The sequence below is a fragment of the Amphiprion ocellaris genome, chromosome 6, assembly GCF_022539595.1.
Source record: "Amphiprion ocellaris isolate individual 3 ecotype Okinawa chromosome 6, ASM2253959v1, whole genome shotgun sequence".
In the NCBI taxonomy this organism is placed as follows: domain Eukaryota; kingdom Metazoa; phylum Chordata; class Actinopteri; family Pomacentridae; genus Amphiprion; species Amphiprion ocellaris.
The window spans coordinates 33359138-33431226 of NC_072771.1; the positions used below are offsets into that span (position 1 = coordinate 33359138).

Below are 72089 nucleotides of genomic sequence, written 5' to 3' on the forward strand. Positions count from 1 at the left end.
CAATTTTCCCTGAGCTCAAAAAAGTGGATTATGAATCTGAATGTGAACTCGGACAGAACTTGATGATTTCAGTTTGATGTAGTTCCTTTTAGTCATGGAAGGCTGAAATTGGTTGCTTGAGTTAAGGGGGAAAATAAGCCGGATCTTTGTAATTGTAAATAGTAGATGCATAATAAATAGAAAATGTTTGTGCTAGCTTTATACACTGTAGTGCTAGTTTTAGTCCACTGTCAAGAGATCACATGTCAAAACCCTGGACTACCATGACAATCTTATATTGTCCTTGGATGACTCTCAATAATTGTTTTGTGTCTACTCACCTTAAAAACGAATCCAGTGATCCCACTGACAGAGACTCCCTTAGATCGGACAGTTATTGATTGGCAGTGATTTATTAAACACTGCACTGGAAGTGGACGTCTCTCTGGTGGAATCAGTCAAATCTATTTGGGCTTTTAACCTTCTTTGTATTATCAGGCTCCAATAACAAGCTGTCTGATCCAGTGATACAAGTCCTGTTTAGACAGTTGCTTAGCCTGGACAGGATGAGCGAAGCAGACAAACAGCTGGTTGCATAAGCACAAAGCTGGCCGGGGGCAGATGCATGGGGTCCTCCTTTATTCGGTGGTGGGAAAAGAGGCTTCCTGGTGAAAAGACAGGTACTAGAGGAGGGTATGCTGTGGTGGAAACTAACCTCTAACCCTGCAATGCAGAGTGGGATGAATAAAGTAACACTGTGCACCACAATCAGTTATTATGCTAAAGCATGATGATCTTACAAACTAATGTCAAACCTTTATGCATGTAGCAGATTTGAGACATTGCTTCTTTCTTTTTTTTTGCTGTAATTTCTTATTTAAATTTATCTGAATCATGCAATTTATAGTAAAGAATGACAGAGTTGAAAATGCTTACTGTTGTTTCAGTTTCTGAAATGTAATGCAGTCTGTGTAGTTCAGTGGTTTTTTAGTCCTGTTAATTTACAGCATGAGCAATGAATCTGGTATTAGGAGTTAAAACAATTAAAACGAAAAAAATTCAGCAGCATCAAAAGGTAACAGATTTTTTCGCTACTTGGAGGCATCAGGGACAAGTTGGAAACATGACAGTAATATTAAGTAAGTACGGCAATGTTGTTAGCAACTTACGCATGCCTATATAGGTATCCTATAACTTAATGTTTAAGTCATGCGTCTGCTCATCTGAGAATGTAGGAATGCATTTAAATACGATATTTAAAATACGTAGCTGCTGTGACAAAAACAAAACCACAGACTGTATGTAGAAGACAGCTGTGGCCATTCAGTCTTAAAACTGAAGCCAATGAGAACCTGTATTATTTCTAATGGCCAGCAGGGGGCAACTGCAAAAAAATATTGAAGTCTATAAGGAAATGAGCCTACTTTTAACTAAATTTATTATATTAGGAAAGATTTTCCTCATTAGTTTATGGTCTCAGTTGCGAGTTTTAAGTCTGCTTCAGTACAACATGATATTCATTTTGTAAAATATGCTCCGATTTGGAGAGAAATAAACAATAAAGAGGGGTATGCTTAGGGTTTGACTACCTTGTGAGTGACAAATTGTTCTCTTATCGAAGTGCATAGTGTCTTCACTTTCTGCCAGACCCACATTATGTTTATCACATCTTATTTCGACAAACCCAAGATGGCAATGCACAAATATCGGATGTATTCTTTTATATACAGTCCATGGCAACAACTGTAATCTGTATGATTACAGCAGCAGGAAAGCAAATGCATGTTTATCTTACCTTAAAACAGCAAACAATATGTTAGCAAGATCATTGTCACTAAGTTTTCATTTAATTTTATCAATCTTATCAATCACTAATGCTTTTTTAGAAATATTTTACAGATCAGTAACAAACATTTGTAGTATTAACATAAGAAAAAGCTTTGGTTTTGCAAGGCTGTGAGATGACATTTAGATAAACAAGCTGCTCGTGTGTATCTCCTGCAAGTGCAGCTTGCTTTGATTTGGAAACCTTGTAAGGTTTTAATTAATGAGGAAAAACACCCTCATGGGCTGTTTGACCACCTACTGGAGAGCATCTGGGCCTAAAATCCTTTTGCTCAGTGAGATTTGTACATGCAGTGTGGGCTACTAAATCGGTGACTTTCAGCATGTGTGTGACAGATGTGACAATTCATTTCTTTGTTAAAATGGTGCTATCATATGATTTATTACTCTCCATACTCAATCACAGTGTGCATCTGTGCCAGTTTGCAGTAGTGGTGCAATGATGGATGTAAAAATAAGTAAAACTTGTTTTTCCAAAGTTAAGTTTATTCATTATTTTCCACTAGTTTGAATCCATAAAAATTAAAATCTTTGCATATATTCATATACTCCTTTCTATTCCCAGAGCAGGAGATTTGTTTATATGTCAGAAGTCATATTAACCTCTCCAAGTCATCTTATTTTCTAATATTTTATCCAGCAGCAGACGCTCACATTTACACACCGTCGCTCAACTTTTATTCACCTGAAATGATTCTGAAATGACATTACCAGTGACAGCCAGGCAATAACAAAAGTACAAAAACTTCTTTGAAAAACAATAAATCAATAAGCCTTGCCAACATATCCTGTTACATTCTGGACTCCTTGACACCTGAAGCTCATTAAACACAGCGTAATGTCAACTTGGAAGAAGGAGAGTACACAGAGACTCGCCTTTTCACAGCCTATCACAATAAGAGCTACTGAGCAACCTTGATATATTGTATATACTAGAAATAAATATGATTGTCCTTTAATCTGATTTTATTATACTGGGGACTCCCGCTGGCAAATCTACTGAGGGCTGATAGCCTGTAATCTTATTGCAGGGAGCGCGGTGTATTTCATATCCCCTTCTTGATGGTGTTTTATCATGTCAGGACTATTATTGTTCCTATTGGTATATGTGTTTCTCCATTTATATGCGCTGGTGTATATAACCTAATAAATCGAGTTATTGCACATTCTTGAGCATCTGTCTCTGTTTGCATATGTATGTGTGCATGTTTGCGTGCACCCAGAAGTCCCTCCAGCTCCTGATCTGGGTGCTAATTTTGGCCCTCGGCATGCCGGGGCTGCTTTGAGGGTTCTGCTCTGTTTATGAACCAGGCATATTGACCCAATTTGTGGCCTTGGCGCTTTCTCTCTCATCTCTTTTCTGCCTCTGTCTCTTTCTTTGTCCGCCTGCCGGGGCATATTGTGAGGCTGCATGGTTGGAGAGACGGGAGCGCTCAGTCTGAACTAAACGGCACACGCATCATTGAGCAGCATTAGCAACCTCTCCCGTCTCACCACTCTCGCTGAATGCTGCAGGTGTGTGCGTGCGCATGTGTGTGTACAATGTGTGTCCGTGTAGAGGGCCCGTTAACTAGAAGGTCTAATAAATCAACCTGTCTGTCCACAGCCTCAACCCCTCCTTCGCTCTTACCTATTCCCCTGTTACTCCTCCCTCCTCCTTCCTCCCACTCATCGTTTTTCTCCCACTCGTCTCTCTTTCTCCCTCCATCCATCGCTCTCTCCATCTCTCTCTCCTTCATGTCCTGTAATTCTTCTTTTAAAGCTCAGGGGGTGGTGTTGGAGGCATTACGTGCCTCCTGATAAATCACTGTCTGCGAGCGGAGCAGAGTAGCATGGCCATCTGCAGATCAACTTACCGTTGTGTGTGCGCATGTGGATATTCTGACAATGCATGGCTTTGTCGCAGAGACTGTGCACTTTTCTCTAGCCTTGTGCATTTGCATACATGTGTGTGTGTGTGTGTGTGTGTGTGTGTGTGTGTGTGTACATGAGTCTGAGGTATTCGTGATTGTATATTATGTGCAGCTTGTGTGTGCATGCATGCTGAATGCAGTATGTGGCTGGGACTGATCTCCCTGTCCTGCTGAATGGTGGCTGATTGAGACACATGGACTGCCTTTGTGCCCTGATCTAGTTGCCATTGATTACCTATCAGGGTTTTTGATTGCATCCTGGAAGTAATTCTTTTAAATAGGCCCTAATGGCCTCGAATCTGGGCTGATGACGACCTCAGAGAGTCCAATCGTAGATCCATTTAGGCCCTTTCAGACCCCTCCACGCACACTCTGAAACTCTGGCTCATAGCTCACCCCCGCCCCACTCCCAACTCCAGCCCTCCATCACCGCCGCTACTACCTCTTTGCCTTGTGTTGGTGTCAGCACCGGATTCTCTACGCTCCGTTATTCGCATGCAAAAAAAAACAAAAAAACACAGCGACAACGAAAATCTGCCTCAGATGTAGTGATCTTCCTGAATAACACGAGCGGGGTCTTTGTAAAGGTTATAGAGAAAGTTGATGATGGCAAGTAATTTATAGTGGAAGGCTGAGAGAGACACAAATAGAGTGTAGCTGCTCTTTGAACTGGGAGAAAAAGTAAGAGGGAAGAAGTCCAGGTTTCAGATCCGCGGAAAAGAGGAGGAAAATGAAGCCCGGGAGAATGAAGAGGAATGACAGATCTGTTAGGGATAAGGGCGAGGGGAGGAGGGGGGGGGCTGGTCGTCAGTATGTCAGGTTGTGTTATTATAGTCTGAGGGTTGGATGGAGGCATGAGAAGGAGGAAGAGTGGAGGAGGAGGAGGAGGAGGAGGAGGAGGAGGAGGAGGAGGAGGAGGAGGGGGTGATGCAGCAGACAGGAAGAGGGCTCGCCGTCTAATCCTCCAATTTTCTTACATTACTGCTCCCCCTCCTTCTCTCCTCCAGCAGCCCTCCCCCTCCTCCCCTCCCTCCCCCTCCTCCCCTCCCTCCCTCTCCCTCCCCTCCATGCTGCCAAGCCTGTCGACAAATGAAACAGGAGACAGCGGCAGCTTCACAGAGATTGACTTGAAGGAGTAAAACACACACAGAAAAGACAGGGCGAGACAGAGACCTCCTGCACCTCTAACAACATAAATGTACCTAGAAAACCCCAGCGGCTCGCTCATCTTTTGTTCTACACTGGACAAGCCAAAAAAAAAAAAAAAGATTGTGTAGGTTCTTACATTTGCTGTATAATTTCCCCAGATTTCCCAGAAATGTAAAAGACAAATCACGGCTATACAAGCAAGCAAATGTAAATGCTGTTTTGATTGACAGGTAGAAAAAAATGCAGCTGCCTTGTTGTGAAAGCTGCCCTGATCAATAACTTCCTGCTGATGAGCAGAAAAACCTGATGACAGAATATTAAATTAAAGAGATTGTTTTACGCTGGTAATGTATTAACAGCTCACTTAGCAGAATTACAAAGCAATGATGACAAACAAGGTTCCTATGCCAGGCAGTGCTGCTTGTTAATATGTTGAGGCCTGTTTATTTATTGATAATTTTTTGTTGCTGTTGCCAGGATTTTATTTAATTCAGAGACATACTGTAACTAGACGTCCAGGCACTGATTTGATGAATCGCTGCTGTTGATGAAATCTGAGGTTTTTAGGGGAATTAAACGCACAAATTTAGAGTAATATGCAGACAATTTACAGTTGACTTCCTCCAGCTAATAATAGTCACATGCCACAGAGCAACACATCACCCGTGAATGTTTTTGTTCTCTCAGAGGGAAGCCAACAATGCTCTTCACCCCCACTTTTTTTTTGGAACAAATTCCTAATTTGGATCAATCTTGACCCCCCCCCCCCCCCCCCCCCCCCCACGTTTGCATCTAATTTGCAGCCAACAAACTGACCGGATTTTTTCCATCCCCTCCAAAATAAAAGTTTACACAACATTGTCATCCCCGGCTCTCCACCGCAATTTTGTGATTTCCATTTCCCCGCCCTCTTGATTGATTTGCATTCCAATCACTTCTCATTGGGTGAGGCAGAACCCTGACTGAGTGGGACTAATTTGCCATGCTAATGAGATGGCTCCGACAAACAGAGCCAGCTGGAGACCAGAGTAAATGATCCTGTCATCAGTCAAGAACACAAACATGGCTAACAGCTAATTAGCTCGCGGCAGTTTGTAGAGGTGACATTCTATCTGATCTGTGTCGCGCCGGTGAAGAAGAAGAAGATGAAGAAGGAAAAAAGAGGGGGGACAATGAAAAAGGGACAAAAAGGAGAGGCGGGCTTGGTCGTGAATTTGGCTTTTTGTTTTCCCAAACACACCCTTGCGGCGTACAATGTGTAACACACGCAATCACACGCTCGCCGCCATCTATAACTTCCCCGTTTCCTTCGCGTTGCACGGTGCAATGAGGATAAGAATGAGTATGTGCCATCAGAATGAGGGGAGAAAATATGCTAAGCAGACAATCAGAGGTGTACCCCCTGGTGCTAAACAGCCAATCATGGCTGTCCCAGTGTGTGTCACCAGCCAGCAGGAGGCAGAATTAGTCCTGGTTAGCAGCCAGAGCCCTGCCGAGTGGCTGATTAGTCTTTTAGACTGAAGAGGAGACAGAATGTTAAAAGTCCAACTGCCTATCTGAGACTCTTCTTGCACAGCAGACAAAGGCAAGGACTTCTAACAGGGAAAAGAAAAGTTAACAACTGCCCTGTTGCCCTATTAATGAGATACATTAAACTGAGTAATTTACCAGTGTTGCACATGCAGTTTTTATCATGCATTTAGGGATTTGATTAGTTACAGTGGAGCAAACATGGATGGACTCAGGTGATCTGATGGCTGTTAGTACAGATGAGATTCACTGAGATCAGATTTTCACTGCATTTATTCATATTGTGGATCCATTGATAAGCAATATAATAAGTTTTCATTAATGCTATATAGTTGTATTTGTTATTGAATTAGTCAACAATTGCAACTTCTTCTGTGATCATCCGTAATCTGTATACGTATGAAAACAAGTGAACGGCTATATAGTAAAACACAGTTGTAATTTTTCTTCCTATGAGAAGTTACAGTTCTTGGCAGATGCTAAACACTCAAAATGTTCCTATTTTGGCTTATAGCTGCATTATATTGTGGTGTAAGTATCCATTCAGTATTTATATGCTGTATATAAATGCTAAATAGAGGGGTATTTACCCATGATACCTCTTTCTACAGTGTCTGCCAAGCATGTTTTGAGACACAGTAGCTCTGATTTGCTCTTTGCGTTGTTTGGACCCTCAGGATTTCAGTTCTCAGACGTTCTCGATGTCACCACTTCCCTGGTAATTAATTGTTCTTCATCTGGGTCTGTCTCTTTCTCTTTTTTCCCCCTTTGCTTTCAGCGTCTCGGTCTGTTTGTCATCTGGTCGCTCCATGCTATTTCGGTTTTTATCAGCACAAACACTTGCATCCATCCATTTGTAATCTAATAAAGAAATGGCAGCAATCTGTATGTTCCTTTCGGGGGGACTGGATGACTTTGAGCACCAGATGCTGATGTTCCCCCAGAGTCATTACCGAGATGGAGCCGATCCTTAACTGTCTCCAATAAAGATGCACACACACACTTCCTCACACACACACTTCCTCAGACACACACACTTCCTCAGACACACACACACACACACACACACTGCCTCCCCTCCGCTCACTCAGTGTGGAGGCAGGATTAACCTGCTGGTAGCGGAGTAAATCCAGCACTGCGCTGCCTCCGCCTCTCTGTCTCTGTGTCTGAGGGGGCCTGGTTATCCCTTCACACAAGCTCCCCGTTCAAAGGGGCGGCCGCCGGGGATTAATGACGTGTTAAAGGGGCAACCATGGGGGATTTAGACGCAGCTTGCTGTAAGGACAGGAGATTTAAGAACACGGACCAGTGGTTAGTGCTCATTGAAGTATGATTAGTTAGACACTGAACCCTCCCAGCACACACATACACCGGCGATAGGCAGGTGCTATATTATTTTCATACATATACCCAGAGGATGGTGAGGTAGTGAAAGGACAATGACTTTGTTTCATAGCAAATATACCTCTGTAACCCTGCTGACCTTTAGGACAACAGCATAAACCAAAGGGATCATTGGTATTGTGAATGTATGTCCTGTTTTAACTGTGTTTGAGTCTAAAGTCTTATTTCTAAGCATGTAAAGAGCTTTGGATTTACATATAAGGACTGTATTATGAGCTATATAATGATACTTTCCTCGAGCATTTAAAGTGTTTCAAGGTTTAATTAGCACCTCAGTATATAAACTACATTGAAAACACATGAGACTTAGATGCATTTGATCAACCTAGTATATGTGATAATGACATCTCAGGTGGTAAAACAAGCTATTTATGTTTGTGAGGGTGACAGTGTATGTGCTCCTTCATTAAAGCTGCAGGATGAATACATGTAAAACAGTCGAAGCGGTTGTTAAGTACGTATACATGTGTATGTAGCATAATAGATGAGCTGTTTTACATGCAGCAGGAAGACCTGGTTGTGAAAGTTTCAGCTCTGATTCGAGCCAAACATAAACTTGTGTTGCTTAAACTCGTCAGCAGACATATTAAAGGAATAGTTTGGGTCGTAGGTATTTGGTATTGTTGGTACAGCACCAGTTCCGTGATGTAGAGAGGAGAACGTGCAGGAAAACTAACCGATGAACTGCAGTGAACTGGCAACCTAAAGAAAAGTCCTGCTATATTTAGAATATTCTCACTGCTATACCCTACCAGATGGGCCTTTCCAACAGGAAACTGCAGCGTTAATATTGCTGGATGCTCTCTTCAAACGTACTAGACTCTGTTGACAAAAACAGCAACTTTGCTGAGTAGAATATGGGAATTGTTGGTCAACTGCTGTGAAACTTGATGTTTTAACATGCTGGTTCAGATCTGATTTTTTCTCCTCCGCGTCAGTGGTTGTAGGATATATGGTATAATATCTTTAGTCAGTAGCTCAGTGTCACTCAGGTGGACATTGAACACACCTATTTAGAGGTTTCATCTGCTGTTTCAACAGATACGATTTAATCACAAATTTAAAACCTTAAAACAATAGAAACAAAGATGATGCCTGAGCAAAATTTCAGCTTGAGTTTATCAAGCAAGACAGAGAGTTAAGCTAAAGGCTCTATTTTAATTTAGTGAAACATGCCAGTGTCTGGGAGCCTTACATCCTCCAGCCTGAGAGTTGGAGTTAATGTTGTCAGTGTTTCAGCTGAGATTTTCCATAGAATTCTAGAGTCCTGTTAGAATACAAAGAAGCAGCTAACAGTCTGTCTGGGGATGTACAGAATTTGTTAAGCTCACGCTGCTGCTGCTGCTGTGATTTGTGTAGAAAGTTGAATGAGGGATGGCTGATAATTTGTTACATGTTCTTGTTGTGCATTTCCACCTAAATCACAAATTCTGCACATTTGAATGTGACGTGACACCCACGGAGAAAACAATGCATTCTGGGCTTTATGTTTTGCAGTTAAAGCTGAACAAAGGGTACATATGACCGGCGGTTTGTTTGTCAGTGCTGTGCTGTCAGAGGGTAACGGTGAGGGAGTATAATATTAAAGATAAGCAGATACAGTTGACAGTGTGCGCGAGAGAGAGAAAGTGAAAAGGAGGGAGGGAGATTAAGAGACATACATACAGGTACTGGGTGGGATCAGTGCACTGAGCAAGATGTTAAGGTCAGGTTTCCTCACCACCCAACTCCCCGCCGCAACTCATGTACCTCCTCCTTTATCCCCCCGTCCTCCTCCCCCGGTAAGCCACTCTGCAGCCTCCCTCCTCCCCTATAACACACATCCAGCTTGCTGCCCACCCACCCCTCAAAATCCGCTCCTGTGCAATCTCCTGTGCATCAGCTGCCAAATGAAGTTCCTCTTTAGAAAAAAAAAAAAAAAAAAAAGAAAAAACTTGGCTGTCGAATCGTCTGAGGCATCGTGCCTGGCGGCAAAGGCAGCCCTTGTGTTGAAGCCAATAATCCGGCGTCAGGGCTTCAGGTGCGCAGAGGGCCGTGATTGACAGGACTCGATATGAGGCCCTCGCCTCACTTGACATTTGGGTTTCATAAGGTCTGGAACAAAAGGCAGGGGCAAAATAATCAGAGAGGGGCGCAGGCAAATAAATCTGTTTATTCCTCCTCACCTGCCCCCCTCCCTCCCCTCGCCTCCCCCTGCTCGTCCACATCATGGTTCAAACCCTTCGGATGATGGGGAAGTAGGGGAGGGCATGATATTACCTTTTCGGAAGCCTTAGTGGATTCACGCACCACGACAGCAGGTCACTTTAGGCCCTGTGCTTACCTGAGATATTAGTTTGTATGTGTGGTGGAGAGAGATGTGTATTTGAGTGGCTGAGGCGTTGTGTGTGTGTGCGTGTGTGCGTGTGCGTGTGCGTGTGTGCGTGTGTGTGTGTGTGTGTGTGTGTGTGTGTGTGCACAGTGCAGTGTATGTATGAAGGAGAAGCAGAGACAACAGAAAAGACAGAGAGACTCAGGCAGACGGACTGACGGGGAAAGAGGATTGATGTGGTGTCATGTTGTGGATAACCATTCGGACGCCTGTGTGTGTGTTTGAGCAAGAAAAAAAAGGAAAGATGTAGCATGTAAGCATTATAGAAGTCCTCTTTTGTTATACTATAAGACAGATGTGCACATTTTCACTAATCTGATCCTGAATTGCTGCAATAAGTGATGCTAAATTAAGAAAAGAAATACCAAAGTGCAGCACAAGATGATCAAGATTTTTCCGGATCAAGATTTTTGATGGGCTGCTGACCCAGCAACAGCGCTTTTCATCTACCCACACTGAACATCTACTCACTGCCACACTGTATACGCTCATTCCCTCAGAATGAATGGTATCAGCTAGGACAGAAAGGGGAAGAGAGTCCTGGTTGTAATATTTCAATTTACCGAGCAGTAGGTGCACTAAATGGATTGGGGCACTTGAAGGGGAGACAAATAACGCAAAAATGTGCTGCAAGTTGGTTCCGATTGTGGTTCTTTTAAGTCATTTTATTGGCAGGGAGGTATTTATGAGCAGGTGCAGAATATATATTGTGTTGAATCTGAGATGCAGTGCTTATAGTTTGATCAAAAAGGAAATTATGCACAAGCTATTGCACAAAACATTGTATTATAAGCAACAGAGTTATTAGATGAGGGTTGACATGAGGTCACAAAGGCCTTAGTTACAATTTTGAAGTATATAAAATTTACTTAATTATAGACTTTACAGTCTTTCTCATTTCAGAGGAAAATCTTTTGCTTTTTACTCCACTAGATTTGAGTCTTCAGTTGCTTGTTAGTTTTTTGGTTAAGATTTCACACATTTGCAGAAAGAAAAGGATGAATTTATTCAATCATACACTGTAAACTATTAAGCAAGCCGACAGTACATGAAGAAGCTAAAAACAGGATTTAAATGATGCTTACTGGTCATCAATAATAATAATATGACAATATGATATATTATGCAGCGACATAGTTGATATCAGACATTCTGCTGCCATTTGAGTATTTTTAGTTTGATATTTTCATTATATTTTGTGGCTAATACATCTGTAATTGTAACCCTAATCCTTGTAATCTGTTAATGCAGGGCTGTTACTTGTGATTCTGCTACCTAGTTAAAATAAAATAGTCTAGAAATCCATTTCCCATCATGTCACTGACAGAAAAAAAGGGTTTGATGAAGAGTTAACACATGCAACCTACCTTTGGAATAGTAATAATAAATCAAATGCAGGTGTTTACCTTATTTCCTCTCCCCTCCTATATGATTTACATCTTATGCAAGCATTTGCATCTTATAGAACCTTTGAGAGAACTGCATGGGAATTTAATTGCAGGGTTGTAAGTGCAATCGGTGGACATAATATCAGACTGTTTAATAGGCGATTCAATTAAAAAAAAAACAGGAAGACACCTAGGGGCCATATGTTCGCTTGTGCCTGGAAGTCTGTATGAAAAACACATAAGTCAACAGATAGTTTCCAGATTAATCCCTGTGACATCCTTTTGTACCAGATTCAGCCCCCACGTGGGGAGTCCGCATAAATTGGATGCGATTGGACACTTTGCGGGTGATTGGCAGGAAGATGCAGGGCAGTGTGTGCACCTTCTTCCCGCTATTGGCTGCCTTTAATGGGCGCTCCTCCTTCAGACCACACACCATTGGCTCCGGGGGGCTTCGCGGAGCAGCCGGGAAGTTGTAGTTCTTTCCAGCGGACGCACATCTGTAGGGCTTATTATCGACTAATGTGAATTAAACTACACGTCCCGACGTCACGGTATGGGCTCCTGGTAATTGTTGTTGAATATGTAATTGCGCCCCGTACGACTGGTTGCTTCTAAATTTGGCGTCGCAGGGGCAACGCGGCTCCAGTCGGTGAGGTTGCTTCGCTCCGTCGGTGCCGTGCGAGGATGCGAACGGAGGCGAGTAGGAAATAAAGCGATAAACGAAGAGAGGAGCGGGGGACGCAGTGGAGAAGCTCAGCAGGGTCATGAGTGCAAAAAAAAAAAGTTGATGCTTTGTAGAGAAAATCTGAGAAAATTAAGGATTCATTGTTAGTTTCAGAGGGAGATTAAGATTTGTGCGCATAGAATAAGGTGATTTTTTTATTTTTGAGAAGGCTGATGACAACTTTCATCATCACCCTGAATGGACTTTTGAATTACTATCTTTGACCAGCCAAAGGTCCGAGGATGTGTCCAGTTTTTACGGAACCTGCACGCAGCCTGCAAACCGGCCACTGACTGACCCTCTTTTTTTACGCACGGGTGGAAAAGATCGCTCCTCGTTCGTTTTGTTTTCCTGCTCGTGTGGATGAACTTTACAATACATTTTAAATGATTCGAGATCTGAGCAAGATGTACCCCCCGGCACGGCATCCGGTAAGTAGAGAGCAGCAACAGTCAAGGCACTATGTCAGAACAACGCAGATTAACAGCAGCGCGCCTGGTGCGTAATCAGTTTAGATCAAGTTTCCGTGCCACTGCGCGCTCGCTCTGACAATTGCGCTCATTGTCAAACTGCTGCAGCTGTGTGTGTGTGTGTGTGTGTGTGTGTGTGTGTGTGTGTGTGTGTGTGTGTGTGTGTGTGTGTGTGTGTGTGTGTGTGTGTGTGTGTGTGTGTGTGTGTGTGTGTGTCTGCGTGTGTGCGTGGGTTTAATGTGTTAAGGAGTGAAACCCAAAAGGCCATCCGTATCACAGAGGCCTATTGTCAGCTGCAGTCCTGCCTGTGTGTGCGTGTCGTGACAGTGAACTTTGGTGGCTCAGTTCTTCCTCTCTTCCCCCCTTCGCACGCTGTTTTTTTTTTTTTTTTTTTTTTGGTTTTGTGTCGAGGTCCCTCACCAGCCGGGGCAGCCGTTCAAGTTCACTGTCACCGAGTCCTGCGACCGGATCAAGGAGGAGTTCCAGTTCCTGCAAGCCCAGTATCACAGGTGAGAGTGTGGATGGATGGAGCTGCGTAAAGACACCAGCTCATCAGCCAGATGACAAAATACTGGTGAAGCTTTGGATACATGATTAGAAATTTGATCTTTCTTGTATTCCAGGTCCATGTCAGAGCTGCAGCATTTAGCCAATAGTTGATTAATTGATTAATTTATTGATATTAAATGACTATTACATAAAAGATGCCCCCATTGGCTTATTAATTTTAAAAGTAGTGTAGAAGTATTTTCTGATTTTCGTAGCTCTTCTATGCTTGTGGTCAAACATTACAAGAAATCTTTAAAGTCACCTTGGGCTTACAGTGGTATTATTGTACAGACATGACAAATGACTCATGAAGAAAATAATCAATAGATCAATTGGTCATGGTGATACTCACCGGTTGCAGGATTAGTTCATGTTATGAATACAAACCCTCAGATTAGGTTTGGAAGAGGGTTGAGTTCTGTGATCTGCACCAGTCATGTATGAATCACACAGTATGACAAAAAAATTAGGGATGATGCAATGGCATGAAATAGAAGACAGAAAATTGATTCATGTTTAACATCTGATTGAGAAATGAAGTTTGACGTATGTGGATCCATCTGGAGATGCCATGAAATCCTCAAACACCCCGCGTGGAGCTAACGATCCCGGTTTGTCTCAGGTCCATCTATCACTGGTGACTAACCACAGGTAAACCCCATCGACCTTGGTATGCACGTCTCTCTCTGCGAGTGCAAGTGGTGTGAAATACTTTTTTACCCGACATGATGAAGTGTGAAATACATTGCTCGGAGCAGAACCATAAGCACGATACCAATGCATAATAATCGGACACTCCTGGCCACCTTGTAATTATGACCCAATCACCTGGTGAGATGAACCAGCGGTCCACTTTGCTGGCCAATCCTTGGGCTGAACGGGGCTGGAGGGAGGACGCTGTGCTGCATGCTTAATGCTGCAGCTGCTGGATTAAACTGTTTCATGGCAGTGAGGAGGAGGGAGGTGCTGATTTGGTGAAAAAAACTGAGTAAGGGTGGGTCAGATGTGTCAGATAGAAGGGCTGAGAATTACTGTCTTTGGAGTTTTTTAGATTTTTATGGATGCCACTTTTCATTTAGGTGGAAGTTAAATGCATGATGAGACTTTTTTTTTTTAAGCTAAAAACTTGAAAATTGATCTTTTGGCTCAGTTGACACAACAACCTGGACGCCATCATTGTCAAGCTGAAGCTCCTATTTCCATAAAAGTTGTTTTTTTTAGTGGCATTGAAGGTTTTCGTCCAATAGTGCCTGAATTTTTCAACTGACTCAAGCATTTAAATTTCAGTTACATAAAATAGCTCATTTTTATAATATATTTGAAGTATTTTTTTCTCTTGTCCCTGCAAAAGTTTCACAACACTATACACCTGATGATTTTCTCATAAAAAGATGAACGAAAGCCTTATGCAATGATGTATCTGAGATTTCCGGTAACGGACGACATTTGAAAGAGTTAAGCTTTAGTGTAAAATGGATCCTCATTATATGGTTGCTTTTTGTTGATGGTGCAGTTTAGGCTTCCACTCACACTGTAAGAATATATGATGAGGTTTGTGTGGTCGTCCATTGATCCATTAATTACTGCACTGCACCTGCTGTGTAAGTGCCTGTGTCTGCAGGGGGAAAACTGCTGTGATCCAAACAACTTCTTTTTTCTTTCTTTCTGTGTTGCACTCAAATTTAGAAATGCAAATTTAAAGTGACAGGATGCAGTGACTTGCACAGTGGCATCTCCAGTTTCGGTTTGTTAAGGTGGTAAAGTCATATTTGTGAATTTCCGTGACATGACAAAACATGCAAAATTGCACATTTTACTGTGGATCATGTGTGTAGACTGACATGTTTGATCTAACGACATTTTTTTTTGCCTCACAGTCTGAAGTTGGAATGTGAGAAACTGGCCAGTGAGAAAACAGAGATGCAGAGACACTATGTGATGGTGAGTCTCACCCACTACATGTGTACTCATTAGTATTTTTGGTGTGTGCGAAAAGAGGAACGGAGAAGACGTGTTTCGTTGACCTTGCTTTGATCTTTTTTTTTTTCAGTACTACGAAATGTCATACGGACTGAACATCGAGATGCACAAGCAGGTAAGAAACATTTTTACTCAGATGTTGAAAAGAAGTGATTCAAAGCACAGTGTAGTGGCTGGAAACATGATCAACATCAGTTATTCTTTTAAATTTGGAGGTGCTGTTGAACTAAACACACTGGCCAACTCACAATGAACTTGGAGATTATTTATTTAACACCAACAGCCCTTCAATGTTAATAGCAGGAGGAACCAAACTACAGTGAATTTTTTCAGTTCTGAATTTAAAGACCAACAGACAAGTTTCCCACCATGTTTTACCGGGTTTTACATTTCATACAACTTTGTGTTTTGCTGTTGTCTCCAAGAATACACAAGTTTTAGTTATTTTATCGCCTTATAATGATGCTTTTGCCTTTCTGTGGTCAACACCTCAACCACGTGTTACCATATTAGCATCTGATTTCCCTAAAGACACTGTATCTGCGTGTTTTTTGCAGCTATTTGCAGGTTCTTCAAAGACTTCTGTAGTTTTGCATTGAAGGAAACCGTTAGCTTGATGCTCCTCATGTACTAACATGCAAAATTTTCCTCTCCAAAATAATCACAAATGAGAATAAAACAGATTTAAAGAAACTGTGTGTCTGACTAGCAGCCACACCCACTATACTCTTACGCCTTAAATACAGGAAATAAAGCTATTAACTTACTCTATCACTGAAGTATATGTACACATATACCTGCACATACTATAAATATTCATTTAATTCCTTTTAAATCACTTTATATTATTGATGTGTTACCTATGAGCTTAAACGATTGCGTTCACATTTGTTAAACATCAACTTAACAAGTGCAGAAAACACACCTCTAAAACAGCCGTAAATTTTATTACAACTACGAACAACTTTCTGAAATTTTTTTCTGCTTTAATTCTAGGAAAACTGAATGTAATGGTAAAACGCAAGAAGCATTTTCTACTATATCCTATGATATACTTTAAAGGTCATGTATTTCAGAATGAAAATCTACTGTATTTACAGAGATACCCAAAAAAAAGCACACTTAAGAATTCAATATCATTCCTCATCTGTTCTATTTTAGAGTGGTTTGCTGCCTGGTGAGGTTGAATAGCGATTTCACATGTGAATAATAATTTCATCCGTTTAATTGAACAAGAAAATGGGCTGAAAAATGAGTCGCGTGAACGAGGATTTGGCCTTTAACGAGCCTTTACATTACTGCTGCCTTTTTTTAAACACGGAAGGTCATTAGCATAAATGTCTGTGTTAACCACACATCAGCTGCCAGGATAAATGGACCACAGCTAACCAGCTACACATTCATTTCCAGAGAAATGGTGTGTGCAGCGAGCGTGTGTGTGTGTGTGTGTGTGTGTGTGTGTGCCAGTATGAGAGGAAGTGATAAATGCTTGGCCTTTGTCTCGCTGCGTGTGTGTGTGTGTGTTTTTCTGTATCTATACAGTGTGTTTGCTTTGCTGTGTGTGCATGTGTGTGTTTAACAGCCTGTACATACTGTACATGTTTACTCTGTGTGTGTTATTGTGTGTGTTTGTCTGTCGGCACACTGTGGTTGTTTATTTAGTTTGTGTGTGTGTGTGTGTGTGTGCGCGCGCGCTTGTATATTGTAGAGATTTACTCGGTTGTGTGTTTGTCTGCTTGTGTGATTGTTGCACACACATGCAGCTTTTTACTGGCACACTAATCAGCCTGGTCTGATGAAATATGGGCGTCTGCTATAAATCCCTGCTGCTGCGTGTGTGTGTGTGTGTGTGTGTGTGTGTTTGTGTGTGTGTGTGTTTATATGGGCAAGATAGACAAAAATAAAAAGCGGTAAAATGTGGCCTGTAGCTCTGTTTGGTGCCCAGTGATTTCTGTCTGGAGAGTGAATCCCTAATTTCTGCCAGCAGTCTGTGTGTGTGTGTGTGTGTGTGTGTGTGTGTGTGTGTGTGTGTGTGTGTGGGTGTGTGTGTGGGTGTGGGTGTCTGTGTGCGTGTGTCTGTGTGTGTATGTGGGGGTGTCTGTGTGCGTGTGCGCCTGTTTTGTGCGTGTGAGTTGTAGAAGCAAATGATTTTGACTCTTACAGCAGCGTGCCCAGGCGTTAATGTGTGTTTTCTATCCATGGCATTCGATGAGACGATGCGAGGAGCAGGCGGCCGGTTGAGTGGATGCCGAGATTGAAGAGGGAGACGGGGGAGGAGGAGGAGGTGGTGGTGATGATGTTGTCGGAGGGTGGAGGGGGGCATTAATGCGGTAGTCGGCCTCCGCTACCAAGTGAGTCGCTAATATTGCTTGTTTAGCATTTTCTGAGGGTAATAGGCCCATTGATTTTTGGCTCTGCTCTCTGTTTTATTTACACAGAAGGGCTCCGGTGCCCGGGGAGTGAAATGTACCAGCGCTCGTTAAAGAGAAATTGACTCGTAGATGGAGGAGAGGACAGGCGGGGAGGGGGAGAGGGGTGAGGAGGAGGAGGAGGAGGGAGGAGGAGTGTAGAGCATGGGACCGAGCAGGCGAGAGGACAGCTAATCAATTGCAAATTAGCGAGGCTGAAAGAGAAATAAAGCGAGCGAAGGATGTGGAGGGAAGAAAGGGAAGGAGGAGGGAGGAGAAAGTGGCGAAAGAAGGAAGTAATAAGACGTTTTGATACTGAAGACTGGCAGTGATTTCAATGAGGTCTGACAGCTCATTTTACTGCGACGGATAGGGAGCCATTTGTCTCATTTTCAACATTTCGGTCACGTATTCCGTTTTTTTTTTCGATGATATTTTGATAAGATTAAACCTTCAAATTAAAGTAAATGAGATTTAACACAATAATATGATACTCGTTCTAATTATTTCTTCATCCTTTCTGATGATGTAGAAACTTTAAACATCACGTCTCTGTGTAACAGTCCAATCTAGGGGTTGAGAAGCCACAAGGGGTCACAAGATAAACCTGAGTGGTGTGAAGAAATTGTGTGACATTTTCTGAAATGCACTTATTCTCTTCTTTGCTGGTAGTTAGGTGATGATTGATACCACTTCTGTATCTGTGTGGTGGAGCCAGCAAATAGTCAGCTCCGCTTAGCATAAAAGCTGGAAATGGGGTAGACAGCTGACTGGACTCCTTCCAAAGGTAATAAAAATCCACCTACCGGCACCTCGAAAGCTCATTAATTAAAGTCCCTCTCCGGTCATTGATTTTGCCCCTAAAAAGTCATCTTTGAGTATCAAAGTTGCATGTCTATAAGTTTAATTTCCATTAATAAAAATCCTTTCCTGGCTTAAAATGTCTTAAGTGTAACCATCCATCCACCCCTCCACTGCTCGCTGCAGCTGGAGCACACCAGCTCACCTACACTCTGCTCAGAGTACTCTACACAATAGCTGTTGGGATATGCTTTACCCGGAAACTGATTTTTTTTAGAAGAATGGTTATACAGAACGTCCTGCAAATTGGTGGGATTAGTTAAATAGGTTTGTTACATATGAAATCCTGAAAGTCTGGATCTGTGTTTTTTAGTCTGTTATCAGTATACCACAGTTTCAAGGTGGAAACGATGTTGACAGATTATTTTGCATATTAAATGTCTTCATGCATTTAAAAAAGCAGCATAAGGACATATTGACAAGGTAAAATACTTAAAAAACAAAAAATGATGTGACAGAAATCTCTTTAATTTTATTGCTTGACAGATGCAATTTGTGACTATTGCTAACATGCAAATGGTAGCAGCATTTAATATTACTATTACTCACAATTTGCACATTGTTAAAAACATTGTAGAAAAACACTAATATTCTGGCAGCTGGGGAGCCAAATATTGTGTAAAATAATGGAAAACATACGATGAAAGTGAAAAAAAGATATTTATTAAACATTAGGCCAAATATCTCAGATTTACCAAAGAAATCTATGCCAAAATACAGAAATAATGTATTTGTTTCTGTTGTTTGTATGTGATAGAGAAATATTGCAAATATATTGTAACAGTCTTTTTATGTAAAAAAAAAAAAGTAAATTCTTTAAAGGACAGAAATTCTCTGGTTATTCAGTGACAGTTTTTTAAAATATTTTACATTAGACTTAATTTTGCTGATATTTTTTGTACTTCAAAAACATGAGAAAAAAATCAGTAAAACTACAAATTTTCAGTTTATTAATTCTTTTTTTTTTTTTTTTTACAATGCAGATAGTATCTCGTCTAATCATTGTATGATGACTGTTTTAATTAGTGAAATGTGACAGAAGTCAGTTTAAATCTCTGTTTGTAGTGAATTTGGTGAGAAAAAAAAGAAAAGAAAGGGGGCCTTAACTTACAGACATTCAGTGTGTCTCCACGACTAACTCCTGTCACGATGAAAGCAGAGTTTGTCTCAAGCTCAACTAAGGATTGCGTCGTATTAACAGCTAACTAAATCTTTACATTGGGCTTCTTTGTGCAGCATGAGCTCTTTGCAGCCTGTCTGTCTGTATGAAGCCCTTTGTTTTCCCTCTCGGTCCCTCCTCACCAATCTAGCTGTGTCTTTCACACACCCACTCACACACATACAGTCACCGGGGAATATAGCCTTTATATGGTGGGGTCCATTAGGTGTATTAGCTGGTGGTGAAAAGTGGTGCTGATGTGGTGCTTACAAAGCTCCACAGGGGAGATGGACATTTGATCTTCTATCTGACCCAATCTGACTCCAGGGCTCCTGCCTGATCTAATTTCTTTGTTGTTAGGAGTTAAAGTGGGAGTATTTGAGCCGGTTCTCTGTTTTCTATTATTATTATCATCCTTTTGGACAATATCTTTAGTGATACGTGTTTATTGTCGGGTTGTTTTTGTGCTATACTGACTTACCGCCTTGTTATCACAAAGAGAATATTGTAATCCAGCCAGTTCATATATAACAAGTTGGTTCTTTCAGGTGAATAATAAAAGCAGATTCAGTGGCTCAGACACATCGTAGCATTTTTTGCACTTTGTTGATATTGTTGATATCGTGCGGGAGATTTTTCTCTTTTTTGGAGGAACATTTCTCCAGCGTCTCAGAGATAAATTCAGCACCCGTGATCTCACCTCAGAGGTCGCTGCTGCTTTATGTGACCACAGAGTCCTCTAATCTCGCGCTAAGCTGCACGGATCGACCCGGTTTGAGTCCTAACCTTAGAGGATTCTCTGGCCAGTCGTTTTCTTATTATTTAGTCACTGTCAAGCCGGGCTGACAGGTCCAGGTCGAAGCTGAGCCCTGATTGTTGAAGAAGCAAGTTCTTAAGGTTTGCACAAACTGCAGGACATCTTTTGCGAGAAGCAAAAGGGAAACGTGCTTTTTTGCTTTGGTCTCTGCTGTGAGAACAGGCGTGTTGGCCAGACTGGCTGACATCTCTGCACTCTGGCCAGCGTTCATGACGGTCTGCCTCTGATGGAAAATGTCACCTGAAATTGGTTGTGTTGCCTTGTGGAGAAGCAGCTCCATTTCCTCTTCTGCTCCACTGCTTTTGTTTCCATTTCGGTGCCAACGTCTCAGGGTCAAGTCTTCAAAATGAATCGATCGGACACGCAGGTTGGTAGTTAAGATCAGCGCCTCTGCAACCGATCCAAAAACTTTACATTCTATAGTTTTACTTTCAAAAAAAAAAAAAAAAAACAGTTTTACGAGTTTTGCATGTTTTAGCCGATTTGGTACGTTTACTTGTGTACTAACATAACTGCATACGGGTTTTCTAATCATTAATCAGCCTTTCAACACCATTATCTAACACAATGTAGCATTAGAACACAGGAGTGATGGTTGCTGGAAATGTTCCTCTGTACCCCTATGGAGATAATCCATTAAAAATCAGCCGTTTCCAGCTAGAATAGTCATTTGGCACATTAACAATGTCTAGACTGTATTTCTGATTAAGTTAATGTTATCTTCATTGAAAAAGACTGCCTTTCTTTCAAAAATAAGGAATGTCCTTATTTTTCGATTATGTCTACAGTCTTCCACATGTCAGCAAAGTAAAAAAACTCACCTTTACTAACTGTTGGCAAAAAAGATGTGCTAATTTAATATAAGAAAACGACCAAATGAGCAAAAAAAAAAAAAAAATCTGCATTTTGTATTTTTGATTTGTAGTTGATCTTTCACCTCTTGTTGAGGAAAAGAATGCCCGGCTGCTTACTTCAAAATCAATATTAGCTTGAGAGCTTAGAACACTTAAATGATTTTCATGCTTTGTGGCATATTTTCAGCCAGCTGTGGGACCTTGATGGGTCATCTTGTACCTGGCAGCTATCTTGCTTTCAAGGTGATTTATCTGCAGATCTTCACCGCTGCAAGTGTCAGCCATCCATTCACCGTCTCCTTGAACGTCCATTCACTTATTCCAGACCAAACGAAGCAGCTCTTTTATTCAGTGCACCTCTTAAGCTACAGCCAGGGTTGACGCTTTCCTTCTAGAGGATCGCCGACTCGTCTCTTAGCTGTGAAATATTACGTTGCTCTTGAGCAAGGCACTTAAACCCCAACCAGCTGCCTCAGTGGAGCATCTCCAAGGCTAATATGTGCTGGGCAGCTCTCCGGTGTGCATGAATGTGGAGAAGAAGAACGGAGCAGAGAAAGGGCATGTGTGCTCAGCAAAGTCTTCCCTGGATAAACGTTAAATATTAAATGAAAATGTCAGTGTTTTAGTTTGTCTATGCTTGTGTGTGTGTGTGTGTGTGTGTGTGTGTGTGTGTGTGTGTGTGTGTGTGTGTGTGTGTGTGTGTGTGTGTGTGTGTGTGTGTGCGCGCACGGCTGCAGCTCGGCGTTAATCACAGGTAAGCTGAAGTGCAACCCTCCCTTTCTACTTGACCCTAAATGACTCCCTAACTCTGCTGATTGTTGTCGCTCAGACATTTTGTATCTTGCAAAAATATTTTCAAACTCTACATCTACGCCCTCTCAAGTGCTGTGTTAAGAGTTCAGGGCAAAACAACAAACAAAAAAGAAACAAAAGAACATCTCATCAGAAAGAATGAGAGCCCCCGAATGTCAAACACATCTAAGAGTATTGTCTAACACAGTATTGCTGTTTGTAAGACAGCTCCAAGCATAATCAAGACTGAACACCACATGAATCAATATTGGTCCTCTTGAGTGCATTATCTCTCACAAATGTATGACTGCTAATGTCTGATGAGTGAAAAACGTTCAACTTGAAGTAGTGCTTCCATCTTTTATATGTTTTTTCTTTGTGTGTTGCCTCGCTGAGCACATTTTTAGAGAAAATAGCTGCCTTTTCTCCTACACATCTTTTCTCTAAACTTGCAGAAATCTTCTACCTGAGCTGCTGCTGCTGCTTCGGCAAAGTGCTTCTTCATCTTCAGCCTCAGTCGAGATAAAATCAGAGATGTAAAAGCCAACTTTCAGCCCTCGACTGTTGCTCCATAACACTGAACACTGGCAAAGAATTTGACAAAATACATAAGAATCTGCTTTATTTATATAGTACTGTGCTTAGTAATTAAAATAGTTTTGCATTTAGTGGTCAATCATAAAAAAACTATAATTTCTGCCCGTTCTTTAAATCTAATTTGCACTTTTGGCAAAATCGTGTCTTAGTGTGAATATCTCCAGTGTAGAGCTGAAGTGATTAATTTATTAGACCATCAGTCGATCAATTTTGACAGTGGTTACTTGTTTTAAGCCAAAATTCTGAATAATCTCAGGTTCCACCATTTGCATATTTGTCTTATGTGAGGATAAAATGAAAGTCTTTTGGTTTTTTATTGCTTCTTATACAAAACAGAACATTTTCAAAAACACAACATAGGTTTTTTGGCAGGGGGATTTTTGTGATTTTTCTGTGTTTTCTGACAAATTATCGACTGTAATACATTTGTTTATCTAGAAAAAGATGGAATGGATCAATATTTTAGTTGCATCCACTTAATTATTCAGTGTAAAGGTCACAAAGCAAAGCTCCCAACAAGAATACACCCCTTTACCCTGAAACAGTATCCTTGTCTCACAACGACACTATAAAGTGCAGATTGCTGCCAGCAGTTTCCACATAAACGTACCTCCTGCAGGAATAGATGCGATAATGTTCATCTGAGTTAATCGCAAGAGGAAATCCTGCCTGTTATAGCCGAACATACTTAGTGCTACAAATAAAGAAGGTGATGTTCATCCCCGTGTGCCCATTAGTTTGTGTTTTCTGCACAAGTCTGTGTCTTTTGTCTGTGTTTGTGTTTGGATTTGAGTTGCACTGCTAGCACTCCCTTTGGGACAGTGGATCAGGCAATTTCCTGTTAAAAAAAAAATCCTACCTGATCTGGAGAGAGAGACAGAGAGTGCTGTATAATCTTTAAAAAGCCAACCCTTGGGTTCAGCAGAAACATCTGATGAATACAGAGAAGGCTGTGGAGGTGTGTCTATGCTCGTGGATGTGTGTGTGTGTGTGTGTGCATGTTGTGTTCAGGTGAAGCATCCTGCCGCAGTGTTGCTTGTGTTACTGTCTGTAGGGTTTATATCAGTGTGAGTCTGTGGGTTTGCTGTCATTGCCACTGAGGGCTTCTGCTACCACTGATGCCAGAGCAAAGTTCACCTCTGCCAAGGTTGTAAGTGCTTGGCAAGTTAGAGATGTAGCATCTTCTGCATGGACTTGGAAGGGATATCTCAATCCGTTAAGGGCTTTCTCGGTTGTTCATTTAGCAGATTGAGTCGACAGAAATCTCACATCTTTTCCTTCAGCTGTCTGCTCAAGTGGACTTCTCCCTCTGCACTCCTTCACATCCTCAAGAGGGCCAAATCCTGGGTTTCTATTTACAAAATCGTCCATTAGGCTGACGTTGATTGATGTTCAAAGAGTGCAGCGGTAGAATAACCTTTCAGAGATACGGAAGGATAAGTGCTATGGCCTGGACCGTACTCCTATTTAAGACTTTCGTATTTGAGAACTGAGAAAGTCTGACTTCAATCAGATATTTGATTTAAAAAAAACCACAACAGATCTCGTCTCTGTAGTGGACAAACTAAGTTATGTAATGGTAGCACTGTTTTGGGATGACATCTAATCTTGTCTGGCATCTCTGTACTGCATTTTCTTGTTATTTATCACTGTTACCAATACATGGATTCTGATCTTCAATAAGCAGATACTAACTTAGATCCCTGCTTCATGGTGATGATATGGTCATTCGAAGTTGGATATGGGAGTTGGATTATCGTGAAGTTGGTGCTAAATTATACTGACAAAGTGTATCTAAAATAGTTTTTAAAAGTCACAGATGTTGACATTACGATGATCAAGCTGCTTGGCAAGCATAGAGTGTATTGAATAGAAAATACAATGTCTCTTTGCTGTGTGGATTTTAATGTATTCTTTAAAACTATCCATTGACAGTGTTAAGTTGTCAATGCAGTACTCCTCTAACACCATAGTTTGTGTACATAGAATTGGTGTTTATTAGCATTCTGCTTAAGCAACCATGTTGTTCTCAGTTCATGGCTTTTGTTGGACTGGCACTTTCTTTTATTCCATTATTCTGTCAATTACTCTGTTAATGATAAGGCTTAGCCATCTCAGTAGCAATGGCATTGATATTTAAAGGTGCAGTAATGTTGTTTCCAGCATATTTTGTGTCAGCATGTGTATTTTGAAGTATCATGTCAGAAAAAGTTAATGGAAACACCAAAATTCGCACTCACTTGACTGTTTTTTGACAAAAAAGAGCTGCAGGAAGTCACATAATACGGAATGCAAACACCTTTTTCAAATAGATTCTGATGTAGTGAACATTTAACTCACTTGACTGATCAGAATTTTCAGCTACAATTGTTGTCTTTGTCTCAGAACAGCATGAAATATGACCAATACCAGCTGACATGAAAGAATAATTACACATTTCCCAACTGAAACTGAAACCTGAAGAGTTTCTTTCCATTTTTCTCTTGAAGATGGCTAAAGTCTTTTGTCTCTTCTTCAAGGTTTTTTCGGCTTTTAGTAAACTACTGGTTCGTTTTCCAGCTTCTTCCACACTGTTTTTATAGTCATGCATAACATAGTCATGTAGCCTATACCGCCCCCTCCTGCTTGGGGTATGCAGCGTAGTTTTTGATCTAAATTAGTCAATGGAACACAGAAACAACCCTGATTTGTGATTTCTTTGTTTGTGTTGTTTATTTTTTTTATTTTTTGCAAAAGTTCAATAGTTCGCTTATAATTTGCTTGACACATTTCATGGAAACATGGCTAGTGTGTAGGACTTAGTGGTATCTAGCGGTGATTTTGCAAACTGCAACCAGCTAAACACCCCATCACCTCACGTTCCTCTTCCAAGTGTGTAGGACAACCTATGGTGGACACCAAAAACAAGAAAAAGAGCCCTAGAAACAAGCCAGTTTTTAGATTTTTCCCTTCTGAGCTTCTGTGGAAACCTGGCAGATGCTGTGGAAGAGGACCAGCTTCTTCTACAGCTATCAGGGGCTCATTCTAAGGCAACAAAAACACAATCTTCTTTTCAAGTGATTATACATTCAGAAAAACATAATTACGAAGGCCATCTTCCATTTCTACCATTAAATCTCCTACACACTGGACCTTTAACACATATAGCTGTACTGCTTAATAAGGTAACATATAGATCACCCTCCACTGCAAGCAAACAACAGTGAGATGCTAAGGCCAAAGACGTGGTGCGATAACTTTGCAATCATGTTCATGTAGCCTGAGAAAGAAAGTGCTTGACATTCAAAGAGTAGAAATGGGAAGGCGGTAAATATTTTTTCCTTAAGAAAGAACCATATGAATGCTTCATCCCTCCGCATTCATGAGGCTTGTGTGTTTATATACAGTATAGATGTCTGTTTCTATGAGCTGTGCATACAGATTCGCTTCCTGAAGTCTTTTCCAGTTTCAAATACAACATAATGACTAGTATTCGTGCAACTGACAACAGTAGATTAGTATGAATGAGGTGATAATTGCAAAGTGGTTGTGTGAATATGTTCAAGTGACTGAATTACATATAAATGTTTGCATTTTTGTCTGAGCGTGCAAACTTCATGGAAAAAAAAGCGCAAGATCATATCTATATCTGCTTCTTTAGTTGGCCTTCTTAACTGACACGATGCGCTTACAATAATAACTCTGTAATGACGTTTCAGAGAGCGCTTGTCTGCGAAGTTTGTTTTGGTGACACTGGTGAAAGCGCTCATCGCCGCGCTGCCTGTGCTTCCCAGAGATCATCTTTAAAACCAAACAGTGTGGGTGGTACTTTGGTGTCTTTTTTTTCTTGCATTTTTTCCTGCAGATGAAGTTTCTGTTTACTCTTTTCACTGCTCCACCATCCTCACAGTGCTTCTTTGGTTGATTGTGAAGCAAAGAACTGAAATTTAAAATGCACAACTTCATCTGAGCCAAAAGATTCTTCTAGCAGTTATGTTTCAAACAGCTGTATCAAGTTTGTATCATTTCATATGAAGTTGCCACACAGATATTTACATGACAACGATGTGGGTTATTGCTTAAACATAACCTGAGCTGATGTCAGTGGTCGAAGGTTGAGGACAACGCCTTCTTGTCTGCCGGTGAATTTGAAGATGATTGTGTTCTCTTCACCCACTTCTCTGTCTTGCAGGCGGAGATCGTCAAGCGGCTGAACGCAATCTGCGCCCAAGTCATCCCCTTCCTCTCTCAAGAGGTAAGACTCCAAAATGCCTGTCACTGTGAGTTAAGAAGGAGGTGGGTGTGAGACAGAGAGGGAGAAAAGAGGACAGAATACATAGAAGGAGGAGAAGTGTGTGGTGGATTGTGAGGCAAAGGAGACAAATATGAACACACACACTCACACACAGATTATCCTGGGCTAATCCTCCCTGCTCAGGATAGGCAGATATGCTCTGAACTTATCAAATGTCTCCCACTAACATATGCAGGAGCCAGCGGCTGAGTGTGTGAGAGAAAAATACTTTTGTGCTAAAACACATTAAAATTGTGTGCACATACAGTGGTGGGTGTGAGAAGTGCGTTTTACACAGTGTGTTTATTATGGAATCTTTAGGTGTGTGTGTGTGTAGCTGATAAATCCTTCCTCTGAGGAGTTAACAGTGTGTGTGTGTGTGTGCGTGTGTGTGTGTGTGTGTGTGTGTGTGTGTGTGTGTTGAGGGGTGGGAACAGCAGGAAGGAGTGAGTGTGGACTCTCCAAAAGCTCTTCTCCAGATTAGCCATGGATTAGGAGGGTTTAGGGTGGATTAGGAATAATGGCATTAGATTGTGGTGCTGCTACACAGCCCTGAGGCCCGCAGAGAGGGGAGGCAGGGAGAGGAAGCCGCTTTGTTTTGATGCACAGCCTCGCATATGAAATGCAGCACATTCATGTTATTATTATTGTGCAGCAAATCACATCCACTGTGGCTGTTTGCGAGAGCTCTTTGTTTTTATTTTGGTCATTTTTCTTATATTGTTTGTCCACGTATTTGGAATTTTATTTGACAGTAGCACTGTTGTCGCTAATAAGATTATACATTGGTTTGAAATATGTCATCTATGTATTTTAAGCATGGCTGAGTCCCATTTTAATAATAGCAGGATAATAGTAGGATATTAGGTCATTTCGCTAAAGTTGGGAATCTTGTGCCTTTTCTTAAATCAGCTGCCCCAATCAGCCAGAACTTTACAACCACTGACAGCTGCACTGAAAGACATTTATCATGTTACACTGCAATGTTCTGCTGGAAAACCTTGGGTTCTGATATTTATGTGGATGTTACTTATACACAAACCACCCCTCATGGCAGCAGAATTCCCAAACACCAGTAGCCTCTCCCCAGCAGGACATTATGCCCTGCTATGCCTAAAAAACTACCAAGGAATGGCTAGAGGAGCTTGACAAAGAGTCCAAGATGTTATCCTGGCCTCCAAACACCTTCGATCATAATCTGATTGAGCATTTGCAGTACAGAGTAAATCAAATCCATGAAGGCTCTGTCCCCAACTCCTCAGAAATCATAGGATCTGCTGCAACCGTCCCAGTGCCAGACACCAGGACACCTTCAGAGTCTCTCTGTTCACCCTCCGACAGTTCTGGATTTTGTTGGCACAATGGATGCCCGTACGAAATTTAGAAGTAGGTTTTATTGCTGTGGCTGATTGGTGTGTTTCTTGTTGTAATTCACATTTTTGCATGGTTCTTAAGTTACAAGACAAACCTGTATTAATCCCCCAGCAGATAAAGTCGTGTTAACAGCAGCAAAGAGGTTAGTGCAAACACGCAGGCAACATCAGTAGAAAACATAAATAAGCAAAAATATACATAAGTACTGTTGATATTGTAGAGATTATTGTTGAAATTCCAATATTGCATAGATTCCTCTGGATGTGGGAAATACCGATATTGCACATTTCTTTATATTGAACAACAGTAGTATTGTAGATTCTTCATATTACTGAACAGATTTGGTCTATATTGCACAGATTCTTCTGCAAGAATACAGAAAGAATGCAAGTAGAAAATACTGAAATTGTGCAGATGCTTGACTATGTAGAGAAACTGTTGCTCTGAGTTTTTAAAAGCAAAAATATTCATAATGCACAGGTTTAAACGTGTTGATGTCAGTCACATGTCAGTTTCTCCATGTGTGGTCTACTGGGAGCAGTGCCGGTTGTTTATGATATCACTTCTTCTGTTTGGCTCGTGTGCTGTTTTTGCGGAACATTTCCACTCAGCAGCTTAATAAACAAATAAAGTCATATTTCATTTTCATTTGAGGATTTAATATTTATAGTCCTATTTTCTCTTGCAACCTTTCAGAGAAGTGTTCGTGATCCACCCACTGTGGAGTAACCACAACAAAAAGGATGTCTGACAGGGTTATGATATTATGTTATGATGTTAGACAGGCATCTGTGTGGTGTTTTGGCAGTGCTACGGTGCACAAAACACAGGTGGAGGGAGAGGAACAACCAGGTGGGAGGTTCATTCATATTCAATAAGGCTGTGACAAGCAAGTTGTTGTGCCTGTTCTACAGAGCTGCTGCGTAACGTCGGAGGAGCTTCGTCAGTTCATTGAATTCCTGTAGCAGGACAAATATGTTGACAAATCTGCAGCGTCTGATTTGAGAAGTGAAGCGTCATAGAGAATAGACATTACGCATGACCATCCCAACATTTTTCATTTGTTCCTGCCAATTTTTCACTCCTAGAGGTGCTGCCAATACTGTAAAAAAAATGGTGACTATATTTACACGTTTAATTTGTTTCTATACTTGTCTCCTTTCTGCTCAGTGTAAGCACAGCCTGCAGTTCAGCCCAGTTCAGCTAAAAAAAGTCAGTGAATATTTGTCATGTGACTGTTGGATGCAAATGAGTCACTTTGGGCTTTTTGTTGGCACCAAAGATTGCACATTTGTTTTTTCATACAAAATGTAGTTACAAATTTGGGTATTTTGATTAAATTTCACCATTTTAAACTTAGGTTTGGCTGTTTTTCCTGATGGAAAGGCACATAACATATGATGAGTTCAATTACTATCAGAAAAGTTGAAAATCTGAGGATTCTCTCTCTTTTACAGTGTCTCACTCTGATAAATTATGAATTTTGTTGATTTTTTTTTTTTTAAAGACAAGGACATACCTGCCCAACCTGCTGCTGTATTTTGGTTTCAGAGGGTGAATATTGTGCATAATGATCTCCTTTCCGCCTTTCTTTTCAGCTATTTTTAGCTTTTCAAGAATCAGGAATCTTTATTGTCATTGTGTTTCCACGCATCAAAATTACGATTGGTGACTCCCAGCTATATATGAAAAATAGAAAAAGGCACACTATGTACAAATAAAATAAAAAAATATATAAAGATGTAAACGGTCTTAGTGCACATGAGCAGTAGGATGAGTGTAAAGTGCAGTCCAGTGCAAGACTCAGTTCTTTATTGCACATAGTGAGTCTGTTGTGTGTTGTGTGTTCGTTTCTTCTTCTAGAAATGCATTGTACTACAAAGACAGCTGCAAGATTTTACAATATGAGACTGATGGAATCACAAAACCCCTGTGGTTTATTTCTACCTCTGTTGTACCTACATTTTTAGACCCATGTGATCCTGTGTGTTTGCATTGCGCTGCTCTACAACATCCACATGACTAAAAAGGGGATATCAGACTCTGTTATTAGCAAGATGATTTTTTTAACCAATTCTTCCTATGTTGAGCTGTTGCTGTCATATTTTACTGTTTACTTTACCGGCCATTTGCACTTTGCTGCACTTCCCAAACAGAGCCTGACTTTTAGCCTCCCTGAGCATCATGTGCCAGTGCTAGCAATGAAGCAACAATTTACTGAAATGTCAAACTTAAATTACTAACTATATAACTGAACTGTGCATTGTTCCTCCCAGGCCTGCAATTATCAGAACTGTGCACAGTAATGGTGTGAAACCTATTTGCCAATATTGATGGATCTTTTCTTGTGTGTGTGCGTGTGCGTGTGCGTGTGTGTGTGTGTCACATTCAGCCGGGTTAGTCTCAGTCTGCAGAGGTGCAGCTGAACTCAATGGACAGGTTCATTTTCACACCTGATAAGCTCTTTCATCTCTGGCCTACTTTGATGTTTTGCGCTCCTGGATGAATCTTGCTGCTCTCTCTAGCTGTCTGGATCCGTCTTCGGCTCTCTGTACCCTTTGTATGACATTGCCCTGGTAGCTGTCTGCCTCTCTGAGGGTCTGTCTCTCTGCAAATATGTCTGTTTCTCTACGTGTAGCTGTACTGTGTAGCTGTACTGTGTAGAGGCTGAGGGACAAACAGGTGACAAAATCACCTAGAGTCACTGGTTATAGCTGTTTTGCTATTAACTTGTTATTTAAATTGCCAAAAACATTGAAGGAATTTACAAAGAGGTGTATAACAGGAGTCCTGGATGTGTTTCAAATTCTGCTCCACACAGAAGGAAATTAACCGACCTGTGTGAGTTATACTTGACCAAGTAGCGCACACTAATTAGCTGCTTTTTTTCCTGCTCGCTGAGGTTTAATGGATGCACCGATGAACATCAAATTCTCCACATAAAGTCCCGACAACAGCAGTGATGACTCAGAGCCGTCAGAGGGCTTTTTCCTCTGATGGCATTTAAACTGGATCTGGTCAGAACCTTGGATTTTTAATACCGTGTTGGATGCTTTTGTCCAGAAACTGAATTGGAAGAAAAATATTGAATTCAAGGCAAAGTAAAATTCTATATCTCCCTCAGGTACTTTACATTTATTGCTGGTTTGAGGACATGAAAAACTGTTTGTCAGGTTTTATCATCAGTGAAAATTGATTAGTGAATGTCTGTGTAAAGTTAGAGTGTGTGACTAATTGACAGCTGCTGTTGTGACTCAGGTTTGATACACAAAACAGGCATTCAATAGATGAATGTACCCATATGCATCTTATTTAAATGTATGATGTTTTGCTCCACCCACATTTTCACTCTCCGTGGGCTCATTTTTCACTGCTACATAAAGTCCTGCACCTCTATGGAAACAGAACAACTGTATCTACAAGTAGAGAGAGCTCAGAAATGTTTTTTTTGCAGTGTAACACAGTTTTTATGCCATAAGTTGTGAAAAAAATTAATAAGTTGAACTTTTTTGATAATTTATTTTACAAAAAAAGAAAAAAATAGGATCATTGCGTGCAATTTTCCAAATGCCTACATGTGTTTCCAGTACTGAAAAAATGTCTACATACTGTAGAACTTTTACTACTTATATGTTTAATTTGGGTCCATACTTGTCTGCTATTCAGCACAGTTCAGCCAAAGAGTCCCTGAATTTTTGTCACATAATTCTTCATTGCAGCTGGGTAGCCAATTATTTCTAGGTTCTCAGAAGGGAGCGCAGAATTTTTTTATTTTATTTTTTACAGAATCTTGTTACATCAAATGTTGTATTTCTGGCAATTATTGTTTTTTCAAATGAAACGTAAAATTAAGTCATTTAGATGAAATGTCACAATTTTCAACTGAGATTTGCATCATTTTCCTGAAGCAATGGCAAATCACCGTTCAATAGTTCAAGTACCATCGGGAAATTGAAAATCTGACCATTCTTTCAGTTTCTGTGATATTATTTTTTTTTTAACAAGGCTAATATGTTTTTCAAAAACAGCAACATTATTGTGGAGTTCTGAGAGTTAAATGCCTTTTGTAATTTGCTTCTTGATAACAATGATGAAAGCACATCGTCACACAATAAAGTACATTTTTTACCTTGAAAAGTGTTGCTAGAGCTTATTCAAGTGTGTGCAGTGACTTTTTGATAAGTTGTATTATCAGCTTTAGTTATTCCAGATATTTATGTTGGAGGAATTAATTTACTGTGCTGTAGTTCCTTATTATTATGTTGTGGTTCCTTATGTTTCTCCGTAGATTTCACAGTTTTCATAATCAGTCTTTAAAATCCAGATGTCTGAATTCAACAAATTGCTCTTTTTTCTTGTTCAGCTGCTGTTTCAGTAACTCAGTGTCGCTGATTATTTCTGTCTCTCAGCATCAGCAGCAGGTGGTGCAGGCAGTGGAGAGGGCCAAGCAGGTCACCATGGCTGAACTCAACGCCATCATAGGAGTGGGTGTAATACATGCACACACACACACACACACACACACACACACACACACACACACACACACACACACACACACACACACACACACACACACACACACACACACACACACACACACACTGAAATTGAAGGTGCAGAGGCTGTTTTCTTCTAGCGGACATAAATGTTGAAAATGTTGAATGCTGAAGGACATGCCAAATAAATGAATGAATCAAATGTATTTACAACAAGAAAGATTAGTACAGTTTTTGACCCATTCCTTCCTTCGGCATTCACCAAAGTTCAATGAACTGGCCTACAATTTCAACTTCACTGAGGCTTGGTTGGATACATGGGTCAAGCTTATTTGTACAGATTTAAATGTCTGGAAGAAAATGGCCTTTAACCACTGAAAAACTGAAAATCTTGTATAATGACCACATCAGTATTAAAAAAAAAGCCCCACTTATTTAGAGGTGTAGATGGATTTAGTGATATTGCACAGATTCTTTCATGGGTATAAATACTGGTAGAGAAGCATCAATATTGCACAGGTTTGATCTACATTGCACAGATTTGTCTGTAAATAGAAGCATACATGTTGGCCAGTGATAGCAGACATTTCAAAGATGCTGCGTGTTTGTGGTAATTGAAAAAATAGACTTGTAATAGCCTCTTTTGTGCACAACTTGCCATTTTTGTAGTCTAAATGTTTTCCTAATATTAGTTTTCTCACCAACTCACTTCTGTTTTTACAGTTTCTCGCTTTGACTAATCTGATGCGTTTTGGTGATTTTTCTTTTTGAAGGACAGGAAAGGAAGACGTGCCTTTCAAACCTGCTGACAGGTTTTGGTTTTATAGGGTTCATGAGTCTGATATATGTGTCATGAACTGCTTTACTTTTTTTCAGCTATTTTCAGCTTTTCATTTATTTATTTGAAGTTATTTTTTGTCATTTTTAGTCTTAGTATTTATTGACAGGCCAATAATGAGAGGAAGATAGGGGAAGGACCTGCCATAGGCTGGAGTTGAACCCATGGCCTGTTTATGGATTGCATACTCAACCTGTTGAGCTACTGGGGTGCCCAGATTTTCTTTTTTCACTTCTAAAATGCATTGTAGCTCAAGCACTGCTGCGATACAACGTCACCATTTACAATGCGAGACTGAGGATGAACTTAAGATTGAAGAATCACAAAACATCCTTTGTTGCACTCCGCCATCCCGCCTACTTGTCTGTCTTTTGTCGCTTGGAGTCCTTGAAATCTTAATCCGTGCTTCTGTGTGTGCTTCAGCAGCAGCAGCTCCAAGCTCAGCACCTCTCCCACGGCCACGCCATCCCCGTCCCGCTCACCCCTCATCCAGCCGGCCTCCAGCCCCCTCTGCCCCCCGGGGCCAGCACTGCCAGCCTGCTGGCTCTGTCCTCTGCCCTGAGTCACCAGCTGCCGCTCAAAGACGACAGGAAACACCACGACAACAACAGTGAACACGCGAGAGGTGAGGTCTGCTCTGGATGTGTGTGTTGTGCTGCAGGGGTTGATTTTGGTTTGGACACGTCTGTGGCTGTGCAAGTGTCGGCTTCTCCATGTCTTACCATGCATCAGTGGCTGTGTATGTGTTTAACTGTGTCACTTTTGTTACTATGGATATTATTTTTATTACTAGACATCTATAAATAATGAAAACAAATAGTTAATTCTCACGAACATGCACCACAACTCATTTCATCTCATGAAATTGGCATTTTTGCAACATAAAATAGGAGCTTTTTAACATTGCAGCAAATTTTTACATTTGCAGAGCTGCAGTATCGTTTTGTTTACATGCCCCCGTGTAATACACATTGCAGTGACTTGTGCTGTTTTATTTCACTCATTACCAGATGCTAAGTATGTTAAATCTATATAAAAGTGGAAGATCAAATCTTTTGTTAAGTTAATGATCCCAAACCGATTTTACACGTCTAGAATATTCCGTCAGCATCATGAATTATATCACCGCTTAGACTGGCTGATGCTTAATTGTTAGTGCTCTGAACAAACAGCAGTTAAAACAATTAAAAACTGATTTGTCATTATGCCATTTTAATTGGCCTAACAGGGAGCAATACACAACCACCACGATGCCTCTTTTTTCTTGTAAACACAGAACGCCTGTAATTCTTCTCTGAGCTGACTTTGAGCTCGAGCATTTAATTACTGTTGGTAGAGAATGCGAGCGTGCGTGTTAGAAAGTGTGTGTGCCAGCGCTTAATGACTGTTGCAGCATGGCTGTGAGGGTTTTTGCAGTGCAGCAGAGCAGTTAACCTTGCCCTGTAGCTGCAGTAAAGCAAACAGCTGCTAACTCAGGTAATACTCACCCACATTAGGAGCTCGATCGATGTCAATGCGATCCCGTCTCTCCTGCTGAGTTCTTGAGTAGGAGTGCATGCATGTAGGGAAGATTTATTTGTTTGCTTGTTTTTTTTAAAAAACTTTTTTCTGGCATGTTTCTACTTTAATTTATACAATTGCAAATTTGCTAATTTATTTGCCAAGTTTAGTGTCATTTTCAACCCCTGTGGCTCCATCATTTACTACTGCAACTTTTTTGGGCAGTTTTCATGTGGTTGGTGTTGATGTGTTGCCAGACTGACAGACAGCTTATCATATATTGTGTACATATCATGTACATCCGGACTACTAACATTCATTGCACTTACATTGCTTTTAATTGTTTATTTAACTCTGGGTTTAATTTGTGTAACTGTTGGGTTGCAAAGAAGAGTAATTTTCTGACGTCTGGAAGGTTTTCAGCTGCTTTTCTCTAAATTATTTTGAACGCATTTTTCTAAAACATGACTTCTAGTAGCTGCTGCAGTCCTTCAAGTGACTTTTATTGTGCTAAAATGACGTTCATATTATGTGTAACTATACTGATGAGTTACTGTAGCCAAAATATTTCCCCAAACATCACAACCATGACTAGAAGTAGAGAGAACTCAAAAAGTCTTCTGTGCAATATGACAGATATAATGTAATAAATCACTAAAAAAGAAAATTACTTTTACTTGCATTTTGAATTTGTTTCGATACTTGTCACCTATCTGCTTTGTGTAAACACTGCCTGCAGTGCAGCTGAAAATCCTTGGCTTCTCAGCTGCAAAAAGGAACACGGAATGTTGTTGAATGAGCTTTTTAATAAAATCTGGTTAGATTAAACAGTGTATTCTTGTTTTTAAATGAAATGTAAAATAAAAGTATCTAGAATAAATATGCTTTTGGTTAATTTTCTAAATGAAATAGCGAGTCACAGATGAATAGTTTAAGCACAGCCTGTGAGTTGAAAATAAGATGATTCTTTCTGTTTTAACATTTCCTGGCTCTGATAAATAATGTAATTTTGCAGATTTTTCACAAGTACAGTAAGCTTTTCACACCACCATTGGGGTTCAGAGGGTTCATATGCAGCAGGCTAGTTGGAAAATGCTCATTACCCCTAACTGAAAAGCACAGGAATATACTAAATTAACCTTTTGTCTTAGCTGACACCAAAAGGTGTCTGTAACATTGTCGAACTCACTGTGGATAGCAACAACGAAAAATCTGAACATATGTGGCAGCAACACACTAAGGTCTTTCTTTATGCTACACATACTATTTTCTTTTGTAAACCTCAAGCCTACAAAGTTTACATGATGCAACCAAACCACCGACAGTTTGGTTGGAGACTACAGTGCTAGTAGTTACTGATGAAGCCTCATGCTGCTACTCCCTACCAAAGAGGAACAGGCCACAAACATCTCGTTAGCTGACTTCCTACTAACTCCGGATTCCCCAATTTTGCCATTTTCACAATTGTAGTTGATCCCCAAGTGAAGTGACATAGAGAGTGTGTCTAAATGGGTGAATGTGACGCAAAGCTTTATCTGTTAAGGCAAAAGAACACTATTTAAATGCAGACAATTTATCATTTTTACTGCACTAGTCCTTCCTCAAAACCTGTAAACAGAAGTGGAGATGTAAAATCTATGACAGTCCCAGGAATTATAAGTGTTTATGTATGTGTGTGTGTTTTGTTCTTCAGACATTAAAGGCTTTAACCTGCAAATCTTTTCTGTCTCTTGCTCTTCGCCTCCTCAGACAGAGACTCAGTCAAGGTAAGACCTTCCTTCCTTTCTTTCATTTGCAAAAAGACGTGTCTGGGCTAAAACTTGATTTATTCTCATTCAACTTCAGATTTTTTTTTTTTGTGTGAGACATATCTGCAGTACGTATAAAAGGAGAGAAAAAGTAAATTGATTAATCAATTTTGTCAACATTGTGCAGCACTGGCTTCTCTTCTTCTTCTGTCCTTATTGATCTTTATTCTTAAGACACCCGCTAATGGCTGGAATGTAACATCTGTATGGATTGAATGTTTTTTTTTTTCTTTAGGCAACGAGTATGAAGTAAATAAAGTGAATGTCTTCCTTCCTACTCATAAATCAACTCAGAAATCAAACCAGAATCAGAATCTATGTTATTGCCAAGTAGGTTTTCACATATTTGATGTGGTGTTTTGGTACATAACCGTAACACTAATGTGTACATTTAAAAAAAAAAAAGTAGGATAGAAATAATAACGAAGCAAATGCGGCAAGTCTGTTGACAGTAAATGTTACACAACACAAATAATGAGCAAGTGTGAAAAGTCAAACCAACAGCAAGTGTTGAAAATTCAAGAAACTGTAAAAGTAATAAAAAGTAACAGAAATATTTACATTGTGCAAGAATGTGCAAGTTATTTCCATGAGAATGTACAAGGTTGCATGGTTTACAGCTGTGCATTAATATACATGTAGAATCAGTGTTTTTGGTGGAGGATGTGGGGAGAGGGGAGCATCACCGGAGGTCTCTTGCATTGTTGATGAGGTCAGCTGTTGTTAGGGAGAAGCCCATCTTAATTTTCATGAGCCAGACTCAGACTAGTCAGACTAAAGTTAGTCTGACTCACTGGACGCAGGAAGCAGGTATAAACCCTGCCATTAGCTGCTCATTTCAGGCAACTTTGTCCTTCCCGTCCACTATTCGCTACAGGAAACAACAACAGCTACCTTAAGATTAGCAACCTACCACACTGACATGTTCGTGTTTTGCTGAGAATTTGGATGATGCACTCAGGCAGCCCTGCAAGGGTTTTTTTGCGGCGCGTTATGCAGTTTAATTACAGTGCTCGTCTCTTTACATGCAAATGTTTCCCCAACAACGAAGATGGATCCTACGCTTAGCTCTGCCCACGACGACTGTGATTGGCTTAAAGAAACACAAACAAACCAGAGCAGAATGATTGAATAGTGCAGTGACACTATTGTGTTCTATCGAATAGACTGGCAAAGCGAGACTATACTAAGATTGACATGTATTATACTATGAAAGCATGTTATGACAATATGGTGTTATCATTTCCTGTTTGATACATTTGTCATAGGTGGAATGTTTTGTTGCTGGCTGCAAAATCTATGCATATATGTCATGACATGTCTTGGTCTTGTTACGAGCAAAGTCTGTATTTAAGTCTGTTCATGTAAAAGACACAATTAGGCAAAGGTATCATATGGATAGTCCCTTGTTTTGTCAATATGCAAAATTTAATAACTGAGGTAACAAAATGATTCTTCATATGTTTTCACAAATTATGAATTCTACAGTGTTAATGTGTCTTTTAAAGTCTTGACTGTAGCTGATCACACTAATATCTATAACCTATAAATCTGAGCATTAGTACTTTCTGATCCTTTAGCCATTTTTGGATTTTACACTTGTGCCAAAAAAAAAAACCCTAGCATTTTAAACATCTAATATGTGAGCACAGTGAAGAAACGACATGACTGGGTGTTTGAGAAACCCCAAAATGAGCAAAAGGGGAAAAAAAAAAGCACAGTCTGCTTAGAGAAGGAAGGAGGGAGCAGAAAGAGGGAACGCAACAGATCATGGTTACATCCAGAGCTTGTAGTAATTAGTCCCTTAAGCGGAGGTTTTTTTCCCAAGGCAAACATTTGGTTTGTTGAATACTCAATGAGCAGATTAGCATGTCTTTATACCAGAAGGCTGAGCTTACAGACACACGTGTGAGTTTAGCGGGCTGTGTGTATGTGTGTTTATATGTGTGTGTTTGTGTGTGTGTGTGTGTTTGCTGGTGTTTTTGGAGGAGGTGGAAACAGGAGGAATGTTTTAATATGTTATCTTCTGCCCCCCGTGTAGTATATCCTTCTCCACACACACACACACAAAGTGTAGGCACCATGATGGGAGCGATTAGCAGTATGTGTGTATATCTGTGTGTATCTGTGTGTGTGTGTGAGGTCGTCAGAAATCAGTGATAAAGATAGAGGCCACAATGATGAATGCCTTTCATTAGCGCCCGGCGAGAACACACACACACACACACGCAGACACACAGTGCTGCTCTTTGACATGGCGGCCAACAGTCACTTCATGAAACCAATAAGCCCCTTGTCAGTGGTCTACAGTTGCCTTGGCAACAGTCCACAGAGTACAGTGTGTGTGAATTGCATGAACATCTGTGCCTTAATGTCCTTGGCGTTGGCACCTCGCGCACTGATAAAGGCATGTGGGTGTAAACGGCACACTCTTGTGTGTCTGCACGCTATTGTTGCCAGTACAGGCAGTCAATTATGTAGTCGTGGTGTGTTCAAGGACTGCACCTTTTGTTAGAGGTGATGGGACTGAATACGCTGATCAGATGGAGTCAAGTGTTGGTTCAGTTATCAGTGCCATCAATTATTTTTTATTTTTGCTTCTGAGGTTTTTGTGTATTTGTGATGTTTGCTTTCAGTCCATCATGCGAGGAAAGGTGTATTTAAAGTTCTCACAAATATTTGTTTTCTTTTTAAATGGCCTTAAGTGGAATCAGTTCAATCGTGTTATTAAATTTTGATTGGAAAAAACCGAGGGATGAATTCCTAACAAGGTTGAGTTTTCAACTGACCTTTACAATTAATCACCTGTTGAAGTAGAAAGTGCACTGCAGCTTGTTGTTTGTGTGATCACTGCTGCGAAGGCGCTCAGGCTTCTCTCTTTTTGTACTTTTTGTCCTGGTTTTTGTCAGTGGTAAACAAGCTTTACAGCTGCAGTCAGTCTCCCTTTGTTACTGCTGGGATGCTCTTTTAAAAGCTCAGAATACAGCGTACAGTCAGGCCTTCCATGCTGTGTCGGCTGCACAATAAGAGACAAATTGAGTTGAACAGGGTGAGCGATGGATGACACCAAATGACTTCAAACCAGATTTCGGGTTTTTGTGTAGAAACCGTTTGTGTGTGTTGGCAATGGAACAAAGCTGAGAAACAAAGGGAATAAAACAGAATTTCAAAACAGCAGACGCATCTCTTGTTCTTGCTTTTTTCTTTCTTTTTTCTGATAAAGTTTGGAGGTAAATCTGATTGCACGATTTACTGTGTGTGTTTTAAACCAGACAAAAGACAAATTGTGTCTTGTTTAGTGAGGCAATTTATGAATTTTCATTCAAGTAAATACCTGGTAACCTTCTGAACACATATTTTACTCACTGCGAGAACATTTTTCACTTCAATATAAAGTCCTGCACCTCTATGGAAATGGCACAAACCTGACTGTTAGTAGAGAGAACTCAAAAATGTCCTCTGTGCAATGTAACACAGTTAGAATGCCATAAATCATAAATATAAAATAAAATATATTATTTTCATTAATTCATTTAACAAATTGCAATTGATTTATTTTACAAAAAAGGAGCAACATGTACAACATTTTTCCAAATACTCACAGGTGCTACAAATCATGGAAGAAATTGTTAGCATGTATGTACATTTTTAATCTGTTTGCGTGCTTGTTTCCTATCTGCTCTGTGCAACCACGGCCTGCAGTTCAGCCTAGTTCAACCAAAAAGTGCCAGAATTTTTGTCATGTGACTGTGTATTGCACCTGAGTTACTAATAGCTTGTTGGTTACGGTGAGAAGTGCAGAATTTTTAGTTTTTTTACAGAATCTGGTTAAAATAAATGGTTTGTTTCTGGCAAATTTTTTAAATGACTCATGTAGAATAAACTACAGTATAGTATGGTGGCATGAATATTGGACCCTTTGAGAGAAGACAAGAAGAAGGAAGACAGGCAAAGTTAAGATTTTTGAGCAGCAGCTGAAACTCCCTCATTATCACCCAGCAGGTGACCTTGAATGCAAACCCTCCGACTGCTTGGGGGCGGCTCAGTGGCCAACAGGTCAGATAGTGATTGAACTGAGCAGCTTCCAGGTGTGTGTCCAGTAGCTGTGTGATCAGGGAAATCCTAAGAAAAAGAGTGTTTTTTTGCATAAATAAAGCTTTAAAAGATACAGAGTAAAACTACACAGTAAAAGCACATAATAATGATGGCGTGTAATGTTGAAAACACCCGTAATGGCTGCAGGATACAAAGAAGCAGCTGCTGAATTGATATTTTTTAAAATCCTGTGCTGCACCCATGCAAGCCTTGACTTTGGGTGCCCAACAGTATAATTACTAGCAGCAGAATCTTGGTCAACCTAGAACTCCGTCCCTCTGATCACTAGAGAGACACAGGCTGTTTGTAAAATTGAAAAGAAAAAACAAAACACTGGAGGATACAGATATCATTATCAGGACTTGCAGAATCAATTTGAAATGAGAGGCAAATATAATTATGATGCGAATGAAAACCCTCACCCATCACACACACACACACCGCAGAGTTCTTCACATTCACGGTGCTTGTACTGCCGCCGGCGCCTTCATTTGTCTCTGCAGCAAAATTAATTTGCTTTGATGTTTGTGAAAGAGCTAATTTGCAGGCTAATTAATCTAATCAGTCTGCAAAGAGGGCGAGAAAAGAAAGAGTGAGAGGCTCAGCTCGCTGCGTCTCACTCAAGAAGAGACACACACCTGTACACACACACACACTGACATTATTTGCACATACGCAGTACTAAAATGTAAACAGGTACAAGTGCTGCCAAACCACACACACACACACACACACACACACACACACACACACACACACACACACTGAACATCACTCCTCCCCCACAGAATCTTTGTCATCAACACTTGCAGCACGGCAAAGGGCAGCGGAAAGGTTACAAGCGTGAGTTAGTGGAAAGGTCGAGCTAAAGGTCCTGCTTTATTTTTTCTTCCCTCTGTCCATCGTCTGCCGGCTGAGGAGCGCCTCCCAATGAGAGCGAGATCAGCAGAGACAGGCGGAGCAAGAGGGGAAATGTTTAGTTGACCTTATTTTGATCTTTTGCTTCTCAAAGAAGATTAATCCTTCGGTAACGGTATTTAAAAGGATGCCATATTTGATTAAGAAAGAGAGACATCAGCGGAGCTACTCCCCCTGATGCCCTGACGATGTAGTCAAGCTGTCAAGGATGCAGCACTGCTTTGTTATTGTGCGATACAGTAAAAATAAAATGGTTTTGACAAGCAGAGGAGGTTTTTTTAATGGAAATCTAGCAGTGGAGTGGGTCTTTGCCTTTTTGTTTGCACTGATGTCTGGCTGCACACTTAGTGCCAGATTTCTCCCAATTTAGCTCAAAGCAGAAGTCTTGACATATTCAAAAAAAAAATACAAATAAAAGAAAAATATCACAAAATTATAGCTTACATTTTGCTTTTCACCCTTTTCAGAAAAATATAAGAAATTCATCCCGGTCTGTCATTTTCTTTAGCAGCTAGTTTTGCCTCTCCCTCGGTGCAGCTTCCAGCATCTTTGTGCTTTTATAATGTGTCCATCTACAGTTAAAGGCACTTTGGGGATCTAATTAGGTTGGGAAGCTATTAGTGGACCCTTTATACTACTGCTCATTAAAGGGCTGCTTCAGCCAAATGGCAATAAAATGTATGTATGGTGTATATATCAGACAAATCTTTACTTATGGCAGACAGTTGAGTTTTTTTGCTCAGTTTTTTAATGGATTTGTCTCTGAGATGTCTGCTTTTGACACAAAACAATGGAAAAGAACTGAAGTTTGCATTTAGGCTACATCTAAATTTAAAAAAAAAAAAATGACACCTAAAAAATTAATGAGACATTAACTGAAAAGCTTTGTAAACACTGCTGTGAACTGATATTGAGTCTATTTTTATTTTGATAGAAAGTGGCTAAAAGAATATGTATTCGAGAGGTTTCTTGCCGGTCTGTATTTGTTTGTCCTTCTATCATCTGATACTTTTTTGCCAGTTTGTACCTAATATATTTCAGTACAGAGAAACCTGTTTTCTTCTGTTAAATATGTGTCTGTTGCTTCTTCCAGAGCTCATCTGTGTCTCCATCGGCCAGTTTCCGAACTGGAGAGAAGCACCGGAGTTCGAGCGATTACTCCTCCGACAGCAAGAAACAGAAGACCGATGATAAGGAGTTGACCTCCACACGCTATGTGAGTGAAAATGCTGAACCTTTGTGAAACTTAATATTTTTGAAGGGAAGATAAGGGAAAGGAAGAATTCATTTATTTAGATCTCAGGTAATCACATGGCCTCTGTGTTGCCATAACCGCACCTTTTGTCTCTTTTGAGTCTGAACTTTAATATTTGTGATTTTAGCGCTGATTTTTATTATACGATCCACAAAGCTGGCGATAGAAACACAGAAACATGACATGGCAAAGGTCTGTGTTCAGCTTTGAACCCAGTGTGTTGCAGTTTATGGCTTGTGTCAGGCTTTTTGACAACTGAAGAAAATGAAAAGTTTCCGAGGAATCTTTAGAAGTTGTTTGTGGTTGTCTTCTGTGGTGGTAATTAAATCCTTGATTACATTTATTTAATATTAGTTTAATGAGGTGTTGAACTGGATCTGGAACTGATTTGTGTTTTTGTAGGTGACTTCTGCTACACAAGTGGAAGTAGAAGTTTTCAAGATCTTAATGCAGCTATTATTTCCAGCGCAACACAATATCTAGCTGTCTTTGTAGTTTCTGTGCACACTAGAGACAAATTATCTACCTAACAAATAAATGATTCACATTTTTTTATTGACTGTATCATGATGTAAAAAATCAAATATGTTCTTTCTTTTTTTCCATTGTAGGAAAGTGATGGAGAGAAGAGTGATGATAACCTGGTTGTTGATGTCTCCAATGAGGTACGAAACGGTTTGCTAGTGTGGCGTCGTCTGTGTTACCTTGTTAGAAAAATAAATCCATTTTTCTTCCTCATCTTCACTTGTTCCTTCTCACTGCAGGATCCAGCGTCTCCTCGAGGAAGTCCCGCCCACTCGCCTCGGGAGAACGGATTGGACAAGAGTCGCCTGCTGAAGAAAGATGCGCCCCTGAGTCCTTCCTCCATCGCCTCCTCCAGCAGCACACCTTCATCCAAGTCCAAAGAGATTAATTTGGTGAGTCATTTGGGTAATTATAGCCTTCTGATCTTCTTTTTCATTATTTCTCAGGGTGGTTTTCTATTTTTAGACCTCTTGTAAAATGTGAGAACGATAAGAAATCATTGGGAGTGTGGTATAAAAAAGAATAATGGTTGAGTGTAATAAAATGAGACTATGAGCAAGATGTAAATAAGGACAAAATCAGAGTGAAAACTTATATAATATCAATTTCATGAGTCAGAAACTCATTCGAAACACGTTTCTATATTATTTAAATGATTTTGCTCTGCTTTTAAATTTGAAAATAGCCCTAAAATCCTTCTGTGCGTATTTAGATATCTGTAAAGATTACTTTGCTATATTGTGTTGTAGAATGAAAAGTCCACAACTCCAGTGTCCAAGTCCAGCACCCCGACGTCTCGCTCTGAAGCCCCGACACCCAGCAGCACCACCACCCCGAGCCTGAGGTCTGCACCCAGTAAACCGGCAGGAGTGGAGACGCTGGGTGAGCAACAAAACTGAACGTAAAACTTCTGAAATGCAAACAGAATATAAAACTTCTCCGCATGAATCAGTGAGACTGTGGATCTGAATTAGTATGAAGCTTGGCTAAAGCAGATGTTTTTGAAAATGAAAAAAACATATCACCAGCTCTAATATTCACAATTTTAGTGGCAATTTTTATCATACAATCCACACAGCTGATTATAGATACACAAAGAGAGAGAAGCACGACAAGGCAAAGGTCTGTTTTTAGCTTTGAACCCAGTATGTTTCAGTGTATGGCCTCTCTCAGCCATTTTGACAACTGAAAAAAATGAAAGCTTACAGAGGAATTATTAAAAATAATTTACACTTATCATTAATGATGTTGATTGATTTAAACTTTTCTTTAATGTTTGATTAATGAAGTGTTGAACTGGACCTGTAAATGATCTGTGTTTTTATAGATAATGTTTTTCCTGCCACACAAGTGGAAACAGATCTCAAGACCTTCGTACATCCATTATTTCCAACACAGCACAATATCTAGGTGCCTTTGCAATTTATGTACATACAAGATAAGCACCATATTCTAGCGTAGGCAGAATTAGACCTATGACTTCTTGTTTTCATTAACATGCAGAAAAGTATTGTTTAAGCCCGTGCTGATTTGAGACAGAACATTAGAATATTTTAAATGTAATCACTGATTGGACTGTAAAAACTCAAAAACATTCCCACACAGGAGAAGGCAGCACTGTAACCCTTTATTGCAAATGGCACAACTTGTGCCTGTCTTGTCTCGTAGCTCCTGGTCTTCGCACACCGCTGGCAGTGCCCTGCTCGTACCCGGGTCCATTCGGGATGGTTCCTCACCCGGGTATAAACGGGGAGCTCGGTGGAGCCGGAGCAGCCTACAGCGGCCTCCATAACATCTCCCCACAGATGAGCGCAGTCGCTGCTGCTGCTGTGGCGGCTTACGGACGCACACAAGTGGTAACCGAACACTCGCAGACACAGAAATACTCTATATGTAATAACTAATACCTGCATATTATGTTAGTATTCCCCAAATTACCTTCAAGGACTGGTATATAAATGTATCTGTCAGTCACAGCGACACATCTTGTGAAGTGACTGTAATCGTTTGACACTTGCTGCAAGTTATTCTAATTGGAAAAGTAAATGTAATTTTTAGCATATATATTTTTTTAGCATTTGAAGGTACTTGTGTGATCATAAGAAGTGTAAAATTGTCAAACAGTCATACAAATGAAAAAATGTGTCTTAAATGATGGTATTACTTCATCAGGTAGATGGCTAGATGATGATTTTCACATCAAAACATCCAGAAAAAGCTAAAAACCAAGCTAAATTTGACGACAAAGAAGCATTTTTTTTAGGCATCTATTCCATAATTACACCACTTTATCACCTCTTTCCAATTAACAATTGCTGAAATATGTTTTACACTGAAAAATATGAATTTAAATGCTGTTGATGCTGCAGTTTGATATACTGTATGTAATTTAAATGCATAAGAGCTTGGGCTTTAACTTGGATGTCTTTTATTGTCAAATCAATGCTTGCAGACTGCTGGCTTTGTACTTTAGTACCTATATGTCTATAAACGTCTTCCATCCCTGTTAGTTCTTGTTTTCCTGCCCCACCAGCACCACCTGTCTTTCCTCTTCTGACTTCTACTGAGATATTTCAGCTCTAGTTGTTTGAGCAGTTGCGTGTTTGCACTAAATTGCTGTCAAACCGTGTCACCCTCTTGTGTCCTGTAGGTGGGATTTGATCCTCACCACCACATACGTGTCCCTGGCCTCCCTCCCAACCTGTCGGGCATTCCTGGTGGAAAACCGTATGTTTCCCCTCCTCGCTCACAAATAGCACTTTCCCCTGCACCTCGTCCTCTCTGTTCTCCCTGTTCTTTATCCTCCCTCTCCACATGACCCCTTTTCCTTTCCTCCAGAGCCTACTCCTTTCATGTGAGCGCCGACGGACAGATGCAGCCCGTGCCTTTTCCTCCGGATGCGCTGATTGGCCCCGGCATCCCGCGCCACGCTCGGCAAATCAATACTCTGAGCCATGGGGAGGTGGTGTGCGCTGTTACCATCAGTAACCCGACGCGTCATGTCTACACCGGCGGCAAGGGCTGTGTCAAGGTGTGGGACATCAGTCACCCGGGCAACAAGACCCCTGTTTCCCAACTGGACTGCCTTGTGAGTGCAACACATTGGTCCTTATTGTTATAATGCTGCACGCGGACATGATTGCTGCTTACGGCCACTGCTTTCTGCATGGACGCTTTTTAATAACTTTGCTGTGTCTGTCACATCAGAACAGAGATAACTACATCCGTTCCTGTCGGCTACTTCCGGATGGACGGACTCTCATTGTCGGAGGCGAGGCGAGTACTTTGTCCATCTGGGATTTGGCGACACCGACTCCTCGGATCAAAGCCGAACTAACTTCATCAGCGCCTGCTTGTTACGCTCTGGCCATCAGCCCCGATTCCAAAGTCTGCTTCTCCTGCTGCTCCGACGGAAACATAGCTGTGTGGGATCTTCACAACCAGACTCTGGTCAGGTACGGAGCTCAGTTTGTGCAGGACAATAAATCATATTTATCATCCTTAAAGGGTTAAGCTAAAACTGGCTACAGCAACCATAGCCATCCAACCACGAGCTTAAACAGGTTCTGTAGTATGTTCTCCTGGATTGGCTCATGTTTTTTTCAAAAATCTGAAAAGCACAATGTTGTTTTTATTTACTGTATTATGCAATCTCTCTATGCAGGCAGTAGATTGTGTTAATTACTTAATCATCATTACATGTAGCTGGGATTAGTTTCTGCCACTGCTGATTTAGTCCAACTTCAACAACAAATCTTGCAACTCGAGACCTACATACTGAAAATTTAAAGATGCTTTTTTTTACTTTTGCCATCTTGAAAGTGTCTATAACCCCCAAGACACGATACAAATATTCATGTGTGTTCTTTGAATTTTGTAAACATTGTTATTGAGTCATTGTTATTTGTCTATTTGTGTTTTTCTGCAGGCAGTTCCAGGGCCACACTGATGGAGCCAGCTGTATCGACATCTCTAATGATGGGACCAAGCTGTGGACTGGAGGTCTAGATAACACCGTCCGGTCCTGGGACTTGAGGGAGGGACGACAACTCCAACAGCACGACTTCACCTCCCAGGTACACCAGAAAATCACAGAAACACACGATACTTAGAACGTATCTCTACAACTTAAAATAGCTTTTGTTTGACCTGCTGTTGTAACCATGTGGATGCTAAACGTCTGCATGGATCACAGTTTGTGCAGCGCTGTGGAATTTGTTCAGTCCTCTGGGAATTTGCAGTCTTACAAATAATGTGATCAAAAAGCTGGGTTTTGCACAAATGTCTATTGTTATTATTTAGTGGGTAAGCTGGAGTGAAATGTCACAGATTGATGAAAATTGTGCATCACGGGACAAGTCAGTGCCATTTGCAGTTTGTGTGATTACTGTCTCAGGATTTGATTGATTGCAGTAATTTACAAGCTCAGTTCAGAACATTTAACCCACACTAAAGGCCAGACTGAGCTCTCTTTTTTTGGCCAGTCTTCATGTACTTTTAACACTAATAATACTTGCAGTTAGAATTGAGTTTTTTTCAGGTGAGGAGAAAGGCAGCAATAATAGTCCATTACTGCAATTTTCCTGAATACACCCATTTCACAACCTCAGCGTGCACACAAGGAGGCGAGTGTGCATTAAAGGGAGCTCAGAGAGGGCAGGCCAGACGGGAAGGGAAATGGCATTCTTTTGCTTTCCAGGAATAACTGGTCTCTCCCACCTTCTGCCTACGCTCCTCGACAAGTTCAGCAAAATTAACGCAAGTCACTTGACAAAGAAAATACTGTAAATACTCCTTTTAGAAACTGAAACATCTTTTTAGACAAAGAAAAATGTCAGTGACTGAAGTGTTTATGGTCCAGAAGAGCTTTCATACAGATGTTAAGATTAGAGCGAGTCCACAAACAAACTGTCTTCATACTGTCAAAAATTCTATACTCCAATATTAAACGTGATCATGTGCACTTTTCATATGGGAGATGTAACAGCCATAAACATGAAACTGTTGGGTTTGGTTGCAGATCTTCTCATTGGGATACTGTCCAACAGGCGAGTGGCTCGCAGTAGGGATGGAGAACAGTAATGTGGAGGTTCTGCATGTCACCAAACCTGACAAGTACCAGCTCCACCTGCACGAAAGCTGCGTGCTGTCGCTCAGATTTGCTCACTGTGGTAAGAACAAACAAATGTCTTGAGATGACACAGTTTTCCGATATGTTTCTTACAGAATTTTAAAAAGCAGAAAAGAAAACAAAGTCAGTGAATGAATAGAGTGCCTGTAAAAAGTATTTACGTAGCATAAAGCCAAACTTGTACAGAAGTGGTTTGAAGACATTGAGGTGAAGTCAGAGCACAGATCTGGCTGGATTTGAAAAGGGCTGTTCACTCATGATCCATGTGCAACCTTACACAACGTAAGCAGTTGAAGAAGAATGGGGTAAAATTGCAGCATCCAGATGTGCAAGACTGACAGAGACTTATTCATTCATCCTCAATGCTGTAATTGCAGCCAAAGGTCCAACTACCAAATGCTGACTTGAAGGGGATGTATTTTGTGATTTATATTTTTAATTAATTACTTTGTAGAAGTCTGTTTTCATTTCATCTTTTTTGTACACATCAAAAAAGTCAGATTGCACTGACTGTGTTTCTTTGTTGAAAAGCAACAAAAGGGGAAAATTTTCAAGGGGGTGAACACTTTTTATAGACACTGTATATCCATACTCTACATACTGTATACATTACCTGAAGGTGTTGGTTATTTATACATCTTGCATATTTACATGCACTGTTCATACTGCTCATACCGCCTGTGCGATATGTGTCTTAGCACATTAATACATTTCACAATGCATTGCACTCTTACTACTTCTTTACAGTTCTGCTTCAATGGTAAACTGCATTTGGTTTTCTTTGCACCTGTACTTTGTGCAGTGACAGTAAAATTCAATCTAATATAATCTAATTTGAAGAAATTATTTGTCAAATTATGTAAACTGATGAGAAGCGTTAATGACTTGCTTCATTATTAAGCGTGTTAAGTGATATATTGTAGAGAATATTAAAATTTGCAGGGGTGTTATAGTGCTACATGGTAAGTAATGAATAGGGTAATGTGACTAAAAGTGATAACTGTTAGAATTAACAGCTGAATTAGCAACTTCTACATGGGAAATATGTTTAAAATTTTTCTTGACGTGTTCTAAAGTAGTTGATTATCTTCTGCAGGGAAGTGGTTTGTGAGCACAGGAAAAGACAATCTGTTGAATGCATGGAGAACCCCATATGGAGCGAGCATATTCCAGGTAAGTGTGGAACAGCATGCTGCAAGAATGTAAGCATGAGAGGCCAAACACAGTGCGATCTAATAGCTGGAAGGTTACGGATTTTATTGATATATCTTTGAGAACGCTATCCACCCCTTGTCTGCTTAATGAATGTAAACTTTTGTAGGAAAACAGTCAATAAAAACAGTTATTTATAGAATGTGTTCCACTTGTATCCTCACAAGTGGAGCTGCTGAATGCAATATAGCTGCACTCTCAGCTCAGATTCTGTGACATTACTATACAAGGACACAAACGTTAGAACATCAAGCCTTTATCAAGATCTCTAAAAAGAAACAAGTTTGTGTGCCTGTGCTTTACTTTGTAGCGATATTGTGGCTTGGACAAGTAATTCAATTGGTTTATAGAAAAATTGCTCTGTCAAACTTGCACTGTCACATGCTTGACCTCCATCCTTGTCGACTCCTTTTTCTTACATTTTCGCACATCTTTTATTCCCCTTACAGTCAAAGGAGTCGTCCTCAGTGCTGAGCTGTGACATCTCCATAGATGATAAGTACATTGTGACAGGCTCAGGAGATAAGAAAGCAACTGTCTACGAGGTCATCTACTAGGAGAGCTTTGGTCACTAAGCTGCAAGGCCATCCTTCCATCCAGGTCTGACGTCTCCATCACCTATGTACAATTTTTAACGTGTATAAAAATCGATTTGAATGGAACAAACCAAACACTCTCTTGGACCGTGACCTTTCTTTGACCTACCCAGCTGGTCGTGGAACAAGTGGAACTAAGCACAGAGATTTTTTGTTCTTTTATTTTTAAGTGGCTTTTTTGGTATTGTGAGGATGAATGAATGTCCATGTGCACTGAATTTGAAGTGAATGCTGCTGTCTAGATAACATTCCTTTATGTAACAATCGGTTGTAAGCCTCTGATATATTTGCTTTTATGCAACGTGATGGTGCACATTGGATAAAAGTACAACATTATGCTTTGCGTGTACCTGAAAGCCTAAAAAGTATTTGAACTAGCTATCAGATCAGGATTTAATCATTCTTGAACAACTTCTGTATGTCCCTCTAGAGAACAACTGCACAGAATATATAAAAATGATCCTGTTAATTAAGTGCTAATGTACAGATCACAGCAGAACAAGTGGCAGTAGTTTCCTGCTGACTTCTATTGACTGACTGCCTGCATCATTTCTATGCTGTTAATTGCAACTTGCAGACATCTTACATTGATTTTTAAAGATACAGGATGCACAGTAGTAGCAATTATGCAGATGTGAATGTTTTTTTTAAAGCAAATATATCAGAGGCTTTATTCATGAACAAAGTTGAACTATTTTTTTATGTGTTCATTCTTAATTTGCCTTGTCCTCACATGCAGTATGTTATTTCTTCATACCACATGTTCCTTTTTAAACTATTAAGACATTTTGTTTGTTTTGGAACATTTGTCTTAAAAAGCCTTCCACGTGTGAAAAACATCAAAAATGAATTTCATTACTGATGCATGCTGAGTGGAGCTTTATGCAGAACCCATCCAGAAGGGGTTGCTTAATATTCTCCAAGGACTGACAAACAGAGGCTGAATGCTTAACAAGAATGGAATTATCCTTCAAACAGTAGACTGGAATAGTTTGTTAAGAAACATGCTTCTTTTTTTTTTTTTTTTTACAGGGAGAATAACAATCAATAACACACATTTCTAAGTGCTAAATAAGAGGTTTGAGGCAGGAGGCAATTAGATTAGCTTAGCATTAAGGCCAGTCACAGAGGTTGCTCTGTCCAGAAATAAAACATGCCTAATAGAAGATTGTTGTCCTGGTGAGGTTACCAGGCAACCAGGAGGAACTCTGGGAAGTCTCAAGTAAAACCGCAACTTGTCACAATGTAAGCTGCACAGATTAAACAAATAAGATTGTTAAATAGTTAACTATATAAGTGCTGTGACGCAGATAGAGGTTCTCTCCGTTTCCAGTCTTTATGCTAAGCTAAGCTAACCAGCTGCTGCTTTTAGTTTCATATTTAACAGAGAGTGGTATGATCTTCTAATTTATATCTCAGTAGGAAAGCAAAAAAAAAAAATAAAAGATATTTCAAACAATTTCTTCAAATGCAGCTTGTGCTCATTACCTCCAACATTGATTTTCTACCTGTGTTCCTTAAATTATTTTTTTAATTTTTGGCATTTTCTCATGTAATTCAACTTCTGCGTGAGCTCAGTGTGCAAATGTGTGTGTGTGTGTGTGTGTGTGTGTGTGTGTGTGTGTGTGTGTGTGTGTGTGTGTGTGTGTGTTGTGTGTATGTTTCGACCCCGTCTGAACCGAACAAGCTACACAGTTTGACCTCGGTGACCTCGCTACTGACTGACCTTTGCTCTTGGTTCTGTCCCTCAGTTCGGACTCCTCTGGATGCTCGCTGGATTCTGTCTGACAGATTTCAGCAGAACTGATTTATCTGTGTTTGGAGGTCACCCACCCCTCAATTTCCTGCTTGGATTTTCTGTTAAGACTTTCGGGCATTTATCTGAAAAACAAGTGGACAGTGATATGGTCATGATTTCTCTCGGATTTACTACTGCTGGCTTGTAGAAATAACACAGTGCCTTTATGCTGCTACGCTTCTGGCCCCACTTTGTCATGCTGAGTGTTCGACGACACGCAGAGCTGAAATGTGACAGACTCCTGTACTGGAGAGATTTTTAAAATTTGCTGTTTTTGAGTGTACATCTTGCAACATGTAAGGGTGAATTTCTTATAAAAACTCAGTTATCGGCAAAGAAAGAAATGGTAACCCCAGATTATCCATTTTAGTGTCCACTTTGAAATGATCGGGACCAAATTTATCATTATTCTGACTGCTTTGCTGGATACATGCATGTGAAATATATAGTTTACTGCAGTTTTAGTTGGACTTTTCAGACCTAATGAAGTCAATCACAAGTGAAAGACTCATTCTTTTTTTAATAGACTTTTTGCAGTATATTTTTTTGCTTTGTAACATTGTTCTTGTTGCTACTACAACTCTCCTGCATAATTCACACCCTTATCACACTAATTTACACAAAGACATTCACATGCAAAAACACAGTGTACCAATAGTAGAATTAGGAGGTTTATGCTTCTCCTAGACAATAATCATATCAATATGTGTCCAAATCTGATGTCAAGTATCATTAATTGTACATTAAACAACAATTCTAAAGGTTTTCACTAAACTTAGCTGCCAGGTGGCTCATTTTTTGAACAATAATCATTTTAAATTGTGTGCCTAAACCGAAACTCTTCATTTAGCCACTATCAATAATTCCTGTTAGTTTAAATTTCTTTCAGACCAGATTTACAACTTAAAATTTTAATTCTAGACCTATTGAGTCCAAAAAATGGTGTTCAGGCAGCAGAATAAGAAAGAAAAGCATCTTTTCCAAACAATGTGAAGGTTGATGTAGCGCCTAGGCACGAAATTGAAGCTCATGGACATGTTATTGTCATATTACCAGATGGAATCACCTTTTTCCATTAGAAATAGATGTGATGTAGCCTATTTCAAAGACTCCTCTTTTTTTTTTAAAAAAACTTTCTTTTATAGTAGCCCCGTCTCGCAGTGATGTCTATTGTAAAAATGACCAAATTGACAAACCAAAAATTCAGTTAAACCGTGTATTTCCTTGGTTTAGTTTTCCAACTGAAAAAGAGAGAAGTGCTCATGCTCAGCATTAACCTGCCTGGGATCCACCTTCCTGTCTTATGTTTCTGTAAGGTCTTAATACTTAAATATAGATCTAAAGAACTGGTAGAAAAAAACTCAGTTTTTGAGAGCCTGGGAAAGTCTCCTGCAAGTATTAACTCATCTCAAAGTTTTTCTCAAAGCACCTCCTTAAGCTCTTTGCAGAAAATCAATATACATCAGATCTGTTAAGTCTCGATACCATCTTGCACTGGAAAGAAAAGTGTTTTTTAAAGTTGAAGGTAAAGGAGAAGAAAACTAAATAATGGTCTTTTTAAAATTTTCTTTGCAGTATTTGCCGTTTTTGTTGATTGTAACAAGACAGAGCTTTCAGATTGTTGACTAGAGATGTTTCTGTAAATCGATGACACATACTGTATACAAGCATGTATGTGACAGAGTGAACAAAGTGTCATGAAAACTGCACTGGTGTGAAGGCAAATGGAAGTTTTATGGTGTCGTCACCTCTGCAGGAGAAAAGCTCTATTGGGTTGAGACCATATGAAACATAATTTAGTGTTGTTACAGATATTTTTGTGATTTTCCTGACAGCCACACACAGAGACGTTGTACATTCTGAAAGACAGGTCTTAATAGTGGTTTCTTTTTCACAGTGTTTGCCTTATCCTGTGTTTTTTTTCTCTCTCTCTCCCTAAATCTGAAGCATTTCTGTTTGCTGCAGTCTGATAAGCTTTCAAATTAACACGACGATTCATTCACTCTGCTGCCATCGACTGCTCTGCTGTGCTTTCTGCTCTGGCATGAGTCACAACAATCTGGTGACACCTTCTTGAACTGTATCTACTCTGCAATCTTCATCTGGAAAAATAGGAAACTACAACTCGCGCTCATGTCAAACCTGAATGTTACTCGTCTCATCTGATTGCTAGATGGCTAACGTGACCCGACGCAGAAATGATGTTATGTACAATAACGATGTGTAGAGCATTTAGCTTGACTGAGCTCATGAAGGTATTATAACTTCACTGTAAACATGTAATTATTCGAGCTTACAGCAGAAAGAAACCTCCTGTTGCTAGTGGAGCTTTTTTCATTCAATACAAAATGCCTTTGCTCTCTTTTTTCTAGTCTGTGGTTGATTTTATTAAATTATTGTGTGGAAGTATTTCGTCTGAGCCCCATTCACTATTCCAACTAATAATCTGTGAGAGTTTGATTGACTTACATGTCCATGTGTTGTTTTTTTTTATATGCTTGAAGGCACATAATGGGTGAAATAAGCAGTCGACACCATGGCAGAGCATTTCCACCTTGAGATTATAGTGTACTGATGACCGTCTAAAAACACAGACTCAGACTTCTGGGTTTGTAACAAACCTGAAGAACCAGTCCTAGCAACTTCATTATTATTACCATCATTATTCTTGTTCAGAATCAGTTTCTGGTTCAAAACTCCAATATTACACCTTGACATTGTGCAATGCAGAGTAGTTTTACAGTGCCGGAGCAGATTCATAAGTGAGCTGGTGTGTTCGAGCTGCAGTGAGTGGAGAAAGCTGATTGGAAAACGAGCCTGGGAAGTCATAGAGGTGCAAATTCTAGAGGAAATAATGGTTTAGAGTTACATCACAAGCTTTTCCACGTGTAGGGAAGGGATTCTAATGGAAAAACCTTCTAAATACTCAACTCTGCTACACAAAACCAGAAAAAGTGGCATAACTCCCATTGTATGGCAACTGCAAGGCCTTATACTGTCCACAAAGACCTAAATGTTTGAAGCAATGTTTTCAAAATGAAATTTTTCTCATACCCCTGTCTACATTATGGAGTTTTTCTTAGTTTTTTTTTTTTTTTTGGTTTGTTCATTTATCATAGCATGAATTATAGAACATTTTCCTAAAAACTTGGTTATTGTGGACTGTTTTTTCTGTCTGTGGACAGTAGAGAAAAATATATGTCTACAATCCCCCGTGATGAGTTTTCGGGGTTAAATCACCATCCAAATACACCCATTTGTTGTACTGTTGCATTACAAAACCATAGTAAATGTTTCATATTACAGGAAAATTCAGCAGCAATGATTCTGTTCCCAGAAGTTAAAGCAGCGCAGGTCGGTATTACGTAGGTGGGTATGCATCAAAGAAGGATTTTCTGGATTTCTGAAGAATATCCATGGCATTTGATGGTATGTAACAGAAATAAAAAAATAAAAAAAACGAGTGAGTGTGGGTGATGAGCACAGAATAACCTATACTCAGTCACAGCAGATCCATTCCCTGCTGCAGAAAGATATTAAATGCTCGTGACAGATCGCTTGACTTGTCCGCTGGTCTCCACATATTTCATTTCTCAATTCACACATTTGTGAATGGCAACCTGTTAATGGCCTCATTATCATCCTGCCTCTTTTCTGTGCATGCCCAGGGCTTTAATATCATAATGGTTTCCCTGACAGTGTAATATTACTGCAAAACTAGTACATTGAAAAGCTACAGGCAGCCACAGGCAGGCGTTTATTTTGAAATAAAGCTTATTCTATTGAGTGCTGGCTCTTTGCCCTTGAAAGAAACTTACAGAACTGACTTGTGGAAAAACTACCAGAACAATGCTTTCTAGTTTGTTGATTTGTTTCTACTGAGACACCTTTTTGTATAGATGCACAAACTTACTTCTGAAATTCTCAAAATTCTCTCTTCTCCTAAGCAGAAAGCAGGAATTTGGTTGAATAAACTGGTCAAATGAAGTATCCACATTGGAAATTGGATGTGAAAATAGTAATATTGCAGTAAATCATCAAGTAGTTCACTATGAAGTATAGTGTGACAATTTTTCTTGCCAATGACAGCTTAGGGTTTTTACCCGTGTGCAGGCATATGAAGTGAGCTGTGAGAAACAAGGGTTTCAAGTGTTTTAGTGTGGCATTTTAGTGCAAGCTGACAGGTCATCGCCAGTCTCTGTCTAACCTCCTATTGTGAACATGCTGTGTTCATGCAGAGCACATCGCTGGACTGCTAAAGTGGATTAAGTGATCTAAGTGAGGGCTGTGGAGGAGGATGCTCCACCATTACAGTGAATGATACTCCTGTTACAGCTCTCCAACCAGCACTCCAAACAGCCAAAAGTGGGGAGAGAAGGAGGAAAGGTGGGGATGCAATGTGGGAATGAGCCACCCTACTTCAACATTTTATATTAAGAGCACTTGCAGCATGCAAATTGCCCACTTTCCTGACAGACATAGAAGCTGGATTAAACAAACAGGCCACACAAAAGCAAGATGGCGTTTCATGTGTTTTGTCACGTTTCTGGTAAAATAGGCTCAAAAAGCTGCAAAGATAGCATCTATATACGCCCCAACAAGACAGCACATTCGGATATTTAAAGTATGTCTGTTCGTAACCATTCCTGCCACGTTTATTGTACTTCCAAAAACCTCTGTGATTGTGTTAGTGACCTCACAGTCTGCTGGCATAATGTTTGCAAAGTGCCACTTTACAGAACCATTACAATACTCTACTAACTTCAGAGCGCTGTCAGAATCGCTCTTAATTAATTCACTGTTTTACAGCACTGACGGCACACTCTGGAGACTCTGGAGGAGGATTATGGATGCAGCAGAGTGAATATTTACTGCAGCTCCAAACAAAGTATGGGAGGCTCTCCTTTAGAGAACAGCTCACTACAAAAGCAATTAACAAGACTATGAGTCTGTAGCAGCTCTGTAGTATACAGAGTGCTGTCATCAAAATAATGCAAACATGCTGATTTTTTCGTAGGTTCACCATCTTCGTTTCATGAGTTTTAAATACTAAGATTTGAGAATTATAACTCAATGCAAAGCACTGCTAAAGCTGATGGGAACATTTGCAAATCAAAGTACTGATGAGATTGAAATATTACCCTCATTATTAGTGCTAGAGGGAAGTTATGATGTAACTAAATTCACAATTCTTTCTGAGGAACCAAAGAAGTCAAATTTAGGGTGTAGCACTCAAGGAAAAATCAGGATATCACCATATTCATCGATGTCTCTACAGAATTTCATGGTTATTCAATTCTAATTGGGAAATTTCAGTCTCGATCAAATTGGCAGAGTGACTAACTGCCTGGCAGACTTTGCCATCACTCAAGCCAGAGAAAGTGCAGGCAAAAACATAAAACATCAAGGTCTCCATTTGCACACTTGCCATAACAACAAAGAATTATGTCACTGAGTGTGCAAACTGCCACACAAAACCACAAACAGCACAAAAGACTTTCAATAATCAGTGAAATAAACCCACCTATTACAGTAGACTTTAACTTAAAACATGTTGGATACTGTTTCATTATTAACTATTAATCAGGCAAAATTTTTTTGTCATCCAGAGGCTGAATAAAATTCTTACTTGTCTAGCACACCACCTGCTATGGTTACTTTGTTTTTAAACAGAACTTCAACACCTGATCTGAGGACTTGGAAAGTTACTGAAGAACATCATTTCTCTCCACTGACTTTACCAGTCCTCTACATCAGCTGACCTTCAAATCATTTCAAAAACATTGTTTTTCATGCACTTGTCAATTTTGAGAGTTTGGGTTACTTCGCTTCCAAAACATGTCTTCTTTCAGGAAGAGAAGTCCCCAAATAACCATTAGGTGTTAATTTTACTACCTTTAGTCAATTGGAAATCTATGTAAATTTGTGTGTTTAATTATTTGGTATTTGCATATTTAAACAGTAAATCTCAGAAAACATATCTATCAGTTTCATAGTGTTATCTAGCTTAAATGTTATGCTGTTTATGTGTAAATAATGGTTTCCAATGAATATGTACAGGATTTTACAATACATATCTTAAAAGGCTATTTTCTCAAATTGAAGTTTTTCTCGTACTCTGTAACAGAAATCTCTACTTTAGTAGCCCTTACATACATCAAATGTTCCACTTTTGATCTATATTTTGAACGTTTGTACATGTACCATTTGTAGCATGACCTGTACAACATTTTGTACCTAAAAACACTGAACATGGATTTCTCTCTGGCTGTTAATAGTAGGGAAAAATAGATATCTGAAATTCCCTGTGTAAAAACACTACTATCTTAACAAAATTAAATTATTCAGTGTTAATTTTATGCAAATCAGCATATATTTAATTATCTAAAATTTTATTTGCATATTTAAACATACATTTTCAGAGACCTCGTACGTGTCTCACTGTAAGTAATCAACTGGGGAAGTTTAACTGTGATATTTAAGACTATTTTCACCATATCTGCCTGTAGTGTTTTGTCTTTGATGGAATACGCAAAAAGACACACAGTGCACAAAGCGACAAGTACCTCTGGAAATGTTGGAAGTTTTCTCTTAAACAGATGAATTGCTCCAACATGCAGTGAACAATAATGGGGTGGCTTAAACTCTTTAGTAAGCCGTGGTTGTGAACAAGATCACACTGTAGGCCGCTTGATAATAATAGCTCCTGCCTAGCTCAAGACATTATCTTATACCTCAGGATGATAGAAACCCTGATCTCAGATGGTAATAAAGTTAGAAACTTACAGGATTTGTCCACAGAGAGTAGAGCTAAATAAAGGAGTAACTAGGGAGGAACGCAATAACTCAGTGTGGAATTTTATGGCATGGCATTAGAAGAAGCGAGTTTTGTCACAGTGTGAGCTCTTCTGCCTGAGTGTTTGAATTTATGGGACTCAGATAGGGTGAGACCTCTGAAATATACTAGAGTGAGAGGAGAATCTTTGATATTTAGAGAGACAGATTATGCCACGTATTCAGGATGTACTTTTTAATTGGATTATATCACAGTTGTAAATCTTATCATTTTCTTTTCTTATGCCCTTGTACTGCTTTTGACAAAATCTGTCCTTGTCCTATCTGACTTACTAATTTCCATCTCATCCCATTTTTCACCTTGCCAGCACCATCACAGCTGCAAAAAAGATTGGATGAAGGGTGGTAGGGGGACATAGGAGGGTGGTGGGGGTGGGGGGCGTCCACCAGCTTATGTGGCGAAGTAAATTTGACAGTGATCCTGTAATAAGATGAAAGATTTGTAAGGAGCTTTATACTTTGGAGCGATTCAAAGGGACATTTCTCGCAACAGCTGATGCTGCTAACAATTTCCTGCCCTGTTACAGGGTGGACTGATGATTAATTCATGTCTCCGCCGTCTTAACGAGGTTGTGCCCGTTAGTGGGCGGGAGGGGGGGGGGGGTGGGGAGGTGATGGGGAGGAGGAGGTGGGGGTGTGCACTCTGCAGCGCTTTGATATCCTACATTCAAGGCTGTGTCACACATTAATGACTTCTTTGAGCTGTGAAACGAGCATCATTATCTCTTTCCAAAAAGGGAAGGATGAGAGATTTCAGCTCGGCTTGTATAAAGACAGGTGAGGAATCAGTCACCGTGTGTGTGTGTGTGTGTGTGTGTGTGTGTGTGTGTGTGTGTGTGTGTGTGTGTGTGTGTGTGTGTGTGTGTGTGTGTGTGTGTGTGTGTGTGTGTGTGTGTGTGTGTGTGTGTAAGTGGGTGAGTGACACTTGAGCACTGCAAGCTACACCTGCAGGAGAGGATGGAAGAAGCATCTTTTTGCTGCGTGCAGTTCAACTGAAACTAATAACTCATTTTTGTTGGAACAGATTTAAGTGAATTACTGAATTCTTACAATACAGCTTGACCACAGTTCATTTATTTAAACTGGGTTAACTTGCATTCTTCTTGAAGCACGTCCACCCATAATCCACCCACGTGCATTTTCTCTCGCCTGATTTGACCTCTGCTGAGCGTCATGTGGGAGTGCACACATCGGACCACAGTGACCTTATTATTAATTCTCTTGCATAAACATTTACACATTTGTCATTTTTTATGCTAATAAGTTGATGCAGTTTAGTTCCAGTATAGTTCAGATCAACTTCAGCTTGAACTTCAGAACTCAAGGCCACTGTGGTCATTTTGACTTGTAATGGCAGGAAAAGTTCAGGTAAAACAAAGTTAAGAGTATATTCCATTCAAATATCCCAGGAAGCAACTTCAATGACACAACAAGCAAATTACCAGGAAATTGACCTTTGTGTTGTAATCATTTACATTAATATTGTAGAAAAGTTAAAACTCTGATTTCTGCACTAAATCACCAGCAGGAGCCAAGTAAAAGCAAAATAGAAACAGTTAACTGGCCATATGTGCAATATTTTTTCTGATCCTTCAGCGTTTCTTCTGGAGCCACCATCAGGCCATAATGTAAATTTCTCCAGTAAGCTGATTTATAACTGAATGCTTGGAAATTTAAAACGAAAGCTACACAAACAGCCTCAAATTCCACAAATTTCATAGCTAAGAGATGCCTGTTTTTTCTTTCTTTCTTATCCCTGTGTGCAATTCAACCACTTTCCTGTTCTCACCTTCCAGTCACCAAAATATTTTATTTCTTTACTTTTTTTTTTTACCTTTAGAGAGGCTTTTCGTGCCTCTACATCTGGTCTGTCACTTCACGGCTGCCGCTGCGATGGGTTCGGGGTTGCGGGAAAGTAGAGAGAGCTGGATGAGTGAGAGGGGTTTAAGTTCACGCTGAGAGTGGAGGATTGTACATTTCCTAAGAAAACAGGAGCAGCCATTTGAGTGGAGGTCATGGACATTTCTATGCATGCCGATAGAATTGGTGGAAGCGTTGGAGGAGAAAGGCCTCTTAAAACCAAATGAACTAAAAGCTCTTGGTGTTGAATGCTCTTCAGCCCGTACTCTCCCAAATGTACTCCAGCTCGAACAAAGCACTCGGGTCAGAAGGGATGTTTTATTGAAGCTTTTAGGCTAACTCTGATTTCCACTTAAAAGCAACTTTAGTTCTCATTTCTGAACAAGACAAGCCTTTTTTTCTCTGCACTGATTTCAGTCTTAGTGTAGCATGTTGTGAAATAGAGTTGTCTGTGTACATGTTGGGAAATGTAGTATTTTGTGCAAAGAAGAACTTATAATGAATGGAGACTAATTCCTGAAGTATATCTGTCAAAATGTACCATAGAGAAATGAAGCTCAAACTTCCACTTAATGAGTGAAATTAAAGTGCAGTATAGTCAAAAGTTTGGAAACACCTTCTCTTTCAATAGTTTCTACTAATTTAGACTATTTTCTACATTGTAGCTTAATGCTGATGACATCAAAACTATGAAAGAACTTTGTTAAAACCAGAATGTGTTTTATATTTTAGATTCTTCAAAGTAGCCCCCTTTTTGCTTTGGTGACAGCTTTGCAACTGTTGGCAGTAGTTACTTGGAATGCTTTTCCAACAGTCTTGACGGACTTCCCAGAGGTTCTGAACATTTACTGGCTGCTTTACCTTCACTCTGTGGTCCATCTCATCCCCCACCATCTCGATTGGGTATAGATCAGGTGACTGTGGAGGCCAGGTCATTGAAAAATAAATGACGGTCTCAGTAAGCGCAAACCGGATGGAATGGCATGTCGCTGCAGGATGCTGTGGTAGCCATGCTGGTTCAGTGTGCCTTCAGTTTTGAATAAATTCCCAACAGTGTCACCAGCAAAACACCCCCCACACCATCACACCTCCTCCTCCATGCTTCACGGTGGGAACCATGCATGTAGAGACATCCGCTCAGCTTCTCTGTGTCTCACAAAGACACAGCAATTGGAAGTAAAAATCTCAAATTTGGACTCATCAGACGAAAGCACAGATTTCCACTGGTCTAATGTCCATTCCTTGTGTTTCTTTGCCCAAACAAATTTTTCTTGTTGTTCATCCTCAGTAGTGTTTTTTTGCAGCTGGTCTACCAGGAAGGCCTGATTCGCCTCCTCTGAGCAGCTGATGTTGAGATGTGTCTGCTACTAGAACTCTGTGAAGAATTTATGTTGGTCTAATCTGAGATGCTGTTAATTTACAGTTTCTGAGGCTGGTAACTCTAGTGAACTTATCCTCTGCAGCAGAGGTAACTCTTGGTTTTCCTTACCTGGGTGCTCATGTGAGCCATGAGCGTTTGATGGTTTTTGTGACTGCACTTGAGGATACATTCAAAGTTCTTGAAATTTTCCAGATTGACTGATCTTCATGTCTTAAAGTGATAATGGACTGTCGTTTCTCTTTACTGAGTTGAGTGGTTTTTGTCATACTATGTGTTACACAACAGTAGTCAAATAGGGCTGTCCACTTTGAACCAACCCTACCTCTGCACAACACAGCTGATGGTCTCAGCAAACATATTAAGAAGGCAAGTAATTCCACAAATTGATTCTTGACAAAGCACACCTGTTAATTCAAAACAATTCCAGGAGAGGACCTATGAGGCTCATCTAGAGAATGTCAAGAGCGTGCAAAGCAGTAATCAAAGCAAAAGGTGGCTACTTTAAAGAATCGAAAATATGAAACATATTGATTTGTTTAACACTTTTTTGTTTACTACATAATTCCATATGTGTTCTTTCATAGTTTTGATGTCTTCAGTATTAATCGCCAATGTAGAAAAATAAAGATAAATTAAAACCATTGAATAAGAAATTGTGTCCAAACCTTTGATTTATCAAACATTTTGATAAATGTAGGTTTCCTAAAGACTTATATTTACTAAAGCTTACCCAAACCCTTGTCCTTACCTTCACCTAAATCTGATTTTATCCTAATTTTAGCATAATTAATGATAATTTAGTGTTTCACTTTATGAGGACTATATATAAAAAAGACACGTGAACAGATTAATTTACCATCAACATACAAATATATACATATGTACAGATATATATATGAAAGGTTGTAGTGCTTTTAAAATCCACATGGTGGCAGCTTTGATCTACCATATTCAGCTTGGTGTCTTGCTTTCAGCATAAATTCAACAATTTCAAAACAAACATCAGGCCCATTGTAAAAAATAAAAATTGCCCTGTTAGGCCAAAATGAAGAACCTTGGTCTCTATGGAAAGGAGACACATGGGAAAACTTTGAGATACAATAAGGGTCCGTGTATTTATCTGGCAATTGGATATTCCGTTCTGAAACGGGTATTGAAAAACAAAAAACGAGTGGTTATTTGATCTTCGTTTTAAAATACAAAAATTAAAATTGAAATACAAGGCGTTTTTCCTTTTCATGATCGTAAAGGGATATACGAAATTTTAAAAATGCTTTGATTTTCATTTTATATTTAGAATAACAAAAAAATAAAATCAGTAAGACACAGAAACGAAAAAAGGTCCGTTTTTTCATTTTCTGAGACCGGAAGTGGTCATCAGCAAGTGTGGAGCCAAACGACAACAACATTCTCAGAGGGCGGAGCCAGAGAGCAGTGAGTGGTCAGACCATAGATAATATAGAGGACAGCGCGCTAGCTAGCTAGTCTATGTATATCTATGGTCGGCACGTCTGGTAGCATCTTTGGCTGCTGTTGATCTTGTTTTTGGAGTAAAACACGGTAAGAAGACAAATACTTCTAACCAGTAGCGTTGTCTTGTTGTACGTTAAGTCAGCGACTTGTGTAGAGTTGTGTTTTGTCCTGTTTGAGCAGTTGGTCCGGACGCGTTAGCTAGCTAAGCGGCTAAGTTAGCTAGTGGGCTAATTAACACAGGTGGCTAGCTTACCGCTGAACACCTGTGTTAGTTGCTGCTGCAGCTGTCCTCGTTATTAGAAGGAACTTCTCAACCTGTATTTCTCTGCTGTGTATTTTAGCTTTTAAAAAAGTTATTTTACTTTAAGGTTAACTGAAACCCGTTCAGCTGCACTGAAGTTTAACATTCAGCTGGTTTGAATTAAACCGTGCTTAACATTGACCAACATTACCTCTCTGAATCTCCATAATTTCATTAAATTCCTTCTCTCTCCCACTGCTCAAGTTCAATACAGTATATAAAGTGACATTAATAGTGAATAAACTAACAACCAGCCATTGTATTTATTTATTACTGCATGTATTTGTTGTAAAACATGAGTTGAAACATCCTACTTTTGGATCTAGAACTGCACAAGCCGTTCATTTTCAGTCACCTGACGAGTTAAACTCCCCTTTTTATGTGAGGTTGAAGCAGAAAGTCTGAGTTAACAAAGAAAGTTGTTTATAATTTGCGATACCTGTTATCTCTGACTGAGGCTTTAGTTTTTGTTGAGCTGATTTACACGTAGAAACTTTGTTCAGGAAGATTTCTCAGTAGCTCAGAGGACAGGCTGCTTTTTACACAACCTTGTAAGAGAATGTCTGTCAATGCTTTCAGCAGAATTTAGGAACACAACACTTCCTAAACAGATATTTTGAGGCTGTGAGGTTGAACGTTTGAGAGTATATCAGTGTGTTTGTTTGTGGTCTTTGTGTTTCTAGGTGGAAGTTGAATTAGTGAGGATGACTCCTGCTCCTGTCATCTCTAAGCTCCTCACACATCTTTACCTGCACATGAGGAAAATCACTGCTGTAGAATGCAGGTATGTTTGTCATTATTATAAAAAGATGTTGCCTGGTGACCTGTCAGAAACCCATCATACAGAGTCAGCCAAATTAATGTTTACACACATCAGGAAAAGAAAAACTTGCATAAATATTTCAATACCAAATTTATTCATACATCAGCAGATTAATAAAAGTTATCTTTGGCCTCTACAATTACAAGAGGTGCTCAAAGTGGAGGCCACTGGCTTCCAGACATTTCTGTTGTTGTAGACGTCACTTGTTGATGCTCCATTCATGAGGGTAGCGCCATCTGTTGGGAAAACATCGTACAACAGGACACAGAGTTATGGTGATTTGATCAAACTTGGAAAGAGGAATCTATATGTATAGAAGTACTTATACAAATGAAATATCTATAAAAGTTTTTGTTTTCCTGATGTGTGTATACATTATTTTGTCTGACTCTGAACTTAATGAGAACAAAACTGTCATTTAATTGTTGCTCTGAAAGCTTCTTTAGTGAAAACCAGCTGATGTTCTGCTTTGAAACAAACTGCTGTTGAGGTCTGTGTTTTTAGGTTTAGCCCCACAGTTTCTGAATGAACTGATAGTTGTTTTTTTTCCTGATCAATTTGGACGTTATAGTTGATGGTAACATTTACTGATCATATAATCAGCATGACAATATAACAGTAGAACATTCTGACCACCTGACTAATACTGTGTTGGTCCCTTTATGCTGCTAAAACTCCTCTGACCCAGTGGTTCATCAGAACCTCTGGGGATGTCCTGTGGATTCTGTGGATCCTGTGGGTTGCAGGGTGGGTCCTACCTAGACCAGGCTGATCCTGGACCATCCCACAGATGCTCCATCAGATGTGGATGTGGGGAGTGTGGAACCCAGGTGAACAGCTTAGCTCTGTCCTGTTCCTCAGACCACTCCTGAGCAGTTTTAGTTTGTCCTGCTGAGGGTGGCAGCTGGCATCAAGGACTGCTGTTGCCATGGAGACTAGGGGGTTGTTTGTCCTGCAGTGTTTAGGTGGTGGTACATGTCAAACATCCACATGAATGTCAAAGTTTCCCAGCAGAACGTTGCATTAGAACAAGGTGATGGATGTTGTTCTCTTCAGCTGTCAGTGGTCAGAATGTTGTGGCTGATTGGTGGATCTGTCTGCCTTTACTCTGACATCCAGAGTTATACAAAAGTGTAGTATGTGTGCAGTGCAGAAGAGATTTACTTTATTGTATGCAGTTTTAGTGGCCCCATCAGAGAAAATCATATCCATATACAGATTTTTATTAATTCCAGGGCTGGTTCAGTAAAGATTATAATAATAACTACATCAGATAATTCTTGGTCACAGTTGGAATTTTGCAGACTGAGAGATGGTTGAGAAAGTTTGCAGTTCTTGTTTTAGCAAAATATGTTATAATAGAAGATCTTTATTGTCATTGTACATGAAATTATCTGCAAACCAGCAAAGTGCATCAGTCTGAGGTTTCTAAAAATAAATAAGTAAAGAAAAATGCTTCTAAAGCCAATAATAAACAGAATATGTTGAGGGAATATTCTAAAAAGGAAAGAAAAGCTCCATTCTCACTCCTCTCAGGATAAACTGTCATTAAAATTGACTTTAAGCTTCAACACAAGATAAAAACATTTACTTTCATTACTGATATTGTCAAGTTTTAATTAAGTTCATGCTACTTTAATAAAATGATGAAAGTGAATCAATTGTATTTCTGTGATCTGTGTTTGATTTCTGTCTTTTTTCCTGTCATCCAGATGTTCAGAAGGAGATGATGCCACATCTGGTCCAGCTGATGGAAGGTCTTGAAGTTCTCTGACTGGCCTCAACTGAAGATGGTCCTCTCTCTGGATTTAAGGTTCAAATGTTCAGTAACAAACTCCACCAATGAGCCAACAGGGAAGCTTTAGGTTTATTAAATGTTGCTATGAAGGTATCGCTGTTTTTCTTTGTGAATGCAATGTGCTCCAACTGAAACTTGAATTAGAACTTAGAAGTAAATCCTTCCATCTGAAAGGATTTAGTTGCATTAATAACCTCATAACATTCTAATTTTTATTCCAGTCTTGGTTGGAAATAGAATCTCTGTATTGATTCAGGTAAAAACTGAACTTCACAGCATGTTGGAGCAAAACAACCAGATGAAAACTGTGATGGTGTTGGATTGTCAGACTGTAATGTTGCAGCTCAAAGCAGCTTTTCTAGCTCAGTTCATTCTGACATTCAGCTATGAATCAACACAGCAGATGGTGATCCATGCTGTGGAAGTCTCACATCTCCTGATTTAATGGAACTGCTTTGCACTTTTTACACTGTTTATTCACCAACACTTTATTTTATAAAAGTCCCATCTAGCTTTTATGAGGAATGTGTTGTTTTAATTTCTCTGTGAATAACTGCAGTCTAATGTAACAGCTGGAGTTGTAACATCTGTCCTGATATTGATCATGAAGTATTGATCAGAATACTTATGGTTAGCAGTCATCCCTGAAGTTTACATGAAAATCTTTACTTGTGTTGTGAACTTTGGTAAGAAGCAGAAACGTTAGCGTTGCCATGGATACATGAGTGTTAAATTCTGTCCATGTTTCCATTTTGGGAAATGCAGTCCAGTTCCAGAATGTGGAGGAATTTAGTCTCACAATCACAGACAACAAATATTATCTGAAAGTCGGGTTATTGTTGTTTATCAGCACAATACAAAAAGATTAATGTTAGAAATATTCCAGTTAATACTCTAGAATAGCAGGATTTATGTAAATTTACCTCAATAATATGAATGTTCAGGTTAAGATTGTACAGTGATATTTATTATGTAAGTTTAACTGATTAAAGTTTGACTCTGCACTACAATATTATTTAAATTGACATCATTATTATAATATTTAGGGTCAGACCCTACAGTATTGAGATTAAGAAATCAAATATTCTTTAAAATGTAAATACACTGAACTCATTTGGATATATTTAAGTGAGACTCTACAATATTATTTGACACAAATCTATCTAAATCAAAGTTTTAATCATTTTTACTCCAAACATTGGCTGAACTGATTTAAATATTAAAATCACTCCTTTCTTATCCTCTGCTGTACGTTCAAACCTGAGGCCTTAAATAGAAACACACAAGTATCTGATTGAAGGAACTTCTGCAGAGTCCTGGTTCCAGAACATGATGATAGAATTATAGACAAACTTTAACAAAAGCTGCCTGAGAGTTTACAGGTTTTTATGTTAGATTTCTTCAGTAATTTAATGAGAATTATCAGCAAAAATCAAGTGTTCATTTGATGAACTTCATTTCCTAAAACATCCAGAATTGGAGCTCATACCTTTTAGAGCTGTAAAGTTTCTGCTCCTTCAAAGTTCACAACACAATGAATGAATTCCTAAAACACTCTCAATGTTGGAGAGCGTTTGTGATGCTGAAGCAGTGACCAGTTTTTCTGTTTCTTCTCTGGAGATGCACAATGAGGGACGTCTGCAGCGACTGAGAAAGAGTCTCACCACATCCTGACATGAGGAAAAAGACTTTATTGAAGACTGCAATGAGAAAAACTATCAGACAGCAGACGGCTGCATTCAAGGTGAGCTCTGAACATTTGATCTGGAACAGGAATTCAATCACGGCAGCATGAGCTTCATTTCAGTCTGTAGCTGCTGAATTCATGGATAAATCATCTGGCACTAGAGAGGAAGACCATCAAACATCCACGTTAGCTGATGGAGGTCCAAGAGTCTCACCCAACAAAACCTACAGAGTGAAGACCTCAAATCTGATTGGACGGCCTCCTATTCAGCCACATGTGTGAACAAATGCCTCTAAGCTGATTTGTTTTCTAAAATAAATCTAGTTTGAGTCCTAATCTATGCCTGTGTGTTTGCTTCTTTACACCGCTGTTAACAGTTTAGGCTGTTAGATTGTTCCAGATAAGACAAGTACAAGATTCTTCAGAGCCGTTCTACCACGAGCCTGACAGGAAGAACTCCAACAGCTACTGAATGTTCCTGTGGTTCCCTCAAGGCTACAGGAGGAGCCCTACGAGGACGAGCCGGTCCACCTGATGGAGGCCAGTCGCTGCGGTTCAAAGCCAACACCGACTACGTGGACTTCTACCACGCGGAGGCCTTCAAACCGGACCAACAAGTTCAGCGAGTCCCCGACTCGTGGGTCTGAGGACGCCGCCGAGCCTCGGTCCAGCCGGCCACCTGTCTGTGGGTGTTTGAGTGCTGAGAGGTTTGTGGATGCATGTGAACGTTCTGTGTTGAAACAGCAGCTTTGGACTCAGTAACGCTGGGAAAAACCAAGAGCTCCTTTATTTGTGACTTCCACTAAAAAAACTGATGAAAATAAGTTTGCCAGGGTTCTGACTGATAACAGATTATTAAATAATGAAAATAACATTTTAAATGTTCCTTTAAACAATCCTTTTAGGTCTACATTTCCTTTACACTGACTTCTTGGTATATGTACAAGTATTTTGGGTGGAATATACCATTAAGCCCAATGTTCTAGGGTTCTTCGGGGAATATACCATTAAACCAATCTTTTAGGTAAATGTTCCAGGATGTTGGGTAGAATATACCATTAGATAAACCTTTTATGTCTACATTGGAAGATTTTAGAGTAGAATATTATTCCAAGCCATCCTTTAGGTCTGCATTTAAGGTGGAATACTCTTTTACACCAAGATTGTTTGGTCTACATTAAAGGATTTTAGGTAGAATATTCCTTTGAATGAACTTTTTAAGTTTATGTTCAAGGATGTTGGGTGGAATATACCATCAGACCAACCTCCAAGGTCTACAGTAGTGAATTTTAGGTGGAATATACCATTAACTCACCTTTTAGGTCTACATTGGAGGATTTTAGGTGGAATTTTCTTCCAGACCGTCATTTAGTCTACATGTAAGGATGTTTAGGATGGTATATTCTTCCAAACCAAATTCTCAGGTCTACATTTCAGGTGGACTATTCCTCCATACTAACTTTTTTGGTCTACATTGCAGGATTTTTTCTAAATCACCCTTTCCGGTCTATACTTGGGGTTTTAGGTGGAATATTCCTTTTAACCAGCCCCTCAGGTCTCTTTGAGGATTTTGGATGGAATACTCGGTTAAACCAACATTTTAGGTGCATGTCCAAGGATTTTTGGTGGAATGTTCCTTTAAGGTGGATGTTTGAGGACCTTGTAGGTGGAATGCTTCCAGAAACCAACCTTTTAGGTCAACATTCAAAGATTTAAGGTGGAATATTCCTTTAAACCAACCTAAATTTCATGTTTTGATCATTATCAAGTGAGAAACCTCAATCCAGAACTAAAAGTGAACTTCATGTTGACATTGATGGGCATTCCAACCAGGAACAAAGTAAAAGATAATCAATATGAAAAAAACACCTCTTCCTGTTCACCTCTTCAAGCCCCAAGAGATAAGAAATATAAAGAAGTAATTTTTTCATTGCCTTTTTCTTGGTGAGGATGTTTAAGGGTTATCGTAACATCTGTAAACAAAACAAAAACGTATCAACAAAGTTTCCTGTTAGTTTGTGTTGTTCTAAGTTTAACTCCAAGATTTTAAATACTTCCATTTACTGCAAATGAATATCTACTCCAAATGTCTCACTAATAATCATTATCAGCCTTAAAAACCCACAAAACACCCCTCGATACTCAGCCACACTTAGTACAGTCCGGTTCCCCCTTCTATAAATCTGCTTGGAATCTTCCACTTCCTGTTTGTCAAAGTGGCCTTCTACCTGGACAGGTTTTGTTGGAGCTCATGCAACAAACATTTTGGGTAACTGCACTTTAATATGGATGGATGACACTGAATTAGAGTCTGTTTTAATGAGACTGAGTTAAGATGTGTAGCTCTGTCATTAAATAGTAAATTATTTCTCAGAATTCACAGAGAAAAGTCTGAAATGTTTGCTAGGTTAGCGTCCCACATGTTCTTTGGCTCAGCTAAAGCTAACTCTCTCCAACTTCTGGATCTCTTGAGTTACTTGTTGTGAAAATATCTTGCTACAGGTGCTGAAGCTCCGAAAGTCTGAGATGTTTGTTCAAAATAAGCTCATTCTCAAGTCTTATCTGAACTGTCCTCTTTTGTTTTAACTTTCCTTAAACTTAGGAGTTAATGACAGAGCAGCACATCCAGACTCAGTCTCATTTATGTAGAGATTAAACTTCAGTGTCATTCATTGATGTTAAAGTACAGTTTTTCAAATGTTTGTTGCACATGCTCCCGACCAAACCAGTCCAGGTGGAAGACGATGTGAAGAGAAAGCTCCAGAGGATGAATATCACACATTTACGTTGGAAATAAATGTCCTTTAATTAGACATTGTCATGCAAAAGTTGGATTTCCCTTTAATGATGTTCAAATCTTTGTTGAGTGTTTTGTTGATGTTGGTTTCTAAATGTTTTTTGACACTCGGCCCCAAAGATTAAAACCTTTTACGTCTCACAAGCTGCAACAATTCACACATTATCAACTATCTTTCTGACTAAGATGAAAGGTGAAAAACTGTCTGATTCCTGCATCATGAATGTAAATCTTTTTGGTTTTTATGGCAGTATACTGAATATGTTTGGGTTTGACATTTTATAAACCAAAACAAGAAATGAATTACTGGAGAAAACAATCAACAGATTAATGGACAAAGAAAATTTTAATTCAATTTTATTTATATAACGCCAATTACAGGTCAAATTGTCTCAAGACGCTTTATTTTTATATTTTTTTGTTATTTAAAATATGACAAAGTAAGAAATTTAAAGCTCTTGACTAATCCAATTTATTATTTGGCTTTTAAGAGACTAAT

At 39.7% G+C, this 72089-nt stretch overlaps 1 protein-coding gene and 1 long non-coding RNA gene across 6 annotated transcripts; both read left to right on the plus strand.

The window, feature by feature from the left end:
• The first annotated feature begins 5679 nt into the window (after positions 1 to 5679).
• LOC111580763 (transducin-like enhancer protein 4) lies at positions 5680 to 55024 on the plus strand. 5 transcript variants are annotated; one of them, XM_035956506.2, is made up of 21 exons: positions 5680 to 12737; positions 13188 to 13285; positions 15203 to 15266; positions 15376 to 15420; positions 26965 to 27027; positions 32850 to 32924; positions 34201 to 34402; positions 37027 to 37043; positions 43192 to 43314; positions 43965 to 44018; positions 44118 to 44270; positions 44628 to 44760; positions 45547 to 45734; positions 46529 to 46605; positions 46717 to 46966; positions 47086 to 47333; positions 47807 to 47954; positions 48899 to 49049; positions 50106 to 50182; positions 50671 to 50821; positions 52569 to 55024. In XM_035956506.2, exons 1-20 carry the CDS (start codon positions 12693 to 12695, stop codon positions 50776 to 50778), a joined length of 2319 nt encoding a protein of 772 aa, XP_035812399.1. In that variant the 5' UTR covers positions 5680 to 12692; the 3' UTR covers positions 50779 to 50821; positions 52569 to 55024. The 5 variants fall into 5 exon arrangements, with proteins under 5 accessions (XP_035812399.1, XP_023144415.1, XP_023144416.1 ...); XM_023288647.3 differs by having other exon boundaries at positions 50671 to 55024; XM_023288648.3 differs by having other exon boundaries at positions 34204 to 34402; positions 50671 to 55024.
• Positions 55025 to 64211: 9187 nt separating this feature from the next.
• Positions 64212 to 72085, plus strand: LOC129349079 (uncharacterized). Its single transcript, XR_008601928.1, has 3 exons — positions 64212 to 65269; positions 65997 to 66138; positions 67021 to 72085. It is a non-coding gene; the product is annotated as an uncharacterized LOC129349079 (long non-coding RNA).
• The last annotated feature ends 4 nt before the right edge of the window (positions 72086 to 72089 follow it).

Excerpts from the sequence above, each read along its gene's own strand:
- LOC111580763 (XM_023288647.3), top strand. The coding sequence starts at position 12,693 with ATGATTCGAGATCTGAGCAAGATGTACCCCCCGGCACGGCATCCG. Across the intron at positions 13,286-15,202 it reads CTGCAAGCCCAGTATCACAG|TCTGAAGTTGGAATGTGAGA; the intron begins GTGAGAGTGTGG and ends TTTGCCTCACAG. Across the intron at positions 50,183-50,670 it reads ATGGAGCGAGCATATTCCAG|TCAAAGGAGTCGTCCTCAGT; the intron begins GTAAGTGTGGAA and ends TTCCCCTTACAG.